Source organism: Mesoplodon mirus, assembly GCF_964341445.2.
Source record: "Mesoplodon mirus genome assembly, chromosome: 12".
Taxonomy (NCBI): domain Eukaryota; kingdom Metazoa; phylum Chordata; class Mammalia; order Artiodactyla; family Ziphiidae; genus Mesoplodon; species Mesoplodon mirus.
The window spans coordinates 41,863,340-41,935,428 of NC_138988.1; the positions used below are offsets into that span (position 1 = coordinate 41,863,340).

General features: G+C 40.8%; 1 protein-coding gene across 1 annotated transcript; it reads left to right on the top strand.

The window, feature by feature from the left end:
- Positions 1 to 17,899: 17,899 nt before the first annotated feature.
- On the top strand, positions 17,900 to 37,370 carry LZTFL1 (leucine zipper transcription factor like 1). The gene is made up of 10 exons (XM_082638554.1): positions 17,900 to 18,015; positions 24,388 to 24,512; positions 27,136 to 27,330; positions 28,841 to 28,901; positions 29,994 to 30,065; positions 31,348 to 31,413; positions 31,500 to 31,577; positions 34,280 to 34,456; positions 35,478 to 35,581; positions 36,681 to 37,370. The coding sequence occupies exons 1-10, from the start codon at positions 18,013 to 18,015 to the stop codon at positions 36,697 to 36,699; spliced, it is 900 nt and encodes a 299-aa protein (XP_082494680.1). The 5' UTR covers positions 17,900 to 18,012; the 3' UTR covers positions 36,700 to 37,370.
- Positions 37,371 to 72,089: the final 34,719 nt, after the last annotated feature.

Here is a 72,089-nt window from a genome sequence, read left to right on the forward strand (position 1 = left end):
TGGGCCTATAGAGGTTCCCTGCACCGCCACTAGCCTGCGGTGTCATTTAGCTTGTTCCTCTTTTCCCCTACGTTTCCTGGAAGTTACATCTACAAGCTGATTAGACCCCAGGTAAATATCTTTGGCTAGACTGCATCCCAGGTGATGCTGTGATTTAGAATGTGTGACACCAGGAGACATGTACTATTTGGTTGTCCCACCATTTCTCATGTTAAGATCGACCATTAGATTAGGGTGACGGCAGTCTGATCCATCCATTGTACAACTATGTTTTTCTCCTGATGACCAGAACTGTATTGTTGTGATATTACTTTGGTTCTATGTGACTTTCCCAGGTCCCATCGACTCTTCACCTGATATTTTCTACACAAGTTGATAGTCCTTGCTTGGATCTACATTCTCATTAAGTGTTGCCAGATTATGATTCTCTAAGTTTCTCATCCTTCTACACCTCTCTGGCATTCTTCTGTAAAATAGAGCTTTATCTCATCAACTGGAGCTATTTGTTCACCCTGCAATATAGTTCCTACTGGAAAGACATTAAATGTATTTTCCCCTTAATTACATAGTTTCCAAATAAGGGGCTGGTAACTAACTGCCTCACGTGAGTTTCTTTTGGCTTTCTCTTTTTAAAGTGTCATTATGGACTCATGAATTTTCGTATATTCAATGGGTATGTTTTTATTGAATTATTCTTGGCTTCCATGATAATGCTATTCTCATCAGAAACCAACGCAGCCAAAACTGAGTTTAATTTAAAACAAAGTTTCAAAACAAGGGTGGTTCCAAATATAACCTTCACATGTTCTGGAAAGAGGAAGTGCTACTCTCTAAGAGAACCATGGAAGACAATCGAATAAATTACTGTTATCATTATTATTCACATTTGTCTTCTCTCCTCCTCTTCAAGATGTGGGAGAATTCCAGATGTGCACCTGAAGAATGGTCATGTTCACCAATTGTCAGCGAGTTAGGTGTGTATTATTACGAATGCAGCACAGATAAACTCATATTCAAGGTCAAGATCTAGTTGACTGACCGCCCCTTTATAAGAGGCTTCCAAAGCCACAACGTGTTTTAAAAAAATTTTCTTACCTGCAGCAAAAGCCTGATTGAGGCTCTCTTTCTTCCTCACATAACAGCTTGTAGAAACAAGAAGATCAGAATCCATCCCTCAGTAGGTCATGGTTTCCCCACCATAGTTTGTGGAAGAAACAAGGAGGAGACTAAGGTTGTTGTTGTTGTTAAAGTAACTGTTGAGGGAGGTGTATGTGCAGAGTCCCCTCCCCTCCTCGTCCTCCACGGCTCTGCAGGTGTGCGCTTTGGTTGACTTTGCCCTGTCTCACTCCTGGTCTTTTCCCTGGGGAGCAGATGCATCTGGGGAGAAGCCAGGGCATCCCAGCTCCTTGCCTGGTGCATGACCCCATTTTGTCCGCCCTCAGCAGAGGCTGAGGCACGCTTCCAGGCTACTCCACATGTCCATAATGTGTCAAATGGGGGATGCAGAGGCTACCATTAATCTGCAACTTTCTCCAAAGGAAGAGCAAAATTTTATTTTATTTTTTAATCAGTTTTTAAATTGAAGTATAGTTGATTTACAGTGTTGTGTTAATTTCTGATGTATAGCAAAGTGGTTCAGTTATACATATATATATATATTTTTACACATCCTTTTTAATATTCTTTTTCATTATGGTTTATCATAGGACATAGACTGTAGTGCTCTGTGCTATACAGTAGGCCCTTGTTGTTTATCTATTCCATAGATAAAAGCTTCCATCTGCTAGCGCCAACCTCCCACTCCAGCCCTCCCCAGCCCCTACCCACTTGGCAACCACCAGTCTGTTTTCTATGTCCATGATTCTGTTTCTGTTTTACAGATAGGTTTATTTGTGTCATATTTTAGATTCCATGTGTAAGTGATATCATACTGTGTTTGTCTTTCTCTTTCTGACTTACTTCACTTAGTATGATAATCTCTAGTTGCATTCATGTTGCTGCAAATGGCATTATTTCATTCTTTTTTGTGGCTGAGTAATATTCCATTGTATATATGTACCACATCTTCTTTATCCATTCATCTGTTGATGGACATTTAGGTTGTTTCCATGTCTTGGCTATTGTAAATAGTGCTGCTATGAACATAGGGGTGCATATATCTTTTTTTAAAATTAATTATTTATTTGTTTGTTTTTATTTTTTGGCTGTGTTGGGTCTTCGTTGCTGCGTTTGGGCTTTCTCTAGTTGTGGTGAGTGGGGGCTACTGTTCGTTGCGGTGCGCGGGCTTTTCATTGTCGTGGCTTCTCTTGTTGCGGAGCACGGGCTCTAGGCACGCAGGCTTCAGTAGTTGTGGCACGTGGCTTCAGTAGTTGTGGCTTTTGGGCTCTAGAGCACAGGCTCAGTAGTTGTGGTGCATGGGCTTAGTTGCTCCGCTACATGTGGGATCTTCCCGAGCCAGGGCTCGAACCCATGTCCCCTGCATTGGCAGGAGGATTCTTAACCACTGCGCCACCAGGGAAGCCCTCATATATCTTTTTGAATTATAGTTTTGTCTGCATATATGCCCAGGAGTGAGACTGCTGGATGATATGGTAATTCTATTTTTAGTTTTCTGAGGAACCTCCATACTGTTTTTGACAGTGGCTGCACCAACTTACATCCCCACCAACAGTGTAGGAGGGTTCCCTTTTCTCCAAACCCTCTCAAGCATTGTTATTTGTAGACTTTTTAATGATGGCCATTCTGACTCGTGTGAGGTGGTACCTCATTGTAGTCATTTAGTTTTGACTTGCATTTCTCTAGTGATTAGCGATTCTGAGCATCTTTTCATGTGCCTATTGGCCTCTGTACTTGGAGGAGCAAAATTTTAGAACCAATTTGCACAGCTTTAAGACTCACTTCCCCTCACCAGAGGAGAGACCATATCTGTTTTCCTCATCAATGTGACCCCAGAGCCTAAGATGGTGCCTGACATATATATCAGGTCTCACTATCCATTTGATGAACAAATAAATAAACTTGATTACCAAGAGTCCGTAGCTGGCTGTATATAATTTTTATTTTCTCAGGAAAAAGAACTCCATAACAATGATAGTGGTACTAAGCACCAGGTAGGGAATCAAATGCTCTGACGGTGCCTTGGTACCTTAGAGAGGCCCCGTGGCTGTTTTGGATCTCAGTTGTCCCCAAGACAGGTTGTAATAAACAGTATGCATGTCCCTCACAGCTTTCAGTTTCTAAAAATAAATTGCTTTTATAGGTAAAGGGTGAATAAATTCTTCCAGTTAGTTACACTGAGAGATGTAATTGGTGAAGCCTGAGAAAGTGATGGACCTCAAATCAGTTGTATGCTTTAGCTTGTAATGAAATACCAGTAGGTATTTCTCACGAGGTCTTCTTCACCTGTGATTTTGCTTCTTATATCTGCAAATAAGCAGGCATTGGAAAACACACACACACACACACACACACACACACACACACACACACACACCTTTGCAAATACAGTTCACTTATAGGCAGGGTCAACTTACCAATAGGACTTTTTTGGTTAAAGTCGCCCCACACCCACCCCGCACAAACGTTGAAGCTGAGGTAAATGGTTTTATGTGAGACTAGCAGCCAGTTAGAAAAACCTTTTAGGAATTAAGGTAGATGTGTTTGAGAGGCTTGTGGCTCAGAAAAAAACAAACACTCAGCAAACCAAACAGCACTTCTGGGCTTTCCGAGCTATTGCATTTTCATCAATGTTCTCGAGTTTACTCATAATCCATCTTCCCTTTTAACATTAAAAATAAATCCTCCCTTGAACTTTTGCCCTCTGAAGTTTTGATCTCTGAAGGGTGGTTTTTTTCTTCTTCTTCTTCTTCTTCTTTGCATTCTCTCAGAATAACTCTACTACCCACAAAGAGTATCTGTACTGAGATTAAGCAGGTTTGGAATAAATGCTATTGCCAGGCCCGCTCTAGTTTCCCAGAAATGATGCCTATGTCTCTGGCCTAAACTCCTTCCTACAAGGCCAGTGTACTTGGACCCTGTGCTAAATAGAGTTACATTTGTTTTCTTCTCTCTAAAAATAACCCAAATAAAAGACCCAGAAGAAATATTCCCAAACGAGAGTTAAGTATGGAAATGTTGACAGTGGACCAGACCAGGTGTCAGTTCAGAGACTTAAGCTGAAAATCTCTCCTAGTAGCAGAAAAATAGTGATTTTTAAAATTAAGGCGGGAAAGATGTCACTTAAGTATCCCATGTTTATTATAAACACCTTTAGCTGAGTTTCCTCGTTGTGCCAGTGTTAATGAGACCAGATGAGAACCAACCTTTTCTACACTGTAAAGCTCCCCTGGAGCCCCGTCAGGCCTTTATGATCCATTTTCAAGATGATTCTTGTGTTCCACATGATCTGAAAGTCACATAGTGGCCTTTACTGAAAACATAGGTGCCTGGCCTAAGTATTTTGAGAAAATCTAAAATAATAAAAGATTGACTTCAGGCAGAGATAATCTTTACCTGCCAAAGAGAACTCCAGAACTCTGTTGTGAGAAAATAGATGGTTTTTGTTTGCTGATGCTATTATTTTTGTCACCTACAAAAAGCATTAAGATAGGCTCGTGATAAATGCCCATCCACCATTGGAATTATCTTAGGGCTCCAAAGTCCTTTCCTATTCATTTCTGTTCTCCGCACTAACACACACACACACACCCCAGTACATTCATGCACATGCATATACACCCATACACACACATCCATATACCACACAGATATATGCACACACATACACACATGCCACACACATACATACACTCATGGACATACTCTTCTTTCATTCTCTTGGCATCATTTCTTGAATAAATTATTACTTGCAGCTGCAAATTTTTAAATCTACATTAAATCTTCATTTTCTCCCTCTAAAATAACAGTGGCTGTTCATCATGCTGTGATCCTTAGAGACTAGCAGAGCCATATTCTATGATTAATATATAATTAATATGCCATTCCATTTCAAGTTTCCCAAACCCTTATTTTTCAAAAAGGAAGTGAATTTTATTTCAATTCTTTATGCTATTTAATAAGTATTCCATGTGATGTTCTCTCTGAAAGATCCATGTTCGTTCATCTATTACCTTTCGCCATTTGGAAATGAGAACTAGTGCACTGATGTTTCTTGTTGGTTAAAGATGAAAGTACCAGCATAAATTAGAGGCCTGGAGAGGGTCAGACATTCTTCTGATAGGTGTGAATGGATTAGAAAATTTAGACCAGACTTTTAGGTTAATTGTAAGATGAAAAGTTATCTCTGCAAAGCATTTTTTTTACATACAGGAAGAGATTAGTTCCCATTTCTGCCCCACATGTTGTATTATAAACTTGTGCTTTCCCGAGACGTGAGATCCTGCATTTTGTTTTAAGTCCAACTGTTAGAGCCGTATTTTTTTTTTACCTGTAAAATAATTTTTACAAGGAGCAACACCTCCAACTGTGTCATTTCTTGGAGAGCTTCCTGGAAGCCTGTGAGTTCCCAGTCAGTGAGAACAAGGTTGGTAAACTAAATCAGCTCTTCTCTGAAACCGACGTTTTATAACTAAATGAACAAATACTGATTTCTACTGTAAACATCCCATAACAAATATTTGCAAACATTTGAAGCTTGTCGAGCTTCAAATCAACAATTCTTAGAATTATTTTTTTAAATGATGACATTACAGGAAAACTCTTTTCTCTTTGAATAAACACAGACTCAGCTTTTTGGTGAGATAAAATTTGAGTCTGGATTTAACAAAGTTGACTATCCTTTTCCTTTAGATCTAAACAAGGCACTTTCAAAGCAGTCATGTCTACAGCTTCTCATTCTCTCAAGATTTCTATTTTTTTAAATTGAGGTTGCTTTTTTTAGTTTTTGTTTTTATAGTATTTACATCATATAAATACAGGTTGTAAAATATGGCATCTGATTTTAACTTTAACAAAGGATAACAGAAGTTATTAGGGATAATAATAAATTATCTCAATAACACTAAGTAAAAATGTAAGAAAGTATATTATTTAGTTTACCTGTCACTTTGGATGCTTCTCTGTCACCATGTTTATACCCCAGCAGTCCTATACCCTAGAGTCTCCCAATCTGCCCTTGACCTTGGAGGTAATGTTGAAGGGCTAATTCCTATTTTGGCTAAAGTACTTACAAATACAAGCCTCTCAAGAATCTTTCAGAGTAAAGAAGAGAAACATAAAATAATTCTTTTGTGAAGCATTGGTGTTCTCTTCTTGACAACACACCCTGATAGTTGTTAAAAGACCCAAAGATGGTAGCATTTATTTTTAATCTACTATTTATGTACTTATTCACTGTTCTTGGAAAGGGATATAAATTAGCCAGTATTTTTTTTCCCTGAAAATTGAGTGTGTAAAAGTGTGAAATCCCTGGAAAAGCTTTAAAAAAAATGATGGCCCATTCATTTAATCCATTTCACAAGAAAAATGTAAAATTAGGAGGCATTCAAACTGGCACATCTTTGATAAAATTATCATTACGATTAACTGATTTGAAAAATCACAAAACTATTTTTTACACATCAGAACTAAAAACTAAAACCAAATGGTCTTTCAGCCAATTTGCCAATAAAATCTCTAGCAGGTTTTTTAATTTTTTACTTTAAATATTTAAATATGAGTTTTAGCCCATTGGGCAATTTTGTCAATATGATTAACTTCTAGGTTGGTGTAATTGATATACCTCTCAGTCCACAGAGTCAGATTTGCAAGAATCATCACTTTGATTTTCCAAGTCGCTATTAAATTTTTGTTTTGAGCTCTCATTTCATGCGGAAGGAAGACAATATCCACCAGTTTGTACCCCACTCACCCAACCTTCCACAACTTTTCCCTGAAGCTGGTCTAAATTCCAGTAGGAGAAAGCTCTGTAAATTAATAAGTGCTTTAGACAAATCAGAATTTCGTTTTGGTTTTGTTGACATTTTTGTGTGTGTGTTTTTATTGCAGTTAAGAGGAATGGGACTAGGGGAGTAGCTGTGAGAATGAAGAGGAGGGTGGTAATTTTGCAAGTTATTTCAGGAGATGTAATCCCAGGATATGCAGCAGGAGAGAAAAGAGAACTCATGGAGGACTCTGAATCATCTCACTGGTGGATGGTGGTAAATGGTTGGCGATGGAACAGGACCAAGACAGACTGGTGGGTTATGAGTTCTCTTTAGATGTGTTGATTTTACATAGCTTTTGGGACACTCAGTTGGAGAAAACCTAGAAATATAAGTTGTAAGCTTCTAGAAATATAAATTGGGTATGCAGGTGAGAAACATAGCTTGAAGGTGCAGCTTTGATGGTCATCCTCATACGTGAGAGATGAAACCCTAAGAGTGAATGCAATTACACAGATGAGGAGGGTGCAGTGTTAAGACAAAGCAGTTGAGGAGAGACCCCAAGGGACACCACTTTTCAGAGGGGAACAGAAGAGGAGCCAATGGTGGAGAGCAAGAAGAAACAGAGAGGAGAGACTAGAGCAGAAAAAGCCAAGGGAAGTGTAAAGAAGGAAGCGGTCCACACTGTGAAATGCTGCCAAGCTGACTCAGAGGACGTATTAGATTTGGCAACTAGGAGATCATTTGATGGCTTCTGAAAAATCTGTTTCAGTAGAGAAGAGGAAAAAAAGCTAGACTGTGGGGTGACTGAGCTGTGAAGTGTGAACAGTCATCCGGGAGTAATCTCCTCAAAGAGTTTCGCAATAAAGAGAAGGAACAAGTTAGGGGAGCCAATTATAGGGAAAGTTTGGACAAAGGACGCATTGGTTTGGGGTTAATGTTTGTTATTGTTTTGTTTCATTTTTAATCTGGAGGAGACGAGCATAATTTTAAACTGAGGAAGGATTAAAGAGAGAGAAAGAGAATGCAGATATACGAGCTAAATATATGTATATATTTATACATATATACATATGTGTGATGGAGTTGAGTCCCAGCAGAGGTAGAAGGAGGTGGATGGGACCATGAGAACTGGATCATACTTAGCCTTAGACAAGAGTTTCTCCTGAGGATCAGTAGGGAAAGGAGAAGTTATGTGGGTGTTGTATAAGATAAGTTGAGAACTTAGATTATCTCTGTAGCCCCTGAGACACACAGCATGCATTTAATAATTTTGCCCTCTATTTCCAGAAAGAAGGGTGGCAATAATAAACCATGATTGATAATTTTGGTGTAAGTCACACCAAAATTGATATGCACCTTTCCCCATAAAAGATATTCCATGTAATGCAGTAAAGCAAATGAGCCTAATGGTTTTAATATTCCTGTACAGTGCACCTTTGTGTCCAAAGACACATGCCAGCTTCTTGTTTAATTCTGCTATAAAATATCTGCTCAGTCCTCTGGAGAAAAAAAAAAAAGAGGAAGAAAGTTAACAGCAGAGAGCTGTGACCAAAGTGAAAATATCTACATGTCGGCAATAGCGTTTGGAGTGACCACCTTTGGGTGGCCTCCTTCCAGGTCTCTTGGTGACCTGAAATTTCTGCCTCATTTCTTGTTTAAGGAGAAAAGAAGTGAGACTTGACCCTCAGAAGGAAGGCGCCTTGATTGTGGTGAGCATATAAAACAATGACAAATGTAACAAAAGGGTGTTTTAGTATCAGATTTTATTTTCTCTTTATGTCACTAAATTATAAAAGTAATGACTGCTTAATAACGAAATTAAAATTACAGGCATGTATAACATAGGGATCAACCACCTCCCACTCCTGTCACCATTCTATTACCCCTGCCTGGATTTGGGTATAAGGAGTTTAGTGCTTCACCTTTCTGAATTTGTCTGTATGTGCATTTACAACTAAGTAAGTGGGATCTTACTATGACTATTCTCCAACTTAATTTTGTCATTTTATTATATATTATAGATATCTTCCCATGTCGGTGCACATGATTTCTTCCTGGGCTTTTTGACAGCTGCAGAAAATTCCACTTTATTGCAGCACAATTTATTTAGTCATTCCCCCAAAAGAGGAACGTTTAAACAGTCTCAGGAGTTTTACCACATCAAAACCACAGTAAATATCTCTGTACATACATCTTTGCACTCTTGTTTTTTCTTGAATAAATTCTTAGAAGTGAAGACAAATCACTGGGTCAAAGGGCATGTGCATTTTCAGTTTTGATACTAATTTCCAGTTTGTCCTCCAAAAAAAGACCCACTATGCCCTTTATCCTCCTACTAAAGTTTTAAAGAATGTGTTTTCCTTATGCTCTAGGCAATACCAAGTGTTAATAATCTTTAATATTTCCTCACTTACTGATGAAGAAAATGTGAGCATAAATGCAGGGACATCAGGGGAGCTTACCCTTCTGGAAAAGCAGAAGGGGATCATCTGTGGGGATTGAAGCGAAGGGAGAGTGATGATGCTTAAGGACTAGGAAACTTTAGGGGACAGCCACTTGGGTGACGTGGAACAGGAGCTGAGCCAGAATGTCTAAGCAGCTGTAAAGGCCAGAGGAAATTGAAAAAAAAAAGTTCAAAAGATTTTATGAAGTAAATACAGTTATTTATGTGAATTCTCTGGTTTTGGAGCAAGAACAATAACAAGAAAATGGATGGCTGGGAGGATTGAAGGTTGGTCAAGTTGGTGTTGTAACAGAGTTAACTGGTGAGAAATAGAAACTTCTCCTGGTGGAGTGATGACCTGGAGGTCTAGAAATGGGACCAGGAGAAGTGAGTCAAGGAGAAGGGATGCTAGAGCAGAAGAAAATAGAAGGTTCACGAGATCACAGTTAGCTCACAATCAGGTGAGAGGCAAGGTTTAAGGAAAGTGCAGGAGTTGGAGCAACTCAGATAGCTGGTGATGATCAGAGAGTCACTTCTGAGTTGTCAGCACGGCAGTGAAGCAGCTTTGGGCTACGGTGGGATGTGGGGAACAGAGTAGGTGCTACAGGGAAATAGAGCTCAAGGTTGCCAGAGAACATCAGGCAGAGCCAGGACAAAGGGGCGCTAGCTGGGTCATCCTCTGGGATGGCAGGATAGGCTGGAGCCAGATGTGATAGGCCTCGAGGGTGCTTGAATGCATGAATGATCTGGAGGTTGGTGGAAGATGGGTGATGGAAGACAGGTGGCAGTGGGTAACTAGAGACAAGAGCTGGTTGAGGGAAAGGTCAGTAGGTGACTGTGAAGGAGGCACAGCCTACCAGTCCTTACAAGGGTTTGTGTGTTGAGGGTCGCAGTGGTGGGAAGAAGGAAGTATTTATCTTCTGGGGTTGCTTTGGGGATTAAACTAAATATCACATTTTAAACATGAAGCATTCGTTACTGAAACACACTTCAGTGTGCAAAAAATGACAGCTATAATGACTCACGTCATAGAGAATTTAAAAATACATATCCATTTTAAAGATACAAATCTTCACAATATTGTAAATTCTAACTGAAAAATACATTGGACATATGGACAGTCTGTCAACACACATGCAGAACCTTCTTATGTGGATACAAACAGAGATGCTAGGAAAAAAGCCAACTCCGTGGTTTTAATGGTTTCTCACACACAAAATCAAATATAGAAATTCACACTTTAAATCTCTTAAAATGCAAAACTGTTGTTGTCTTTAAAGTTTGCGTTGTCTTCTGACTTATGCTCAGGTCTCGCTATTTTAAAATAAGACCAAATGATATCAGATGAGAACAATTAGGGACCATTGATGTCCAGTTCTGTTCAGTGAAGCTATTGATTCTGTGAGTGTTAGATGTTCAGAGTTAGTCTCCACCGGTTTGTTCGTGGATGATTTAATAAAGCTGCCCCTACCTCACTTCTCTTCCACTGTACCTGATGGTGCTGGGGAGTCTTTGCAGGCTGACCGAGTGCAAGTCAGATAAATACACTCCAGTCCTGGAAAGACATCCTCCCCTTAGGTTATCACCAGTGCCTTTGATAGGTGTCTTAGCCTCAATCATAGCAGTTAACCACATATATAACCTACCTTTTTTTTTAGCATTTAAAAAACCTTTTAATTGAAGTATCTGTACACAAATACATACATACATGTATAGGCATTTAAAATTTCAAACTCTTTATTGAAGTTATATATGTAAGGGTATAGCTCATTAACTTTCACAAACTAAAAATACATAACTTGCACCCAGGTCATGAAACAATGTTACCACAGCATTAGTGCCCCAGATGTCCCCCTCTGCTCCCTTTCAGACAGTAACAGATGTAGAGATAAAACTTATCTTTATAGCCCTTTGGTTTTTAGTGTGTTGGGTTATTTTTTTTCCCTGTGAAGGTAATTTGTTTTTCTACTCATGACTTATTCACCAATATTTTTAGCAAAGCAATGACATTTTTGGCAGCATTAATTCCTAAAAGTAGAGGCTAACCTATTATTTAAGCTTTGTTAGGAATTCACACGCTGGACTGTTTCAGGTTTTGTTGTGTTCTCTCTACCCTCTCTGCCTTGCTTTCCCAGGCTAACTCTTGCCAATCCCTCAAGATTCAATTCAGGGATCTTCCTCAGTGGTTTCCTTGAAATCCTAGATTGAACTAAGTGCCCCTTATCTCGTTTCCCAAATGGTGACCACATTACATGAACGTGACCTTCTAATGGGTCTATCTCTCCTGCTACACAGTTAGGAGCCTGGAGAGCAGGGACCTTGTTTCAATCCTCTTTGCTCTCCCAACATCCAATAGGCATTTAAGACACAGAGCCTAAGGCCTGTAAAATATGTGAGATCTGAAATAAAATACTGCAGATATTATATAATATGTAGAATATATGATATTATATAATAGGATATATAATAAAATATATAATAAAATGATGTGAGTCCATGATATGAAAAGAAAATCTAAATTGGTACTAGTTTTATGGAATATCTTCAAAATGTAACATTAAGTCAACTGATCAACTCGAATTCAATTTGTAGTTTATATAAAAATTTAAGTGTTAAATCACAAGAACTAAATAATTCATTCTCAAAGACTCATGATTATAAAAGTTATATAAATCAAACTCAGGATTACATTTAATATAGGAAATAGGGATAGCTGGATGTTTGATAATACACGATACGTTTTCTAAGAGGCAGCATGCCCAGGGCCAACCACGTCCCCTGCCAAACATACAGTGCCTGGAACCCAGCAGGAACTCACAAATGTTTGTTGAGATGTTCCTGCTAAATTTCATTTCAATTCTGCAAGCATTGCTCAGAGATATTATAGCCGAGCCCTTGCTGGGGGGCTCAGGTTGATCATGTAATAAAGATTCCATCCTGCAAGGAGCTTGAAATGTAGTAGTGGGAAAGACAAACAAGTATAGACCAACGAAGAATGACATTTCCTTTTGCCTTCTATTTACCTATCCCGTTGAGAAAACTTCCATCCATGAACACAGTTTGCACTAGGACATTCAGACTTTCCAAAGGGACTGCATAGCCCCATCTTTGTAGGCAAAACTTCCTGAGCAAATTTAAGTCTGTTTTCCATTTTCTAAGATGGGATGCAATTGGTGAACATCTTTCCATTGACAGTAGTCCAGGTAAACATTTAGCGAAGATCACAGATCTAGGAAGGCCCACATTCCTGAATAAGATACTGGAATAGATACTCCATCGTTGTATATCTTGTTTTGTAGTTTGACCCTTGAAATAATAACAAATTTAAAAGTACGTCTCTGGACAGCTCTTCTGCCTCACCTGATGAAAATTCTGGCTCTTTGTGCAGGACAGCCTTCTCTCCCGCAATCATCATGCCGACCCAGAACTCTTCCACACACCTTTTAAAGCCTAGCCCAAATTCCACCTTCTGAAAGACTCTCCTGAACTTCTCCTTTCTACCTTCAAGAGAGGTAACCTTTCTCTTCTCTGAACACCCATTCCACTTTTTGTCTGCTCTGAGATCGTTTTGCAAGCTTGCATTTTCCCTTGACTTGATTATAAGGCCATGTTTGAAAGGGACAAATCCCATCTTGCTCATTATTCCCTTCCCCACAATGTCTGTTGTGTATGGGGTTTTCCATGAACAGTTGCTGAACACAAAGGTTGAGCTTGGGGGTCTAACTCAAATGTATACATGCACAGGAGGGTGTGGAATAAGGATTTAGTGCATATCACCATAGTTACAATAAATTTTTCTTGTACCTCACAAGGAGGTATTCCTCACAACCAATTCCTAAACTTTTTTTTTAGGTGGTCTTCAGTTTTTGATGTTTTTGGTGTTTGTTTCCTGTGGGGTGTTTTAATTTTGGAGATTTACCAGTGAAACTAATCTATCATTTGGGCTAAGAAATTATCGTCATCCACACAGTCTTAAAGGGAGTTGCAGTACTTTATGGTGAACCACTTCCTTGCCTGACCTCCTTTAAAGCATGTGATATTGATTTCACTAATCTGTTAGCACCCTCTAATACTCTGCGGGTCACTCTGCATCTTGAAACCAACTGACTGAAGGAGCAAATAGAAAAACTGAAAATAGCCTCTTGCCCACTAGAGACCCAGTCAAATGCCATAGCTCCTGTAAAGACTCTTTGAATCCTGTGTTCTTCCCTTCTCTAACGTCTTGGCTACTTTCTCAGTTGTAACTGGGCAGGGTGCGGGGAGTTGCAGAGGACCCTGGTAGTATCACATGTACAAAGCCATACGCTGAAGGCTCTGCCCCTCCTTCAAGATAATCCACTCCCCCGAAATGATTTTCCCCTAACCATTTCCTGCCTACTCTCAGTTCAGTGTTTCTCAAACGTCAAACATTCCTTTCCCATATAATCTTCAAGATTTTTTGCCTTTTTTTGTGTACTACCTGTATTAGTTTTTACTTAATCATTTTCTTTATTATTTCCTCTTTTTTACTTAAATAAAGCCTCACCTTAGTCCCCCAACCTTACCCAAGATTTATAGAGTAGGGGAATCTGGGGCTTCCTAAATCCCTCTACTTCGTCCCTCAGATTCTATCTTGGCCAGAGAACCTCTCACATAAAGGGGCTCTGTAAACAGTGGCGAAAAGAGCAATCTGTCAACGCTGCTAAGAAGACCATGATCACCTTCCCGTTCCTCCTTTTGCCTAGTCTAGGTTATAAACACCCTGAAATTGGTGGCCCCACTGTTAAGACTAGTAATTTATAAACTCATAAAAGTCTCATTTTGTAGCAATCTAAAAAGACAGAGTTGATCTTCATTTTATTGGTATTGAACTATGCTAAAAGGTATACAATGGTCTTGTTTGTATGCCTCCCATCCAGTCCTTCCAAATGGACATACACATGTATGCACGCACACAAACACATTTTTAAAATTGTCACAGTGATTTAAAAAAATAGAATGAGGCCCAGAAGCTCACTGCTAAAATAAGGTGGAGATGTTCTTCCTCACAGCTTGAACTGTTTGCTTTGGTAATCAACTCAAGCTAGTAAACAACCCAAAGCATGGGCTCAGTCTTTTCCTGAGCCAAATTCATCACTTTAAGACCAAAATACATGTTCATATTTGCTGATACTATTTAGACAGCTTATGTAATAACATTCAACTCAGCTGGGTAGATGGGCTAACAGTGATATTATAACATCCTTGGTACCGAAGATTTTAGATTAAAGTAGAATTTTAAGTTAAAATAACCAGCTGATGTAGCTTTGCATAACAAAGAGTCACCAAGCCCAAACATATTCGCCAATGAAATACTTGCATTATCCACCCACTGCTTTGGTTCCCCTGCATTAATAACACTTAGTAAGCACAGGAGTTTGCCAGCAGGAAAATACACTTAAGTTTCCTTAGAAATGCAGACTGGTGAACAACTTTGTTCACTTAAAGGTCATAAAAGTGTTCATGAAATTCCTTCTTTACCTTGCATCCACAGCACCTAGTAAAGTGACCTTTCTCTTTGTGAATTCAATGAATACCTACTGCAGTAAGAAAAAACCCAAAGATTTTGAGGATTAACTATTGAAATGGAATATGTCTAGCCTATTGTAGGCACTAAATAATGGCAACTATTATTATCAAATTAGACCAGCACTCATTGAACAGAAATGTAAGGGATGGCATGGTAAAGCAGAAATTTAACTGAGCTTGGAGGGAGTCATAATGGGAGGCTGAGAACCTGCCCTTTAGACCCTGCAGGGAGACAGAGATTCTGCCCAGATACTACTGGGAGGCCAGTGAAGTGGGGCATACCCAAGCCACTGCCACCAGGCCATCCTTCCGTGCCTGGGAGTGCTCCGTTACACACAGGAGAACTTGTCAGCTGTTCATGTCCCTGAGGATTGAGATCCTTCCATGGGCAACTGCCTGCATATCATTCCTGGATCATCCAAGCAAAGGACTCTTGACTGTGCCCCAAGATTTTGCGAAGCCCCACCCAAATTGGAAAACTGCTCTTTCAACCCCTGCTTTTCAAGTAATGGGACACTCATAAGCTCCCCTAAACAGAGGGTGAGGGGCCTTACTTACAGAGGGGAAGAGAAAGACCTGTCACCTGTATTTGGTTGGAACTAAATGTTCAGGAAACTCTTGCCAGTAAGTCATGAGATTTGGATTCCAGACCTGGTTCTGCTGCTTCTCTGGCCAAGACAGTTTACTTTTCTGAGCTGCCTTTCCTCATCTGAAAGTATTATTTCCTTCTAGCTCTTACTTTGTCTGAATTGAAAATTATCCATTTAAATTAATTCCACTTTACCGTATTGACCATTTAACTAGTAAATGTTTTCATTGCCCGACCTCTTTTTCTAAAGACATCATGCTTTCGTAAGTTAGCTTTATTCTACAGAATTTATCTGCTGCCACTCTATTCTAGCAGTTAAAGTGTCAAGTTAAAAGAGTAGTGACCTCAGTTCTTGGGACAATTACTAAGCTTTACACATAATTTAGTATATAATTTATATTAAATAAAATGAATGTGGTGATAAATGAAAAGAAAAATGAAATTCTTGAAACCAGAATATGATTTAACATGCACTGTACCAGAATAGTTCACACCTGCTTTCTGGTTTTGCTTTTAAAAACATATTTGTATTAGTTTCATCAGTGACTCAAGCTTCAGATGCCCCCACCTAGCCCTCTGAAGTCTGGGACATGTGACCTTGGCTCTCAGTCTCTTCATCCATAAATTAACCAAGTGGACCCAGGTCTCTAAAATCTTGTCTAGGTGTTTAGGTTCCAATTGTGATCCTTTTTTTTTTTCAATTGTGATCCATTTTAAACTGCATTGTGTAGTAGCCAAAATCAACATAAGCCCCATAAGCATTATCTAAAATAGCTTATTTTTTCCTGAGCAGGGATAATGCCAAATATCCTCTCCTCAGTTTTGAGCCTCCCAGATTCTCAGAAAGCTCCCGGCTCTGTGCTCCTTCTCATTTCAATGTCTATCATGAGGGGCTTACTTTTTAGCCTCCCCAGTGATTGTATCTGCTCATGTTTCTGTCTTCTGAGCCTCTGAAATGCCCACTGAATGGCCTAGGCCCATATTCATTGGCTTTCACCCACCCAACCCAACACCTCCATCCCCCCTCCACCCCCCATCCCCCCCTCCACCCCCCCATCCCCCCACCAGTACTTGCAATAATGCATCTCTTCCTACACCTCTGCTTCTTCTAGGGCAGTGTTTCTTTTTTTATATAAATTTATTTTGGGCTGCATTGGGTCTTCGTTGCTGTGCGCAGGCTTTCTCTAGTTGTGGCGAGCGCGGGGGCTACTCTTCGCTGCGGTGCGCGGGCTTCTCATTGCGGTGGCTTCTCTTGTTGTGGAGCATGGGCTCCAGGCACGCAGGCTTCAGTAGTTGTGGTCTGTGGGCTCAGTAGTTGTGGCTTGTGGGCTCTAGAGCGCAGGCTCGGTAGTTGTGGCACACGGGCTTAGTTGCTCCGCGGCATGTGGGATCTTCCAGGACCAGGGATTGAACCCATGTCCCCTGCATTGGCAGGCGGATTCTTAACCACTGAGTCACCAGGTAAGTCCCAAGGACAGTGTTTCTTTTTTTTTTTTTTTTTTTTTTTTCCGTACGCGGGCCTCTCACTGTTGTGGCCTCTCCCGTTGCGGAGCACAGGCTCCGGACGCGCAGGCTCAGCGGCCATGGCTCACGGGCCCAGCCGCTCCGCGGCATATGGGATCCTCCCAGACCGGGGCACGAACCCGTATCCCCTGCATCGGCAGGCGGACTCTCAACCACTGCGCCACCAGGGAGGCCCAGGACAGTGTTTCTTAAAGAGTGATCCATCATCAATCCTGGAGGGTCGGTAAAAGCTGCAGATTCCAAAGACCGGAGTGATTTAGGATTTCTGGGGGTTAGGCCAGGGAAGCATTTGTACAACACGCTCCCCTGATGATCTAGGCATAATAGTTTGAAATTCACTGCTCTTTCACCAATTCCGTTTGCAATTTTTTTTTTAAGGAAAAAGGTGCTATAGTAGACATTTTTACCAAGAATATAAGAGGGAAAAAATGGGAGCGGTGGGGAGTGAGTCGTTCAAAGCTCTATCCAGGAACCTGGCAGCACTGGTGCTGCTGGCCTATCTCGGCCAAGTAGGAACACTTGGGAGAGAAGAGAAATAAGTCTGGGACGCCCCACGAGACCGTTAAAAGGTCGGGACTCAACGGTCGAGGCCACGGCCCTCGGGGCCATCAGGTCACAGGATGTGCAGGACAAGCCATGAGCAGCAAAGCAGACCCAGATGCCGCGCTGCTCCCGGGAGCGGTGGGGAGTCAGGCGGCCGCTCCACTTCCGTTACCATTGGCAACGGCGGCCTCCCCCAAAGTCGGCGTGGCACGAAAAGGAGGGACTTCCCGGCTCTGGGAGCAAATGCGCATGCGGCTGTCGGCCGGTCACAAGGCACTTCCTGTCGCGTGATCTTGAGGACCAGTAAAAGTGCATAATTCCAGGGTCACGTGCGTCGGTTGCCATTAGCAACCGGAGGCTTCTAAACAACCCGCCTTCCCTCCGCGTCCTCTGCGGTCCAACTTCCCTTGGAGACGCCGGGCCTGGCGAAGCTGCGCCTGGCTTCTCCCGCTTTTCCAGACCGCTGACTCCTGTCCGCCGCCATGGTGAGTAGCCGGCCGGGTAACGCCGGCCCGCGCCGAGGAGAGATGCAGAGCCGGGACCCCGGAGTGATGCCCTGGCCTGCAGCGGGTCTGAGTCCGGCCCTGGGCCTCCCTGAGGAGGGGAGGCTGCGCCGGGTGCGAGAGGCTCTGTTAGCCTCGGCCGAAGCCCTTCCGGGATAATCCTAGGTGGAGCCCTCTCCTAGCAGCCGCGCTCCGCCGCCTCGCTTCATTCCTCGCCCCTGCCTGAGGCAGGGGCCTGAGGTGCCCGGGCCAAGTCACTCTTCACAGGTGGCTGACGAAGAGAACTGGAGGGAACCGGCTGCCAGCAGAAGGCTCAAAGCGGGATTCTCATTCGATTCCAAAAACTCCAAGTTTATGCGCTCGCAGACGCACGCGCACACACACACACACACACACACACACACCCCACCCCACACCCCCACACCCTTTGGCAGCATTAATTATGTTAACGAGCCGAGGACGAAGAACGTGATTGAATACAACTTCTTGATGTGAGAGTGACTGTAAGAGTCCCAGCCCCTATTTTATAGCTGTGAAAACTTGAGTGACGTTTCTTGTGTTTTGACCTGTTCAAAAGAAGGCACGTTTTTCCTGTATGCTAGAACATATCCCATTAATCACTCCAGCGTATATAGAATGCCAACTTATTTTTTTAATTTTTTTATTAGTTTCTGCTTTATAACAAAGTGAATCAGTCATACATATACATCTGTTCCCACATCCCTTCCCTCCTGCGTCTCCCTCCCTCCCACCCTCCCCATCCCACCCCTCCAGGCGGTCACAAAGCACCGAGCCGATCTCCCTGTGCTATGCGGCTGCTTCCCACTATCTATCTACCTTATGTTTGGTACTGTATATATGTCCATGCCTCTCTTTCGCTTTGTCACAGCTTACCCTTCCCCCTCCCCATATCGTCAAGTCCATTCTCAAGTAGGTCTGTGTCTTTATTCCTGTTTTACCCCTAGGTTCTTCATGACATTTTTTTTTCTTAAATTCCATATATATGTGTTAGCATACGGTATTTGTCTTTCTCTTTCTGACTTACTTAACTCTGTATGACAGACTCTAGGTCTATCCACCTCATTACAAATAGCTCAGTTTCGTTTCTTTTTATGGCTGAGAAATATTCCATTGTATATATGTGCCACATCTTCTTTATCCGTTCATCCGATGATGGACACTTAGGTTGTTTCCATCTCCGGGCTATTGTAGAGCTATTATAGAGCTGCTATGAACATTTTGGTACATTTCTCTTTTAGAATGCCAACTTAAATAGCAACCGTTCTTAGAAGAAGGCACAGTACTGAAGTGTTCAGAAAAAAAGATGACTCCAGGGTTGGGGGCACCACTGAAATGGGCTACTAAAATACCTCAACAACCAGAATTGCTATTTAGCCCACGCTATGTCCCAAGCACTCTCTTGCAGCTGAGGGTACAGCTGTGAACAAAACAGACCGTTCCCTACCCTGCTTGAGCTTGTCCCTCTCATTCTCTTGATTTCCCTAAAATATCAGGAACAAGTTGAAAAAATGATGGTGATGTCACAAGAAGGTTGACATTTGCTCCCATTCTATCTTCTGTAATTCCTTTCTATCAGTTTGCTTAACGACTGAGGTTTTGGAGTCAGGCTCAGTTTCTTCATTAGTAAATTGCAGATAATAAGTATACTTGGGTTGTTAAAATGATAAATGAGATAATGCATATAGAACAAATAGCCCAGTACCTGTTAAAATATTAAGCATTCAGTATATAATAGGTTTTATTAGATTGTGTTCATTTTTATCATTACATTTTCATCCTTATACTTCTCATGGTAAAGCTGTATATGGACTTTGGGGTATGGTCAGGAATAGGGAACCATTTCTGGTACCTTCACCACTCTCCCCTCACTTTATGGCACAATTTCAGGACACTAGCTTGGCAATGCTCTGGTAGGATTCTTGCTCTGTGTTTTAGCTATTTTTTTAAATAGAATCTTTCTGCAACAAAATTCAAACAAATTCTGATTTCCCTATTTGGATACCTCCTACTAGCCCTACATATTTTACAGGTGATCATCGTATCTTCTCTGATTTAACAGCTGACAAAACTGGTGTCAATGAGGTTGTGATTTGCTAACAGAAAGTTGCATAGCTAGGCTTAAATTTGGTTTTTAATCCAGTGCTTTCTCTACTTACACCATACATCAACCCATTCCGTTTTCTCTCTAATGATGTGATTCGTGTACATAGAGTGTACATATGTGCGTATGGGGAAGCAAAGGTTTATGAGTGCTGTTTCCCTGGCTAATGCTGTTTCTCCTACTGAACTCAGCTGCTTATTTCTGCTCCCTTTCTTCATCCATTTTAGAGGAACTTTTCTGTCTTGTCCTAAAGTTCATCCTCAGTTTTTGTAATTTTTTTCTTCTTGGTCTTGGGACAGTCACGACTTTTCTTGACTGAAGAGAAAATAATTAACAGATTTGAATTGGCCACTTACTCTGCACAAGGCACTGTACGAGAAGCTGTGTGGTATAAGAAATGAATCAGGTCCTCAGGAGCTTACAGTCTACTTGAAGGAGCAACACCTGGAAAAAAAGACTACTAATAGTACAAGGTAGTAATTAGTCTGTGGTGTTGCCAAATGAGTAGCAGAGGTGATATGTGCTAATTTTTGGAGGAAGGCATAACTAGAGTTACGGAGGGCATATTGGGAGGCTTCACAGAGTAGATAAAACAGGTTTGGTCTTGAAGGATGGGTAGGAATTTGGTGATTTTCTGCAGCATGCTCGTACTGGCTGGTGAGAGCCAATCGTGTGCATTTCTTCTCATCTCTGTATTCAGTGACATTACCTTAGTAGCTTGAAATCAGCCATGCTGGGAGTTTTTATACCACAGAAATCAGCAAGGGCCACAAATCAGTTTCATACCCCCCCACCCAAAAGCCTGTTTTTAAGCATTTACCAGCACACCACTGGGTTGGGTTCAGATTCTTGAATAAGAATGGGGAGGTACTTTTAGTCAAGGATTGGGGTAATGAGAGTGAAAGTATAAGCAGGAAATGTTAAATCATGCTTCTGATGAGCAGACTAGTCTGACTGAAGTAGAGTGTCCTTACGGTAGAATCCTGGGAAACGGGGTTAGAGAAAGAGTTTGGGAGTATGGAGGCCTTATGAATTTAATACTATAAACAAGGAAGAATAATTGAAAATTTGTTTATGGGATTTTTTTAGCAAGATGTGACATTGTTTTGAGTTATTTCCAATTGTAGGATATTCTTGCCCATACTTACGTGACTATAAGAGATAACATCTTTTCTAATGTAGGTATTCAGTTCTTTTTTCAAATGCCTGGTGGAGATCCGTCTTGTCACAACTCAGGTGCATATGCAACTATAACATGTTTGTGTTCTTTTATTTATTTAAACTCTGACATTTTCCAAAAAGGATTTGAAACAGCCAAGTTGAGTGGGGGCTGTGGAGTTAGACTGCCTGGTTCAGATCCCTGCTCTCCCACTTACCTATTTCAGTAGCATAGAAAATCTTTCTTCTTTGTATCTCAGTTTTCTATCTGTAAAGTAGGGTTTTTAAAAAATTAATTAATTTATTATTTATTTATTTTGGCTGCTCTGGGTCTTAGTTGTGGCATGCAGGATCTAGTTCCCCGACCATGGATCGAACCCAGGCCCCCTGCATTGGGAGCACGGGGTCCTACCCACTGGACCACCAGGGAAGTCCCTGTAAAGCAGGTTTATACTACCTTTATCATAGGGTTGTATTGAGGATTAAATGAGGTCATGCCTGGCACATTGTAACCTCTGAATGACTTTTAGCTGTTATCATCATTACTATTATTATTTCTAATGTTCGTCATTAGTTTAGGGAGTTGGCTAATAATCAGTATAAACCAAAACGTAAGAAACGTCTTTCCATTCACGTTGTCTAGCTCTAAGGCAAGATCTTAGTTACCATTTTAATCAAATAAGGTAAAATCATGAAATTTAAGGTAAGTACATATCTCAAATGTGTTGGTTTACATTGGTCAAAATACCTCAACTGGTTGTTCTGAAACATTAGTCTACTGGATAAATGACCATTAGAGAACATCGTAATATCTTGGGTAATTATTAAATTATTGAACTTTAACATCCTGAATTGTAGAAATATTAAAAACAATGTGGGGGAGAAAAAGACTTGTTAGAGCCGTTCATCCTGCAGTTGGGGGTACACGTCTGTAGGCCAGCCTGTTATATTTGAGAGTCAGATGCATATAGATAACAGTTGACACCTTGAGATAGATCATGTCATCAAGGAGAGGATATAGAATGACGAGAGTAAGGGTCCCCAGGCAGGGCCCTGGGAAGTACAGCTACTTAAGAGGCAAGCCCAAGGGGAGCCTACAGATGAGATCAAGAAGGGAGGTGGGGTTAGCAGCCAAAGTATGGAGCAGGTCAGTGGACAGAAAAGCATCAGCCACGGTAGTTGGATTTGTTATTAAGAAGTTGCTGGTGAGTTTTGCAAAGGCAGTTTGAACAGCATATAGAATGGAGACAGCAAGAGTAGAAGGGAAGTAGAGAAATGCAGCAGTAGCTGGAGGGAATTTCCGGTTTTGTATTTTTTTAGCATGAGTGAGATTTATGTACACAGTCTTCTCTATGGTCCGAGGGGAAGAAGAAACCTATAGAGAGTTGAGACGGGGAATAATTGGTTCAATAAAGTCCCCCAGGAGCTTGAAAGAGAACAGATTAAGGCCACGATGGCCTTCAAAAGGAGGAACTCTCTCAGTTCACTTGTCAGGCACATGTCTGTTGTGTGCCAGGCACTATGAGTCGTCCTGGGGATACTCAGGGAACCAGAGGGACAAGGTCATGGCCCTTGTAGACTTCTGTTCTCAGGGAATGGAAACTGCTGAGAGGAGGTAAGGATGTATGTAGATGCAGCAAAGCCATGGTGCAGGGCTTGGGGGGTGAAGGAGGTCATGCCCAGTGACCTTGACCTGGCCTCCACAATGCAGCCCAACACTGTGCTGAGAATGAGAGTTAGACCTTTGTCTCCCATAGACAGGTTATTCTTAAAATAAAGATAATCCTGACTTATTCAGTCCCCTGCATTAGATGTTCACTTTTATAATTTCCTTCTTTAATTTTCAGTATAGCTATAAAATGAAAAAGCTTCATTAATTTCTAGCTTATAGTTGTCAAGCTCTCATCTGGTTTAAAATCAAGACCAATTAGTGGCTGTTTCAAAACCAAATATTTTTTAAAGCTGTGTGAGATGGGATAAGGTTAAGTTGCTGCAATAGAGATTAAAAAAAAAAGAAAAAAAAACAGTACCTTAAAGAATACAGAAGTTTGGGCTTCCCTGGTGGCACAGTGGTTAAGAATCTGCCTGCCAATGCAAGGGACATGGGTTCGAGCCCTGGTCCGGGAAGATCCCACATGCCGCAGAGCAACTAAGCCCATGAGCTACAACTACTGAGCCTGCACTCTAGAGCCCATGAGCCGCAACTACTGAGCCCGCGTGCCTAGAGCCCGTGCTCCACAACAAGAGAAGCCAATGCAATGAGAAGCCCATGCACCACAACAAAGACCCAACTCAGCCAAAAATAAATAAATTTATTTAAAAAAAAACAAAACTGGGCTTCCCTGGTGCAGTGGTTGAGAGTCCGCCTGCCGATGCAGGGGACGTGGGTTTGTGCCCCAGTCCGGGAAGATCCCACATGCCGCGGAGCAGCTGGGCCCATGAGCCATGGCCGCTGAGCCTGCGTGTCCGGAGCCTGTGCTCCACGATGGGAGAGGCCACAACAGTGAGAGGCCAGCATAACGCAAAAAAAAAAAAAAAACCAAAAAAAAAACAAAACTAATATTGTAACAAATTCAATAAAGGTTTAAAAAAAAAAAGAATACAGAAATTTATTTATCTCGTGCTTAACGGCCCTCTCACTGCTCATCACAGTTAGGTACGAGGTCAGTGCTGCTCCACAAAGTTGTTCCAGGGATACCAGTCCCTTTCAGCTTGCCGCTCCCCCAGCCCCCAGGGCATTGTGCTGTCCGCATGGTTCAGTGGAGTCACCACCCCCAGGTTTCAGAGAAATAGGGTGTGGCAAAGGTGTGCCCCGTGTCTTAAGTCCCAGGCTTTAGAAATAGCTCTTATTCTTCTGCTCACATCCATTGCTGAGAAGTAGTCATGTGGCCACACCTGACTTCACGGAGGGCTGGGGAGTGTTTTCTAGTTGGGCAGCCATGTGTCTGGGAAGATGGGAAGAACAGAATTTAGTGGACATCTACCAGTCTCCACCACAGGATAACCTGTATGTTGTCATTGTTGGTTCCTTTATTATATCTTCAAGACTAACAATTAAATTCTTTTTTTTTCAGGCAGAGTTGGGTCTAAATGAGCACCATCAAAATGAAGTTATTAATTACATGCGTTTTGCTCGTTCAAAAAGAGGCTTGAGACTCAAAACTGTAGATTCCTGCTTCCAGGACCTCAAGGAGAGCAGGTATCAGAGAATTCTAAGGAAACTCAGTGGGAAGGAACATGGATCCCTTCTGGTGGCCAGTATGGGGGTGCTGTAGCAGAGAGGCCTTACAAACCATTGCCAGGATATCATGATCAATTATTCATTGAGAGCAGCTACACTAAGCCTTATGGATATGTGAAACTCAAGAAATCAGATTGTGGTGGGAGCAATCTATTACTAAACACGCATATAATGATAATTGAGGGATTGCAAAGTTTCAGAAGGGCAGTCAGGAAATTGTGAAGTGCTTCTGGGTTAATGATTGGCTTGCTGTGTTAAAGATTCCAGAACCTTAACTACTTGAGTTATTAATTAAAAGATTAGAGCCATAAGACATGGCAGTTAGCAAGAAAACACCTATGCAGTTTATGTTGAAGAATTAGAAGAAGAGAAAACAGCAGGAAACCATGAAAAGCTTGCTGACTAGTACCAAAATTATTAGTTGATTTGTAGCAAGAGATGATAATTCGTTTAGTTGGACCAATAGTGGAAGATAATAAAAGTCCATAGAAAATTTAGTAATAGAGGATAATAGGGAAGCCCACCAAAAGGACTAAATAATAAAGAGACATCAGATTACTTGGGGATCAGATTTTGGCACACTTAAATGTCAAGACATAAATGAAAAAGGTCTCCAAGTGATCTGTAACTGTGATAAAGTCATTAACTTCACTCAGTAGCAGAGACCCTCAGCTGTAGACTGTTACCTGTTCGATCCATTATTCTAATCTGATAATCTGGCTTCCTAACCCACAGCAGAGGTAAGCAGCCATCTGATTGGTAAGTCTGTGAGACAGCCAGAGAAGGTACCCATTATTTACTTTACACACTGGAGTACCTTAACTGCTGTTCATAATAATGAACTTGGGTTGCTCAAAAAAAAAAACACATTTTTAAGCAGATTTGCTTTGTTCTATTAAAGAATATAGAAAGATTGTTAATATATTTAATAAGGACTTGCATCAAAAATAAAGTTTTGGTTTTTTTAGAGTGGTTAAATTCTGCTGGGTAAATGAAACGTTAAAGAATGGTAAATCAAATAAAAGTTTGGTGTGACTCCCTTCATTTTGTCCTTTTGGAATGATGGAGAAGATGACCTGAGGTCGGGGCTATAGCTCTTCATCTGCTGAGCATCTGAGGGATAAAAGACTTTGAGGCTGGAGGCAGGGAGCGGAGGAGACTGTGTTACCATAAAACTGTCATCGATTGTAGGAGGCATGCATGGAAGCTTTCTCAAGAATTCAGCTGTTGGGCATGTTCCTGAGATTGTTGGAAATGATTGTGGAATTGGGACCATGGGCAAGTCACCACCACCTTCTGAGCCTGTGTTCCATCTGTGAAGTGAGGGAATTGAAAAAAATGGCTCCAGAGTTCCCTTCCAACACAAACGTTTTCTGTGGAAGAGTCGATCTTTAATCCTTTTGATGATGTTTGTTTTTAATGGAGGTTTAATGAAGTTAGGGTTTTTTTTTCTTTTGGGTCTCAAGAATGCTAAGAGAAGCAATATATAATTACCATTGATTTTCTTATAGACATTTACTAACATGTGAATGGTCATTCAGTCATCGAAATGCTAGACATGATATAAAGAAAGGAGAAATTACACCTCTCAGGTGACTTATGAAATAATTAAATGTGATAAAACTAATTTTAGGGGAGATTAAAGTAAAAAAGTTTTTCATTGAAAAGCTAAAGAAAAAAGTAGATAGTTTGGGGAATGTTTCTGATCACGTACTTGTATTAAAGAATGTGCACATTTGAAGAGCAAACCACAGTTTAATCATTTAAATAGACATCAAAAATTAATTGAGCTTAAATTATTTTCAAACTGTTTTATTAATAAAGAAGATAATTTCCAGAGGGACTTTCACTAAACCCTTTAATCCCTTAGATCAGGGGTCCCCAACCCCTGGGCCATGGACTGGTACCAGTCTGTGTCCTGTTAGGAACCGGGCCGGACAGCAGGAGGTGAGCGGCGGGCAGGCGGACAAGCGAGCGAAGCTTCATCTATATTTACAGCCGCTCCCCTTCGCTCGCATTACTGCCTAAGCTCCGCCTCCTGTCAGATCAGTGGCGGCATTAGATTCTCATAGGAGCACAAACCCTACTGTGAACTGTGCATGCGAGGGATCTAGGTTGTGCTTATGAGAATTTAATGCCTGATGATCTGAGGTGGAGCTGAGGCAGTGATGCTAGCGCTGGGGAGTGGGTGCAAATACAGATTATCATTAGCAGAGAGGTCTGACTGCACAGGGACCGTAATAAATCAATTACTTGCAGACTCATATGAAAACCCTATCAGTGAGTGGCAAGTGAAAACAAGCTCAGGGCTCCCACTGATTCTGCATTACGGTGAGTTGTATAATTATTTCGTTATACATTACAATGTAATAATAATAGAAATAAAGTGCACAATAAATGTAATGAGCTTGAATCATCCTGAAACCATCCCCCCACCCCCCGGTCCATGGAACAGTTGTCTTCCACAAAAGGTTGAGGGCCGCTGCCTCAGATGACATGGTGTGGGTTTCTTAGTTTTCTCTTACTTTGTAAATAGTTGTTGTTGTTTATCCAGAGGTTTTGGATTGTGGTTGTTTTTCAGGCTGGTGGAGGAGACCTTCACCATAGATGAAGTCTCTGAAGTCTTGAATGGGTTACAGGCCGTGGTCCACAGTGAGGTGGAGTCTGAGCTCATCAACACGGCCTACACCAATGTGCTACTTCTGCGGCAGCTTTTCTCACAAGCTGAGAAGTGGTACCTCAAGCTACAGACAGACATCTCTGAACTTGAAAACAGGTACTAAAATTTGTATCCGCAGTTATGACAGTAGAGCCCCAAGCATGAACTTAAAAGTTAGTGAATATCTTTGCTGCTTTGCTTGGGCCTGGTGCGTGAGAAAACTTGGGTAAGGTAACAGCAGAGCATCCAGTTAGTAAGTGATCTCTTAGGTGCCACTCAGCATCCTCTTCAAAATGCCCTGTTTCCACTATTCCTAGGCGTTATAAAGGCCTCTGAGATTTATGAGATTGCTCTTAAGGCTATAATTAATCATTCCATATGGTATCTCTGGTTAGCCTGATCAGTATTATAATAAGTCTTCAGAAATAGGTCAACTAAGAAAAAAAGATTATGAAACAGTTGAAAAGTTAATTCAAATACCATAAAATCACACTTAGTAGTATTGGAAGTTTATTTCTAAATAATTGCATTAAAATTATATACTGATCTTTAAAATAGGGAAAGTTAAAAAAAAGTTTTATTATCTGAACTATATCAAAAAGCTCATTAATTTTTAAAAAATATGGTAAAGTCAATGAAATTGAAACTCGGTCTAAGAAAAGTCATGCCAGAGATCTGGAAAGACTGATATCGAGCTCAGGGGCCGTTTGCTAAGCACAGGTGCAGCGCGGCTTGCGGACAGTGCTTAACAACACTGGCTGTGGCCTTGGGTAGGGAAGGAAACCATTTAGCTTCACCAACTGTCAGTAGATAACTGGTGAGAAAACTTTGAGAAACTGACCTATTAAGAAGCTTAGGAAAGTAGTTACTGCCATTCACTCTGTAAGCTTTTGTATAGTCAGCCCCCAGGTACCTTTGCAAATAAAAGGAAATGTTCAGGTGGATCACCCCCAAACCATCTGTCTTCCTTGAGAACTTACCATACTCTTTTTCAGTAGATGTGAACTAACTTTATTTTTCTGAGGCTACTCTATTAAAAATCAGTTTTCCTTGAACCTCTACTAGCTAACAATGTATATTATAGAGCAATTTCCCTATAGCACCTCAAAAATACAGTGTTGACTACAAATTTCAGACATAGTTGTATTAACATTGTAATTTAGTTCTAGCGATTATATTGTACACTCAGTAGGTACAAAATAGTAGGTGCTATGGAGATTCAATTTTGAGTGCATGGAACTTAGGTTCTCGACCATTAGTAACTAAATATTTTTGATGTGGTGAAGTTTTGTTCATCTTGCTCTGTTGTTTCTGGCATGTAATAGATTGGTACCAGTGCTTTTATTCTTCTTTTTCTTCTTTCTGAATTTTATTTATTTATTTATTTGGCTGTGCCAAGTCTTAGTTGTGGCACACAGGATCTTTGTTGTGGCATGCGGGATCTTTTTTTAGTTGAAGCGCACAGAATCTAGTTCCCTGACCAGAGATCGAACCTGGGCCCCCCGCATTGGGAACACAGAGTCTTAACCGCTGGACCACCAGGGAAGTCTTGCTTTTATTCTTCTTGTGTGTATGATACAAGTCTATTCTAAACAAACATTTTTTCATATTTGTTTTTGTCTTCAAGAGAATTATTGGAACAAGTTGCAGAATTTGAAAAAGCAGAATTTACATCTTCAAATAAAAAGGTAATTTTTGGTCCTTATCAGTCCATACCTTAATAGCCAGTGTTTAAAATCCTCAAGTTGCTCAGAGCATTCAGAGATTAAAGTGAGAACTCTCAAGGAAAAGCATTCAACTCAAGATCAGAATTCCAAGCTTGCCTCTCAGATTTTTAGGTGAAAGAAGATAAGTTTTGGAAGTAACTATGAAAAACTTGTTTTTGTCTCCTACCTCACACACGCATGCGCATGCACACAACATCCCTGCAGTCCACCTGCCTCCCAGCCATGCAAGCTCTTCACTCAGATGATGCGGAGCACAGGCTTTGGGGGCATGCATCCTGGCACTATCACTCCTCAGCTGTGCGACCTTGAGCAGGTTACCTGAGATGGCTGAGCCTCATTCCCCTCATCTGTCAAGTGGAGACAGTACTAGTAGTTACCTGCTTGTCTCTTTAATCATTCTCATTACCTGCAGTGACCACTTAGCATTCCATTGTGTAGATGCACCATAAATCCTCTGTGGTGTTACATGGTAAAACACTGCCAAGATCAATCCATGAACATACACGTACAAAACAATTTTCTAATTATTCCTTTGGAACATATTTCTAGCTAAGAAATTTCTAGGTCAGAGGGCATGAATTGTTTTGTTTTAATACATATTGCTAAACTGCCAGAATGTTTGTGTCAAGTTACTCATCTGTAATGTAGTTTACCTAAATCCTCATCATTATTACAGTTTTTCTGGGGTTCATGCAGAAATCTCTGTTTTAGCTCCCACAGTTTAAAATCCCAGTCCCTAGATACTAGGATCTTTATCGGCTCTGGCTTTGAGTACCTTCCCTCCCCGCTTTCTCTTCCACCTGTTTTTTGTTCTTTTTTTAAAGATACAAGGAGGATGGGTTTCATTTTTATCTCTAATTTGCATTGGGCACTGTGGGCCAGGCACTGTCCTAAGCACTAGGGTGTAGCAGAGATCCAAACCAATGAAAATCTAGCTGACATCTCAGTGAATATGTTTACACAGTGTCTTCCACTTAGAAAGTACAAGGGTTCAGTGACTACACGTGTTTTATTCAGTGGTGATTTCAGTTTGGTTTCTTTGTTTTATTTCAGCCCATCGTAGATAACATAAAGCCAAAACTTGCTCCACTTAACGAAGGTGGAACAGCAGAACTCCTAAACAAGGTAACGTTGCCATCATTTTGAGAAATGGCAAACTCTCTAAGGATGTATGCTCACTGCCTACCCAGCTCTAGGGTAGAGAGACTGGGTGTAAGGTGTTGATTCAGGCTTTGGTCCACTGAGGGTAATTAGCCCATCACAGTAGTTGTACTTAATGGTACTGGTGGGCCAGAAGAGGGCACACTTAACTCCCAGAGAGTCTGAAGCAGCTCTTGATTGCATCTTTTCATAATGAAGTGAAGAGCATAGCATTTTGTAAAGTGTTTATTGATGGACATTTGAAGTTTATGAGCTGTGATAACAATGAAGGGATTTTTTAATTAAGAGGTTTATAAAGATTAATTACTGATATACAACTATTTTTCATGACTCTTGTGTTCTCAACATTATGCTAGATATTGTTACATAAAAAGAAAAGTAATACCTGGCCTTTTGCCCTCAAAAACCTTGTAGTCTCATTGGGAAGGGATAACTAATATTCTAGAAACAGAGACAGCAGACTGCTAACCTGTGTGCCACAGTTGCCACTAACCTGGTGCCAAAGGCGCCACAGGGTGGCAGAGAAGACACATTTCCATGTGGATAAGAGTAGTTGAGGACAGGCTCTTGGGTAAGGTGGTGCCTGAGCTGGGCTGAAAGGTGTAGCAGATTGAATTGTCAGAGGGAAGAGAAATGGTATGGCCAGCAGAGGAACAGAGTGGGCAGCAGTTAGAGGCAGAGAGGAGGCTGGCATGCCTTGGAGCAGAGTTCAGGCTCTCCAGCTGGGCAATGCTGCATGTGCTGGGGTGTAGTAAGAAGTGAGACCGCACTGACAGGTGATGCTTGTGACAGAGCTGCTGATGAGCAAGGCCCTTGGACCTCAGCTCAGTTGGAACCACTTAGGGGCTGGGCACAGGGTATAGAATGATGAAGATTGTGTCTTGAGGATAAGCGGCAAGTGGTGTACAGTGTAGGCTGAGAACAAACCCAAGAGTTGCAGGATCAGCTAGGTGAGAGATGGCAGGGGAGGGGGACTTTGCAAAAAGGCTGAGGGTAGAGGGCTGAAAAAAGCCTGAGAGACTGCGAAAGAAGGAACTTGAAGTCTTAGAGCCAGAGATGACTCATACGTGTTGAGGCTGGTGGGCTGGGTAAAACTGGAATATTACCAGTAACCAGGGCATGCAGACTTCTGAGCTTTTATGTAATTTAAATTTAATGTAAAAATTAAATTTTTAAGTGAAACAAATAATTTCAGGGATTAAAAATACTTTGGCTAACATAATAAAACTTGAATTTTCTCAAAAAGGAAATTTTAAGACTTCAAGAAGAGAATGAGAAATTCAAGTCAAGGCTGAAGACCCTTGAAACACAGGTAACCGAGAAATACTTTAACAAAATTATTGAAAGAGTTACTTACAGACTAAATACTGAATGTATTTTGTTTAATCTTGATTATAGGCAACAAATGCATTGGATGAGAAGTCAAAACTAGAAAGAGCACTGCAAGATTTACAGATTGATCAAGGAACTCAAAAGGTGAAATCAGTTTTAGCATTTTCACATTTTCTAGATGATCAAGTTATAAACTTACATTAAGTCTTAGCTACTATTGATATTATGCCCCACAGCCAGCCACTCCCTGAGAGGGAGGCCACCTCTGTAATTCTGCATCGAGACAAACTTGTCCAGGAAAGGCCAGGTGAGAGCCTGCTGAGGGAAGTGGGGGCAGATACACAGCTCATGTGCTTCACATGTCCCAGAGCCCATTGGCATATGAGATATGCTTAAATTTATTTTTTAAAAGTTCTTCTCCCTTTCACTTTGCCCTTCCAATTACAACGGGAAGAAAGGAAGAGTTTTTAGTTATTATTATACAGAACTTATTATTACTTAAGTTTCCCTTCGGTGAGTGTGACAAAACAGAATGAATTTACTAGTCATGCATCTTCTAATCCACCTATATCTAGCTGTGCTTCTGTAATACAGTGAAATCCAGTGAAGTTCTCCAAGCTTGTCTGAATGGAATGACTGAGTATCACTCCACCCTGGAAGTCATCGTGTGCTCAGTTCTGCCTCCTTTGGCCTTTCCATTGAGATTAGATGCTGTAATAGGATCCTGTCAGCAGGACCATTTGAGTGAATTTTCATTGCAGCACTGGCTTTTCTAGTGGTTGTAGTGCCATTGTAAATGTCTCCTAAACAATCCCCAAACTTACTTCATTAGACTTTGGTTATACTTTTTCTATGGAAAATTTCAAACATATACAAGAGTAGAGAGAATAGTGTAATGCACCCCAGGTACTCATCGCTCTGCTTTACCAGTCAATCATCAAGACATGGCCAGTCTGGTTTCATATTTACCTCTAGTTTCTTCTCCCTTCCCCCATGTTTTTTGTTTTTTTTTAATTAATTTATTTTTTGGCTGTGTTGGGTCTTCATTGCTGTGCACAGGCTTTCTCTAGTTGCAGCGAGCATGGGCTTCTCATTGTGGTGGCTTCTCATTGCGGAGCATGGGCTCTAGGCGCACAGGCTTCAGTAGTTGTGGTTCACGGGCTCAGTAGTTGTGGCTCGTGGGCTCAGTAGTTGTGGCGTGCAGGCTCAGTAGTTGTGGTGCACGAGCTTAGTTGCTCCGCAGCATGTGGGATCTTCCCGGACCAGGGCTCGAACCCGTGTCCCCTGCATTGGCAGGCAGATTCTTAACCACTGTGCCACTGGGGAAGTCCCCACCCATGTTTTTTTGAAGCCAGTCTTAGACATTACATTATCTTATCTGTAGGTATTTTTTATTTTTTTATTTTTTTTTTTTTTTTTTTTTGCTGTACGCGGGCCTCTCACTGCTGTGGCCTCTCCCGTTGCGGAGCACAGGCTCCGGACACACAGGCTCCGCGGCCATGGCTCGCGGGCCCAGCCGCTCCGCGGCATGTGGGATCCTCCGGGATCGGGGCACGAACCCGCGTCCCCTGCATCGGCAGGCGGACTCTCAACCACTGCGCCACCAGGGAAGCCCCTGTAGGTATTTTTTAAATAAAAGGATGCTTCTTATATGGCTAAAACAAAAGGAAATATATATGATTTTCAATCATTATATACCAAGGACCATAAATTTCAATCATTATATACCAAGGACCACAAAACAGCTAAATACTCCGGAACAGCTTTAGTTTCTCAAAAGTAAACCAGTTGCCAACATTTTCGGATGATGAATTTGTTTTAAAAGCCATTGAAGGCTTTGCTCCAATTTTACTTTTAAGATTTGGCAAAAGCAAAATGCGTACAGGCCTTCACTAGATGCAGTGAAATAAAATCTTTTTAAAAACCAGATTTCAAAAATAAGTAAGGAATTCTTCTTTTGTTGATAGTAGTACTTCGTCTTCATAGTTAGCAATTATAGACCATTTTCCTGTCATTAATATAACTTTTGTCTTTTATAAATTTTATCTAGTTAAAAACATGATCCAGCCTGGAGGGGTGGGATAGGGAGGGTGGGAGGGAGGGAGACGCAAGAGGGAAGGGATATGGGAACAGATGTGTATGTATAACTGATTCACTTTGTTATAAAGCAGAAACTAATAAAAAATAAAAAAATAAAAATAAATAAATAAATAAATAAATAAATAAAAACATGATCCAGGTAGAGAGAAGATCCAGCTGCTTATATTACACTGACGAAGTGTACAAATATGTGCATATCGAATTAATGTAAAAAACTTAAAATCTTGTAAATTCAGCAAGCCATATAATCAGTAAGCATTAATTAGGCTCTCATAATATTGTAAAACATGTCTGTTACATTTTTTGTATAAATTGTATTAATTTAATTATTTTTCCATCTGTATCATTAAAAATTCTTCACCAGGATTTTTTTTACCTTGACTTTTCAAAAATGAAGCCTATTTGCCACCCCAACTCTGGGAAACACAATCTTGTCAAATTTAGGATCCTACCTCTCTTGTTCCTCTTTTGGAATTCCAGCAGTTCACAAATCATATTTTATATACTTGGAAATCAGTGACCACTGAGTGTCTGCTGTGCTCAGGACACAGTGCACTGGGTGCTGAGGGTGAACTGGGTGTGCTGGTGACCCTGACTGGGCTGCAGTGGCAGAGAACGCTGGCGGGGGATGCTGACATGCACACGCAACACACAGCATCATCTGTTTCCATCACCTGTGATGCTGAATCTAGAGCAGTTACTATTTAGGATGTCAGCATGAAATCATGTGAGTGTATTTTTCATAGGATTTTATAAAGGCCCAAGAGTTGAGTGACTTGGAAAACACAGTTGCTGCTTTAAAGAGTGAGTTTCAGAAGACACTTAATGACCAGACAGAAAACCAGAAGTCCCTGGAGGAGAATCTAGCGACAGCCAAGCATGACCTACTCAGGGTGCAGGAGCAGCTGAGCATGGCTGAAAAGGTCAGATTTGTCTGTTTATATCCAATTAAGTGATGAATGCAGTGTAACTAAGGGAAACGTTGGACAACTACAGATTCACTTCATGTTTTGTCAAGGTATTAGGCAATTTGTGTTCTAAAGATTTATCATTTGGGACACTGAGATTCTTCCATCTTTGGCACTAAAGTATCTGTGATAATAAAAACCTACACTCCTTCTGTTCTATGGTAAATACTCCACTGAGGGTGGCGTACAGCCGGCACCCTGAGCACCCATTTTGCTGTTCCTGATCAGCCCTCTTACAGGCTGGCAGAGGGATGGGTGGCTTTTTTCTAAAGGGTTCTATACCTTTTTCTTAATTTATATGAGATATGTGGAGAACTGGTTGTTTCGCTTTAGGGGTTAGACTCCTAAGAATATGGGAGCTAAAATGTAATTAAATTTAAAATCCTCCTCTTCAAATACTGGCAGTATTTTGGGATTTGGAGAAAAGAGCATGCTATTTTACCTGAAAATGAATTTACTTTTTCAAATAGATTTCCCATGTCTATGGCATAGTATGTTTGAGTTATTTGCTAATATTGTACTTGGGAAATGTTACTATTTTATTAGCTTCCCATTTGAAAGAATGTATTTTTAAAGTTTGAATAGTCTTGGGCTTCCCTGGTGGCGCAGTGGTTGGGAGTCCGCCTGCCGATGCAGGGGACACGGGTTCGTGCCCCGATCCCGGAAGATCCCACATGCCGCGGAGCGGCTGGGCCCGCGAGCCATGGCCGCGGAGCCTGTGTGTCCGGAGCCTGTGCTCCACAACGGGAGAGGCCACAGCAGTGAGAGGCCCGCGTACAGCAAAAAAAAAAAAAAAAAAAAAAAAAAAAAAAGTTTGAATAGTCTTAATTTTATATGAGTATATGTTTTTACAAATTAGAAAATAAAATAAGCACAATATTAGTAAAATTAGGGCAAAAATACATATTTTCATCAAATATGTTATTTCTTTCCTTAACTATTTCTTATTAATGGGCTGACATTTTTCACTATGCAGGAATTAGAGAAAAAATTCCAACAAACAGCAGCTTATCGAAACATGAAAGAGATTCTCACCAAGAAGAATGACCAAATCAAAGACCTGAGGAAAAGACTGGCGAAGTAAGCCATACTGATCCTGCCTCTCGGATTGTCTCCCTGCTGGGTTGATGTCTGTCCTTCATTAAGTCTAACCTTGTGTCTGGAGAGGTCAGGCCGGTGGGGAGTTGCTCTGTCATTCAGTCCAGAAGCCTGTGTCTGAGGAAGGCAGAGGGGCTTTGGCCAGGCCTCATCTGTAACACCCACCAGGGTTTCTTTTCACGTTCAGCCGAACCTTTAGCCTCACACAGGGCTACACTAGGCTACTCTGGCCGTGGATTCTCTTAGCAGGATATTTGACAGAAACCACAGCAAGCACACAGGGCAGCACTGGGCATTTCTCCTCAGTGGTGTCCTTGCTGCAGCCCACAACCTGATCATACTGTGCTCTGACATGACAATTTAGGTGCTAGAAAATGAGGTCCATGCGTGGGTGCCAGAGCCAGCGTGGCTTAGAAGTTCCATGCCCCACATAGGACCAGTGTCTTTGGTCCAGCCACGTGATGCCCAGGCACGGGCATGTCCGGGAGGGAGAAACTCAGCTGTACCCAGGGAAGCCGAAGCCATGGTTTCCACCATGGATGTATAGTTGTTCACAGTTCTCCTGGTCCAGATGGAGTCTTGTAATCGGGGTCATTTCTGTCATCAGTGGTTCTGCCTGGAAACTCAGCTGATATTTTACCTTTATCAGGGTTCCAGGGTACCAGAGCTAGAAAGTGAATCCCAGATCATGTTTTTCCTTAGAGAAGAGGGTCTGTTAACCCTGTACTCACAAAGCCATGTCAGCTGTTTGTGTCCATCAGGCCATCGATTAGATAATCACCGCCGAATCCCTAATCTACTATGCTATCACAGATCTAGGTGCCACATGTAGAAACTTGGAACCTGAAGGTATCTCAGCAGTTACCTGGTCCATTCTCCACCTGTGGCAGGAATCCCCTGAGTCACCCTCGTCATGCCTTGAATGTATCTGACTTCTACTGTAGCAGTGATTTAAAGTGAAAAATGCAACATTACTGGTTTAGTCACGGGAGGTGTTTCAAGTGAACTTATTTAGTAACAACAACAACAGCAAAAAGTATCATGACATTATGCTGTTAATTTAATATACATCTCTTTCCAGGTATGAACCTGAAGATTAAAAACTGAAGAAGATTTCGTCTGGAAGCTGCCACAACATGAAAGTACAAGCTGTTTGTCACCTCAGGCATGTATTTGAAGCAGTTTGTTGTATTCCCTCTCTTTATTTTTCTAATATTTAGACGTTGCTTCTAATATTTAGAACTAGAGTTCCTATTTCAGTTACCTAATTGAGAAGAGAGAAAACCTACTGACTGATTCTGGCCTGTTATCCCAAACTCCTCTCTGCGGAGTGCTCCAGAATCTTAGTTCAAATGCAGTGAGAATTCTTTATAGTAAAGAGGAGGCTTATCCTTTTGCATTAGTGTAAAGAGCACGCCTTTTCAATACATGTTAAAGCTAGCATTGTCTATACTTGTGCATGCCCCAGAGTAAAAATATAGAATTATTAAAGGTAGTTATTACAAATAAACCTTATTTTTTAACATGAAATCTAATTTGTTTTCTCTATGTGATCATCAAAAAATATGGATTTATTGAAAATGTGAATACCATCTATTATAGGCATCATTTTTACCAATTATAATGAAAATTAACAGTGAACATGAGGATTCGGTTAACTCCTTCAGTCTCTCTAGCTAAATGCTGAGGAGGGTCAGACATTTTTTTGCAGCATAACTTATGAGTCCGTATTACTAATGGAGAAGGCAGAGCCATCCTGTACTTATACAGTTGAGAAAGTATCTGGACTCAGAATAAATGTAATCTTTATACTTCAGTTTCCAGAATATTCTTTTAAATTATATGTTAAATGAGAACACTTTTTTAAAATATAAATTTATTTATCTTATTTATTTATTTTTGGCTGCGTTGGGTCTTTGTTGCGGTGCATGGGCTTCTCATTGCAGTGGCTTCTCTTGTTGTGGAGCACGGGCTCTAGGCACGCGGGCTTCACTAGTTGTGGCTCACGGGCTCTAGGTGCGCGGGCTTCACTAGTTGTGGCTCACGGGCTCTAGAGCACAGGCTCAGTAGTCGTGGCACACGGGCTTAGTTGCTCCATGGCATGTGGGATCTTCCTCGACCAGGGATCGAACCCGTGTTCGATCCTGCAATGGTTAAGAATCCTCCTGCATTAGCAGGAGGATTCTTAACCACTGCGCCACCAGGGAAGCCCCGAGAACACTTTTTAAAAGACCTCTATTTAACATAAAATCAGTTACCAGACCTCAGATTCAACTTTTGATTATAGTTTATTTATTTATGTGCATCTACAGTAACTGCATTTTCAAGAGGTTTTGATTACATTTCCATTGGTCCTGCTTTTTCTTGTATGATTTTGGATAAATCATTAGAAGTTAAGTATCATATCTGCACTTGTGTAATGCAACAATATACTCTAAGGATAAACAAAATAAAGTCCATAAAGCAATAATACCTCAGAAGGAAAGTACTTACTTTTAACACATTATTTAGAAAGTAATTTTTCCCACTTCCAAAAGCAGAGTGTCACACCCTAAATGAATGCCGTCTGCTAAGAAAGGTCATCCCACTTTTACAAATGAAGATTTTATTTACCAAGAAGAGTTTACTGATCCAAGGATAAGGCTTCTTGATATCTTTATTCAAGCTCTTAATACTAGCCTTGAATTTGTTGTTTTTCTTGTAGGTTTTATATTAAAGTACTGAAGGAACAAATGATGAAGGGTAAGATCATTTCCCCCCCAAAGGACACAGAAGGCAGTCTTAAAAAGGTGAATGAATGAGAGAAGGGAGGGGAAAAGATCCACTAACAAGCCAGCACTTACTGCATAGTTGTTCCTCACCCGTCCCTCACTATTCAGGTCACTCATTGGGTTCTGTGTCCTTTTAGAGCTTTCACTGAGGGTTCCAGTCTCATCCCATATTTCTTTAGGCAAAAATTGATTCTCTCTCTGAAAACTATTCCATTATTTATGGACCAGAATATTCTATGTAATTCAGAAACAGACCTCTTTAAATGGCTTGTGTATCTTTCAAAAACCATTTATTTTCTCTCTACATGTTTCTTAGTTTGATGTCCATAGGGAAGAAGGTTACGTTGAGAAACCTATGTTGCTAGGTAGAATTTCAACTTGGTTTTCTTTTTTTTTTCTGTAGCAACTTTGAAATATTCTATATATGCAGTTCAGTAATTCAAAAGTATTTATGAAACCTTAAAACCTAACTAGGCCCTGCATTAAGATAAACAAACATGATATTCTTTGACATAAATTGACGTGATGATTCTTCCACATATAAATACTTTCTGTGCCTGGTTTTGTCACTGTGTGTGTGTGTGTGTGTGTGTGTGTGTTAACTCATGTGCCTAGCAAAATGCAATGTTAAATTTTTATTTATTGAATGTTTTCCTAGTCTTAAGATTTATCTCATTTAACCAAGAAAGAAAGCCTTTTTAGTTGCTGTATTTTGGGTTTGTAAGAAAGTTGCCTCAAGCCCTGATTGAACTTTCAGTGTTCTAAGCTGTATAGACTGTGAACTGTGGCTGTTATAATGCAGCTTTAGTTTAGCTTAAATATTCAAGGCTCCTGCTTAATTATGACTCAGACCCTTTATTGACAAAAATAAAATGTAAAGGGTTTTTGTTATTAATTTCTTCTGTTCAATATTTAAGTGTTCATTTTTTCTCATTATGTATTACATTTGAGTCATATTAATGTTTAATGATCATTTGTTTATGTCTTATATAACTCATACGGAAAATATTGCTCTACATTGAATTTGTTATCCTATTTTATAAAACCTTTGCTATTTGTTATTTCCATTCTGATGAGTTGAAAAGGGTTAATAGAGATGTTTACATCTTTATTTTTTTGTTGAAGTATAGTTGATTTACAATGTTGTGCTAATTTCTACTGTAGAGCAAAGTGGCTCAGCCACACACATACACACATTCTTTTTCATATTCTTTTCCATTATGGTTTATCTCAGGAGACTGGGTATAGTTCCCTGTGCTATACAGTAGGACCTTGTCGTTTATCCATTCTAAATGTAATAGTGTGCATCCACTCACCCCAAACTTTAGTCCATCCCTTTCCCTCCCCCACTCCCCCTTGGCAATCACAAGTCTGCTATGTCTGTGAGTCTGTTCCTGTTTTATAGGTAGGTTCATTTGTACCATATTTTAGATTCCACATATAAGTGATATCATATGGTGTTTGTCTTTCTCTGTTTGACTTACTTCACTTAGTATGATAATCTCTATTTGCATCCATGTTACTACAAATGGCATTATTTCGTTCTTTTCTATGGCTGAGTAGTATTCCATTGTATATATGTACCACATATTCTTTATCTATTCCTCTGTTGATGGACATTGTGTTGTTTCCATGTCTTGGCTATTGTGAATAGTGCCGCTATGAATATAGGGGTGCATGTATCTTTTTGAATTATAGTTTTGTCTGGGTATATGCTCAGGAGTGGGATTGCTGGATCATACAGTAATTCTATTTTTAGTTTTCTGAGGAACCTCCACACCATTTTCCATAGTGGCTGCACCATCTTACATTCCCACCAACAGTGTAGGAGGGTTCCCTACACTCCAGCATTTGTTATTTTTAGACTTTTTAATGATGGCCATTCTGACCGGTGTGACGTGTTACCTCATTGTAGTTTTGATTTGCATTTCTTTAAGAAACAGTGATGTTGAGCATCTTTTCATGTGCCTACTGGCCATCTGTATGTCTTCTTTAGAGAAATGTCTATTTAGGTCTTCTTTCCATTTTCGGATTGGGTTGTTTTGTTGTTGTTGTTGTTGAGTTGTATGAACGGTTTATATATTTTGGAGAATAAACCCTTGTCGGTCACATCATTTGCAAATATTTTCTCCCATTCTATAGGTTGTCTTTTCGTTTGTTTCTGTGGTTTCCTTTGCTGTGCAAAAGCTTGTAACTTTGATTAGGTCCCCTTTGCTTATTTTTGTTTTTATTTTTATTGCCTTGGGAGACTGACCTAAGAAAACATTGGTACAATTTATGTCAGAGAATGTTTTGCCGATGCTCTCTTCTAGAAGTTTTATGGTGCCATGTCTTTTGTTTAAGTCATTAAGCCATTTTGAGTTTATTTTTGTGTGTGGTGTGAGGGTATGTTCTAAGTACATCGATTTACACGCAGCTGTCCAACTTTCCCAGCACCACTTGCTGAAGGGATTTTTCCCATTTTATATTCTTGCCTCCTTTGACAAAGGTTAATTGACCATAGGTGTGTGGGTTTATTTCTGGGCTCTCTTTTCTGTTCCATTGATCTATATGTGTTTTTGTACCAGTACCATACTGCTTTGATTACTGTAGCTTTGTAGTATTGTCTGAAGTCCAGGAGAGTTATGCCCCCTGCTTTTGTTTTTTCTTCCTCAGGATTGCTTTGGCAGTTCTGGGTCTTTTATGGTTCCACATACATTTTTGCATTATTTGTTCTGTGAAAAATGTGAAAAATGTCATGGATAATTTGTTACGGATCACATTAAATCTGTAGATTGCTTTGGGTAGTATTGCCATTTTAACAATATTAATTCTTCCAGTCCAAGAGCATGGAATATCTTTCCATTTCTTTGAATCCTCTTTAATTTCCTTTATTAATGTTTTATAATGTTATAATGTTTTCATAAGTCTTTCCCCTCCTTGGTCAGGTTTATTCCTAGGTTTTTTTTTTTTTTTTTTTTTTTTTGCGGTATGCGGGCCTCTCACTGTTGTGGCCTCTCCCGTTGCGGAGCACAGGCTCCGGATGCGCAGGCCCAGCGGCCATGGCTCACGGGCCCAGCCGCTCCGCGGCATATGGGATCCTCCCAGACCGGGGCACGAACCCGTATCCCCTGCATCGGCAGGCGGACTCTCAACCACTGCGCCACCAGGGAGGCCCTTTAGGTATTTTTTTTGATGCAATTTTAAAAGGTACTGTTTTCTAACATTTCCTTTCTGATATTTCATTGTTGTGTAAAGAAATGCAACCTATTTCTGAAGAGATGTTTACATCTTTAAATGCTTGGTGCTTTTAGATATATTGGATTGCCAAAAAAATTGGCTTTAATGATTTCCCTTTGCTTACGTGTAAATACTTACCACATAAAGCTTTGGCATTATAAATTCAAGACATGATTTCTCTCATGTAAGCAAATCTTTCAGAAATAAAAACCATCTCAGCAAAATATTTAGTATTTAGACAAAATAATAGTATTTAGGCAACATTTAAAGAAAATGATTTTCAACACCACATAGAAAAAACATTTCAGTATTTTACAGATAAAAATCCACCGATGTTAAACAAAGCCAAATTAGACTTTGAAAATTACTTATAATTTTTAAAAAGTAACAATATGCGTACTATCAAATTATAACTTATTAAATAGATTTTCATGAGTACTTAGAAAAGAAACTTATAATCACCAGGAGCCAGCATGGGTTTCCCTAGCAAGAAATCATAGAAGACTAAACTCATTTGTCTTTTACGAGAGAGAGATATGGTATATGAGGATTTCAGCAAGGTATTTGTCAAAGACCTCATGATAACATTGTTGAAAAGGGTCTTACTTGGGTTCTCCCAAATGCAGACTTTGGGATAAGGATTTGGTTGTAGGTAGTTTATTTGGGAAGTGATTCCAGGAAGTCCTGTGGGAGACTGAAGACTTGAGACAAATTGAGAGAGTCACCACTAATACAACTGGGGCTCAGTCCTGCTGGGGACCCCCTGAGACACTGGCAAACATCTCCACATTCTTCCACTACCCCTTTACTAGATTCCCCCTCGCCCTCAGCCAACATTTCTTGTCAGAATTGCTTGCTTAGTGAGCCAGAGCTTCCTCTTTTAGGGGTCTGAGCCCATGATTATTTTGCTCTTGTCGTGCTGTTATTTGTGAAATTTCCCATTTATTATTATCCCCAAGTATCACCAAGAAGCACACCTATGAATCCTGAGTCCAGAAAAACTTCTTCCTGCCTCATTGTGTAGCAACAACCCAAGCTCCTCCTCATAATTAGGGTCAGTTATCCTTTGCCAGTATGGTAACTCCTTTCTTTGCCTTCTAGTCCACGGACTTGAAGAGCGCCCAAATGAGCAGGCAGCAGTCATAACTTTGGGTCAAGTAGAACCCTTACTGTGTCTAGAAACATGAATCCCCAGTGCCTAAAACTGTGGAATCATGAAGCACAAAATCCCCAAGCGAGTAATAAAACGATGGTGAGAGGACCCACTCTGTTTGCACCTCTTGGTTCCCAGAATTATGTGATCTGGTTGTTGGTTCAATATATATACCATATCATGAAGGACTACACCTCAGCCCCATGGGGCATCATCTGCTATCAAGTAATTCCAACATTTAATAATCTGGCAATTTCCAAGTGATGTAGTATATGATAGGACCAATAGACCTTGTGTCCATGTGCCCATTGTCATACTTCTTTGACTTTAGTCCCTTTCTGTGGGTCCTTGGTTTGAGACGACGTTATGCAGGATCCCATGTGAGCCCTCAGTAGTGGTATTGGCAGAGGCATGGTTGACAGGTAAGGCAAACCCGTGTTTGAAATACATGTAAGTTCCAATAAAGATGAATCACTGGGCTTCCCTGGTGGCGCAGTGGTTGAGAGTCCGCCTGCCGATGCAGGGGACACGGGTTCGTGCCCCGGTCTGCGAAGATCCCACATGCCGCGAAGCGGCTGGGCCCGTGAGCCATGGCCGCTGAGCCTGCACGTCCAGAGCCTGTGCTCCGCAATGGGAGAGGTCACAACAGTGAGAGGCCCGTGTACCACAAAAAAAAAAAAAAAAAATGAATCACTGCCTGTCCCAGAGTGGAAGAGATCCAACATAATCAACTTATATCAAATTGGCTGATTGTTCTCTTAGAATGATAACACTATATAAAGGATTCAGCACAAATTTCTACTGCTAATAGTTTTGACATTCAGCAGTAGCAGTAACTAAATGAGCATTGTTGAGAGGGGACCCATACAGAGCCTCCAACCTTATCAATATGACTACTTCATTTATGGGTTCATTATCCAAACACTGAAGCAGCTGAGGATAGAGGCTGGCTGACATCTGTGGACAAGTCATTCTGTTCACATAGTAGTCCAGCATCTTCTACCGTGGATGTTCTCTGATGGGTATTGACAAGAGATAAAAAGATCCATCCCTCATACTTAATAGTGAGAAACTTGAAGCTTTCATACTAAGATCAGATACAAGGAAAGGGTGTCTCCTCTCATTATTCATTTTCAACATTGTACTGGAAGTTCTAGCTAATGCAACAAGACAAGAAAAGGAAATAAAAGGTATTCAGATTGGGAAGGAAGAAATAAAACTGTATTCATACACAGATGACATGACTATCTAGAAAATATGGAAAGAATCATCAATAACAACAAAAACCTCCTGGAACTAGTAAATGATTATAACTGGGTTGCAAAATACACAGTTAATATACAAAATCTTTTTATACCAATAATGAACAAGTAGAATTTGAAATTCAAAACACAATACCATATACTTTACCCCAAAATGAAATACTTAGGTATAAATCTAACAAAAGATGTGAAAGATCTATATGAGGAAAACTACAGGACTCTGGTGAAAGAAATCAATGAAGAACTAAATAAATGGAGAGATATTTCATAGTCACGGATAGGAAGACAGTATTGTCAAGATGCCATTTACTCCCAACTTGACCTATAGACTTAATGCAATCCCAATCAAAATCCTAGCAAGTTATTTTGTAGATATGATTTAGTAGATCATTTTGTCTACAAAAGTGATTCTAAAGTGTATATGGAGAGGCAAAAGACTCAGAATAGCCAACACAATATTGAAGAACAAAAAATTTGGAGGACTGACATTAAAACTTACTATAAAGCTATAGTAATCAAGATGGTGTGGTACTGGTGAAAGAACAGACAAATAGATCAGTGGAACAGAAAAGAGAGTCCAGAAATAGACCCACATGAATATCATTAACTGGTCTTTGACATAGGAGCAAAGATCGTACAATGGAGTGAAGATAGTTTTTTCAACAAAGGATGCTAGAACAACTGGCCATCCACATGCAACAAAATGAATCTTGACACAGACCTAACACCTTTTACAGAAATTAATTCAAAATGGATCACAGACCTAATACAAAATGCAAAACTATAAAACTCCTAGAAGATAACATAGGAGGAAACCTAGATGGCCTTGGGTATGGTGATGACTTCTTAGATGCAGCACCAATCCATGAAAGAAAGAATTGAGAATCTGGACTTCATTAAAATAAAAAACCTCTGCTCTGCAAAAGACAGTGTCAAAAGAATGAGATGATAAGCCACAAACTGGAGAAAATATTTTTAGAAGACACATCTGATAAAGGACTGTTATCCAGAGTGTACAAAGAAGACTTAAAACTCACCAATAAGAAAACAACGTGATTTTAAAATGGGCCAAAGATCTTAACAAACACCTCACCAAAAAGATATACAGCTGACAAGCATATGAAAAGATGCTCTACATCATATGTCATCAGGGAAATGAAGAGTAAAACAGTAGTGAGAAACCACTACACATCTATTAGAATGGCCAAAATTCAGAACACTGACAACACCAAATGCTGGCAAAAATGTGGAGCAACAGGAACTCTTATCCACTGCTGGCAGGAATGCAAAATGGTACAGCCACTTTGGAAGACAGTGTGGCAGTTCCTTACAAAACTAAACAAACTCTTGCTGTATGAGCCAATAATTGTGCTCCTTGATATTTACCCAAAGGAGTTGAAAATGTATGTCTACACAAAAGCCTACACATGGATATTTATAGCAGCTTTGTTCATATTTGCCAAAATTTGGAAACAACCAACATGTCCTTCAATAGGTGAATGCATAAAATATGGTACATCCAGACAATGTTAAAAAAGGAGCTATTAAGCCATGAAATGCATTCTAAGTGAAAGAAGCCAATCTGAAAAGATACTATATGATTCCACCTATATGACATTTTGGAAAAGACAAAACTATAGAGACAGTAAAAATATCAGTGGTTTCCAGGGGTTGGGGGTATAGGGAGGGATGAATAAGTGGAACACAAAGGATGGGGGGGCAGTGAAAGTACTCTGCATGATACTATAATGGTGGATACATGTCATTATACATTGGCTCAAACCCATAGAATGTACAACACCAAGAGTGAGCCCTAAGATAAACTGTGGACTTTTGGTGATGATGTGTCAATGTAGGTTCATCAGTTGTAACAAATGTTCAACTCTTGTAGGGGATGTTATTATCTGGTGAAGGAGGCTATTCATGTGTGGAGACAGGGAGTACATGGGAACTCTGTACCTTCCACTCAACTTTGCTATGAACCTAAAACTGTTCTAAAAAATTATATCTTTAAAAAAAAAATCCATCTCCACACTCTGTGCTTTTTACCATGAGTCTATCCACATGCCTCTTTCCCAGACCTTCTCATTTTCAGTCTTCCAAACTTGATCCTTCTGGCATCCTGGCCTCCAGTCAAACCATTCACCACTTTGAAAAGTCCATATATGGGGGCTTCCCTGGTGGCACAGTGGTTAGGAATCCATCTGCTAATGCAGGACACACGGGTTCGAGCCCTGGTCCAGGAAGATCCCACATGCCGTGGAGCAACTAAGCCCGTGCACCACAACTCCTGAGCCTGTGCTCTAGATCCTGCAAGCCACAACTACTGAGCCCACGTGCCACAACTTCTGAAGGCCATGCGCCTAGAGCCCGTGCTCTGCAACAGGAGAAGCCACCACAATGAGAAGTCTGCACACTGCAACGAAGAGTAACCCCACTCGCTGCAACTAGAGAAAGACCATGCACAGCAACAAAGACCCAATGCAGCCAAAAAAAAAAAAAAAAAAAAAAGTCCATATATATTCTTACGTCTGACCTCTTCTCCCTCCACACCAGGTTGATTAAGTGTACAGCCTGAAGTTCTGCCCACTGGGGGGATTTCCACCCAAACTGTCTTTCAGCCACTGAGTGGAATTATATATCAGTAGCAAGCCATTTGGGGCTTATCCCCAGCCATTGAGCTGACCCATTCATTTACCAAACCTGGGCTTTTTTTTTTCTTCTCTCTTGCCATAGGTGTGAGCTAAAGGAGAGTTATTAGTGTAATGACATAGGAATCTAGACCATCTGTGCAGTTTGATTGTGCCCTTTGGACCTTCTTGGCCCAATCCTGAGCATAGCATTTTTATTATATTATGGATTGATGATGTGCCTGCTTGACCATATGATTTAGTGGTTCTGACGAGATTTAGCTCATAAGGGATGACTCAGTCTCTACAAGGGCCTAGTAGCATGCCAGGACCTGCTTTTCAAAGTGAATAGTTCTTTGCTGCCTTGCTCCAGAAATCTAGAAGTTTCTGCACCACAACTGTCATTTTGGGAGCTTGTCAGCACCTTCACCTCAGCTGCCTCTTGCACTGTGGAACTTTTAGGACATGCAGCCCAAGGGGAAGGGCACATTCTGTGCTATAGTCTGAAGCACAGAGGGCTACAGAGCCATCTCTGACTCTGTGTACTCAAAACTGGAAGCCTTCTGAATGACCCAATAAATGGTCAGAGCTATATTCCCATGTGCTGATTTGTTCTAGTAGAGGTACCACTTCCAGCGCAGCAGCTGCTCTTTGAAGCTACTTTTTGCTTTGCATTAGTCCTCTGTCATCTTCCATTATCCATTTGTGTTTCATTTTGTTTTGGTGGGTTTTGTTTGTCTGGGGTTTGTTGTTGTTTGCAAGAACTATTCAGTGGGATATCACGGGGATCACTGTCATTAAACCTGGGACATGGTGTTGCCCCTGATTTTGGCCAGGAGGGGTGATAGGGTAGGAGGGGCATTTTGAGCATAAAATAAGCCTTTTCTACTATTACGGTTCTACTCCTCAGGTCAGGAAACAAGTGTGAGGGTCTATCAGTTAAGTATGCTCAACCCAGTTATCTACTCAGGAACCAGGGAAGTAACCACAGGATGGATCCACAGACTCATTGGATCCACTTTGAGATGGACTTGAGCTAGAACTTTGTTTTTGTCTGGCTCCTGTATAGCCCCATTCTAACAGGGACTGTCATGGTGTTTTGGATCCCCTAAGTATGTCAGCTCAGGCCCTATGTTCAGCTGTGCTTGAAAGATGTGTATGTTCCACTTTCCCAGTGTATAGTTACTCTGATAAATAGCCACAGGGCTTTTTGGGAAAGATTGGGGGGGCATATTTCTTATATATGGTTGCCATAGCACTGTAGGGTTCCTCCTCAGAGGACCCACCTCACCTCCAGTTGATGAGCTCTGGAACTGAGAACTGACTCAGGTATGAGAACTGTAGGAGAGATCATGATTTTCCATTATGGTGACTGACATCAATTTTTTTACTCATCAGCTGCTTGTTTGGCTTTATAATGCAAAAAATAACTTCATTGCCCATTCATCTCTTCTCTAGGAACATCATAATCTATTAGCTACTGATCCTCAGCCCCCTGGTTGCTATTCTGGCCTTGCAGCCCATTAGGCTACTGCATTCATTTTTCTCTCAAATGGTTAAGTGCTGCCATTAGACTCTTATTGTGGAATCCTATCCATTGACCCTAGGGAGCCCAGTTATGTACCAGCATCTCCTACTCTCAGCTCCGGCCAATAGGACAGCAGCCACTAAGTTCTCAACAGTGCTAATGTTGCATTCCTTATTGTTTCAGTGAAGGGAATTATCCTCTGCCTATGGGTGGGCTTTCGTGTCCTATATCCATTCTAGCATGCTGTCCCTCTGACCCTTCTGATCCCTCTTCAGTACTCTGCCAAGGAAGTTATGGAATCTCCAACTCATTTTTGGTACGCCATCATCTTTGAGCTCCAAGGAGCCATTGCAGCAATGTATTAGGAGTGGCTTCTAGTGTCCTTGCCAAGGTGCCAAATCCTAAGTCACAGAAATGGGCCCCCTTATCAATAAACTCTTCCTTATTCAGCTTCTGTTCTACCTCCCACTCCATCATCCTCAAGATCCATGCCCATACATGCTCTTCCAGTTCCTGCCAGTCCATGTTAGCCAGTTTCTTCAGCTCTTTTGGGGAATAATTTGTTCCCTCTCCAAGCAGGACAGTATTTCTGTACACAGGCCATACTGACTCTCACCCCTATTTATTGGTTTAGGAGTAAGTGGGGGCAGATCTTGGGGAGGACAAAGGTTATCTTGCCAGTCTTCTTTCTGAAGAGAGGCCTTTGAATGATTTCCAGGTAAGGGGAGAATGTTCTCCTCTAGCAAGGAGGAGTGAGCCACTTGCTAGACCCACCCAAGGGTTCAGGGGGGTCTGGAGTGTCCAGGTTCTTGAGGGCATCTACCCAAATGGGCCCAACTCATGTCTCAGAGACCCATTCCTTACCAGTCAGAGCTCTGACTTGAGCAAGAGTCTTTCTAAGCATGAGAATTTCGTTCCCTTTGTAACTGCACCACTTTTTTTTTAATTCGTATTTTTTAAAAATTTTATTGGATTATAGTTGATTTACAATGTTGTGTTAATTTCAGGTATACAGCAAAGTGGTTCAGTTATACATATACATATATTCATTCTTTTTCAGATTCTTTTCTCATATAGTTTAGCACAGAATATTGAGTAGAGTTCCCTGTGCTATACAGTAGGTCCTTTCTTATATATAGTAGTGTGTGTATTTTAATCCCAAGGTCCTGATTTATCCCTCCCCCCCAACGTTTCCCATTTGGTAACCATAAGTTTGTTTTCGATATCTGTGAAAGTCTGATTCTGTTTTGTAAGTAAGTTCATTTTTATCTTTTTTTTTTTTTTTTTTTTTTTTTTTTTTTGCGGTACAGGGGCCTCTCACTGTTGTGGCCTCTCCCATTGCAGAGCACAGGCTCTGGACGTGCAGGCTCAGCGGCCATGGCTCACGGGCCCAGCCTCTCCGCAGCACATGGGATCCTCCCGGAGCGGGGCACAAACCCGTGTCCCCCACATCGGCAGGCGGACTCTCAACCACTGTGCCACCAGGGAAGCCCCATTTGTATCATTTTTTAAAATTAGAATCCACATATGAATGATATCATATGATATTTGTCTTTCTCTGTCTGACTTACTTCGTATGCTTATCTCTAGGTCCCTCCATGTTGCTGCAAATAGCATTATTTTGTTCTTTTTATGGCTGAATAATATTCCATTGTATATATGTACCACATCTTTATCCATTCATCTGTTGATGGACATTTAGGCTTCTTGCATGTCTTGGTTATTGTAAATAGTGCTGCAATGAACATTGGGGATGCACCACTCTTGTAATGCAATCTTGGGCCTGATTCTCAGCACCTTCTCTCTGCTGCATGTAGGAGACATGGATGGGTCTCTTTAAATGCTGCCATGGGGCATTCTAGTTGTCACTGCATTTCCTGAGGTGACACTTGGCTAATCATGGCCTATCTTCCTCTTCCTTTATCCCAGTCCATCCCAGGTGGGAGTTTTGGTAACTGTGACCCAGCAGAGCACCAGAGATTATCACCACCACACTTACCCTCAGCAGTGGGATCCTGTTGTCAACTGGCTGGCATCCAAGTCCACTATCTCAACCAGGAACTGTTTTCTAGGGCCACTTCTGTTTTAGCTGGGCTCCCCTAAGATCAGACCTTGAGACAAGGATTTTGTTTTAAGGAGCTTACTTGGGAGGTGATCCCAGGAAGCATGGTGAGGGCTTGGGGGCATGACGCAGAAAAGGGAAGAAAGCCAATAGAGGATATATGTTGATGAGCAGGTAGCTAGTGTGGACCACCACGCTCAGTCCCACCTTGAAGTGAGGAGGCTAGGGCATGACCCACCAGCTCCTTATTTAGTCAAGGGTAGCTTTAGTCAAGGGTAGCTCCCGGGATGATAAACCTCAGCACTTGTGCCTGGGTTCAGCATGTGCCAGTAGCCAAGAAAGGCCCCCAGATGAAGACACAATCTTCTGTAGGCCACCTCCAGGTTAGGATAAGTGGATATTTGTGGGGCATCAGTAGCATGTGGACACGTGGACCCACAATGACCAGAAAAGAAAATGCAATGGACATTCCACACATGCTGTCAATACTCACTCATCAAATGGTAAACTCAAGGGACTTCCATGGTGGTGCAGTGGTTAAGAATCCCACCTGCCAATGCAGGGGACATGAATTCGATCCCTGGTCCAGGAAGATCCCACGTGCCACAGAGCAGCTAAGCCCCTGTACCACAACTACAGAGCCTGCACTCTAGAGCCCACAAGCCACAGCCACTGAGCCTGTGTGTCACAACTACTAAAGCCCATGCACCTAGAGCCTGTGCTCCACAACAAGAGAAGCCACCGCGATGAGAAGCCTGCGCACCACAACAAAGAGTAGCCCCCGCTCGCCGCAACTAGAGAAAAGCCCACGTACAGCAATGAAGACCCAATGCAGCCAAAAATAAATTAAATGAAATAAATAAGTTTTTAAAAAATGGTAAACGTAAATTAGAAGAAATGACAAACGTGCTTGGCCTTTTCAGCTCAGTGTGCCCACATGGCCTGGCCATTGCTGCCTTTAAGTAGTAACAGGTCTGAAGAACGTACCTGGACTGAGTACCCAAACCAGACCCCATCTTTGTGACTCAAGAATCGGGCCCATGGGCTTCCCTGGTGGCGCAGTGGTTGAGAGTCCGCCTGCCGATGCAGGGGACACGGGTTCGTGCCCTGGTCCGGGAAGATCCCACATGCCGCGGAGCGGCTGGGCCTGTGAGCCATGGCCGCTGAGCCTGCGTGTCCGGAGCCTGTGCTCTGCAATGGGAGAGGCCACAACAGTGAGAGGCCCACGTATCGGAAAAAAAAAAAAAGAATCGGGCCCATTATAGGAGCTCAATCCAAATGTTTGTGAAACTGAACTTTTGGTTCCTGCACAGGCACTGCTTAAGTCATGGAAAACTTTGGGTTGGTTGTCAAAAAGTATGCTGTATTGTCTGTAAAGTAATTTTCTGATAACTAAAATTTCTCCATATAAATGAACAAAACTTCTTTAAAATCAGCCATTTGAAACATCTTTAATGTAGAATACAATTTTATGCCCTCTTAAGCAGTGAGTCATAAGCATAATCATCTTTTCCTGATGATTCAAAGTCACTATTGCAAGTATCAATGACTGTCCTTTTTTTTTGAATTTTAGTTTGTTTTTTTTACACAGCAGTTTCTTATTAGTTATCTATTTTATATACATTAGTGTATATATGTCACTGCCAATCTCCGAATTCATCCCAACTCTCCCCACTCCCCCCCACCACCGCTTTCCCCCCTTGGTGTCCATATATTTGTTCTCTACATCTGTGTCTCTATTTCTACCTTGCAAACCGGTTCATCTGTACCGTTTTTCTAGATTCCACATATATGCGTTATTATACGACATTTGTTTTCCTCTTTCTGACTTACTCTGTATGACAGTCTCTAGGTCCATCCACGTCTCTACAAATGACCCAATTTCGTTCCTTTTTATGGCTGAGTAATATCCCATTGTATATATGTACCACATCTTCTTTATCTATTCGTCTGTCGATGGGCAATTAGGTTGCTTCCATGACCTGGCTACTGTAAATAGTGCCGCAATGAACGTTGGGGTGCGTGTGTCTTTTTGAATTACGGTTTTCTCTGGGTGTATGCCCAGTAGTGGGATTGCTGGGTCATAAGGTAATTCTATTTTTAGTTTTTTAAGGAACCTCCATACTGTTGTCCATAGTGGCTGTATCAATTTACATTCAGACCAGCAGTGCAAGAGGGTTCCCTTTTCTCCGCACCCTCTCCAGCATTTATTGTTTGTAGACTTTCTGGTGATTAATCAGAAAGAGATTAATCCTTTGTCCATTGCTTTGTTTGCAAATATTTCCTCCCATTCTGAGGGCTGTCTTTTCATCTTGTTTATAGTTTGCTTTGTTGTGCAAAAGATTTTAAGTTTCATTAGGTCCCATTTGTTTATTTTTGTTTTTATTTCCATTACTCTAGGAGGTGGGTCAAAAACGATCTTGCTGTGATTTATGTTATGGATTGTTCTTCCTATGTTTTCCTCTAAGAGTTTTATAGTGTCCAGTCTTATATTTAGGTCTCTAATCCATTTTGAGTTTATTTTTGTGTATGGTGTTAGGGAGTGTTCTAATTTCATTCTTTTACATGTAGCTGTCCAGTTTTCCCAGCACCACTTATTGAAGAGACTGTTTTTTCTCCATTGTGTATCCTTGCCTCCTTTGTCTTAGATTAGTTGGCCATAAGTGTGTGGGTTTATCTCTGGGCTTTCTCTCCTGTTCCATTGATCTATATTTCTGTTTTTGTGCCAGTACCATATTGTCTTGATTACTGTAGCTTTGTAGTATAGTCTGAAGTCAGGGAGTCTCATTCCTCCAGCTCCATTTTTTACCCTCAAGACTGCTTTGGCTATTAGGGGTCTTTTGTGTCTCCATACAAATTTTAAGATTTTTTTTGTTCTAGTTCTGTAAAAAATGCCATTGGTAATTTCATAGGGATTGCATTGAATCTGTAGATTGCTTTGGGTAGAATAGTCATTTTCACAATATTGATCCTTCCAATAAAGAACATGGTATATCTCTCCATCTGTTTGTGTCATCTTTGATTTCTTTCCTCAGTGTCTTATAGTTATCTGAGTACAGGTCTTTTACTCCTTAGATAGGTTTATTCCTAGGTATTTTATTCTTGTTTTTTGCAATGGTGAATGGGATTGTTTCCTTAATTTCTCTTTCTCATGTTTTGTTGTTAGTGTATAGGAGGAATGCAAGAGATTTCTGTGCATTAATTTTGTATCCTGCAACTTTACCAGATTCATTGATTCACTCTAGTAGTTTTCTGGTGGCATCTTTAGGATTCTCTGTGTATAGTATCATGTCATCTGCAAACAGTGACAGTTTTACTTCTTCTTTTCCAATTTGTATTCCTTTTATTTCTTTTTCTTCTCTGATTGACGTGGCTAGGACTTCCAAAACTGTGTTGAATAATATTGGTGAGAGTGGACAGCCTTGTCTTGTTCCTGATCTTAAAGGAAATGCTTTCAGTTTTTCACCAGTGAGAATAATGTTTGCTGTGGGTTTGTCATATATGGCCTTTATTATATTGAGGTAGGTTCCCTCTATGCCCACTTTCTGGAGAGTTTTTATCATAAATGGTGTTGAATTTTGTTAAAAGCTTTTTCTGCATCTGTTGAGATGATCGTATGGTTTTTATTCCTTAATTTGTTAATATGGTGTATCACATTGATTGATTTGCATATATTGAAGAATCCTTGCATCCCTGGGATAAATCCCACTTGATCATGCTGTATGATCCTTTTTTTTAACATCTTTATTGGAGTATAATTGCTTTAAAGTGTTGCGTTAGTTTCTGCTGTATAAAAAAGTGAATTGCTATATGCATATGTATATCCCCATTTCCCCTCCTTCTAGCATCTCCCTCCCACCTGTCTTATCCCACCCCTCTAGGTGGTCGTAAAGCTTGAGCTGATCTCCCTGTGCCATGCAGCTGCTTCCCACTAACTATCTGTTTTACATTTGATAGTGTTTATATGTCAGTGCTACTCTCTCACTTCGTCCCAGCTTACCCTTCCCCCTCCCCGTGTCCTCAGTTCCATTCTCTATGTCTGTGTCTTTATTCCTCTCCTGCCCATAGGTTCATCAGAACCTTTTTTTTTTTTTTAGATTCCATATATATGTGTTACCATACGGTATTTGTTTTTCTCTTTCTGACTTACTTCACTCTGTGTGACAGACTCTAGGTCCATGCACCTCACTGCAAATACTCAATTTCGTTTCTTTTGAAACGAAAGAGTAATATTCCATTCTGTATATGTGCCACATCTTCTTTATTCATTCATCTGTCAGTGGACACTTAGGTTTCTTCCATGTCCTGGTTGTTGTAAATAGTGCTGCAGTGAACATTGAGGTACATGTGTCTTCTTGAATTATGGTTTTCTCAGGGTATATGCCCAGCAGTAGGATTGCTAGGTCATATGGTAGTTCTATTTTTAATTTTTTAAGGAATCTCCATACTGTTCTCCATAGTGGTTGTATCAATTTACATTCCCACCAACAGTGCAAGAGGGTTCCCTTTTCTCCACACCCTCTCCAGAATTTATTGTTTGTAGATTTTTTGATGATGGCCACTCTTACCAGTGTGAGGTGATACCTCATTGTAGTTTTGATTTGCATTTCTCTGATGATTAGTGATGTTGAGCATCTTTTCATGTGTTTGTTGGCAATCTGTATATATTCTTTGGAGAAATGTCTGTTTAGATCTTCTGCCCATTTTTGGACTGGGTTGTGTGTTTTTGATATTGAACAGCATGAGCTGCTTGTATATTTTGGAGATTAATCCTTTGTCACTTGCTTCATTTGCAAATATTTACTCCCATTCTGAGGGTTGTCTTTTTGTCTTTTTTATCTTTTCCTTTGCTGTGCAAAAGATTTTAAGTTTCATTAGGTCCCATTTGTTTATTTTTGTTTTTATTTCCATTACTGTAGGAGGTGGGTCAAAAAGGATCTTGCCGTGATTTATGTCATAGAGTGTTCTGCCTGTGTTTTCCTCTAAGGGTTTTATAGTGTCTGGCCTTATATTTAGGTCTTTAATCCATTTTGAGTTTATTTTTGTGTATGGTGTTAGGGAGTGTTCTAATTTCATTCTTTTACATGTAGCTGTCGAGTTTTCCCAGCACCACTTATTGAAGAGGCTGTCTTTTCTTCATTGCATACTCTTGCCTCCTTTATCAAAGATAAGGTGAACATATGTGCGTGGGTTTATCTCTGGGCTTTCTATCCTGTCCCATTGATATATATTTCTGGTTTTGTGCCAGTACCATACTGTCTTGATTACTGTAGCTTTGTAGTATAGTCTGAAGTCTGGGAGCCTGATTCCTCCAGTTCCGTTTTTCTTTCTCAAGATTGTTTTGGCTATTCAGGATCTTTTGTGTTTCCATACAAATTGTGCAATTTTTTGTTCTAGTTCTGTAAAAATGACATTGGAAGTTTGATAGGGATTGCATTGAATCTGTAGATTGCTTTGGGTAGAATAGTCATTTTCACAATGTTGATTCTTCCAATCCAAGAACATAGTATTTCTCTCCAACTGTTTGTATCATCTTTAATTTCTTTCATCAGTGTCTTATAGTTTTCTGCATACAGGTCTTTTGTCTCCTTAGGTAGGTTTATTCCTAGGTATTTTATTCTTTTTGTTGCATCGGTAAATGGGAGTGTTTCCTTAATTTCTCTTTCAGATTTTTCATCATTAGTGTATAGGAATGCAAGAGATTTCTGTGCATTAATTTGGTATCCTGCTACTCTACCAAATTCATTGATTAGCTCTAGTAGTTTTCTGGTAGCTACTCTTAGGATTCTCTTATGTATAGTATCATGTCATCTGCAAACAAGGACAGTTTTACTTCTTCTTTTCCAATTTGGATTCTTTTTATTTCTTTTTCTTCTCTGATTGCTGTGGCTAAAACTTCCAAAACTATTTTAAATAATAGCAGTGAGAGTGGGCAACCTTATCTTGTTCCTGATCTTAGAGGCAATGGTTTCAGTTTTTCACCATTGAGAACGGTGTTGGTTGTAGGTTTGTCATATATGGCCTTTATTATGTTGAGGTAGTTTCCCTCTATGCATACTTTCTGGAGAGTTTTTCTCATATATGGGTGTTGAATTTTGTCAAAAGCTTTTTCTGCATCTATTGAGATTATCATATGTTTTTTTTTGTGTGTGTGATACGCGGGCCTACCACCGCTGCAGCCTCCCCCACCGCGGAGTACAGACTCTGCACGTGCAGGCTCAGTGGCCGTGGCTCATGGGCCCAGCCACTCCTCGGCACGTGGGATCCTCCCGGACCAGGGCACGAACCCGTGGCCCCCCGCACTGGCAGGCAGATTCCCAACCACTGCGCCACCGGGGAAGCCCTATCATATGGTTTTTATCCTTCAATTTGTTAATATGGTGTAACACATTGATTGATTTGCGTATGTTGAAGAATCCTTGCATTCCTGGGATAAATCCAACTTGATCATGGTGTATGATCCTTTTAATGTGCTGTTGGATTCTGTTTGCTAGTATTTTGTTCAGGATTTTTGCATCTATGTTCATCAGAGATATTGGCCTGTAGTTTTCTTTTTTTTTGACATCTTTGTCTGGTTTTGGTTTCAGGGTGATGGTAGCCTCATAGAATGAGTTTGGAAGTGTTCCTCCCTCTGCTATATTTTGGAAGAGTTTGAGAAGGATAGGTGTTAGCTCTTCTCTAAATGTTTGATGGAATTCATGTGTGAAGCCACTGGTCCTGGGCTTCTGTTTGTTGGAAAATTTTTAATCACAGTTTCAATTTCAGTTCTTGTGATTGGTCTGTTTATATTTTCTATTTCTTCCTGGTTCTGTCTCGGAAGGTTCTGCCCCTCTAAGAACTTGTCCATTTCTTCCAAGTTGTCCATTTTATTGGCATATAGTTGCTTGTAGTAATGTCTCATGATCCTTTGTATTTCTGCAATGTCAGTTGTTACTTCTCCTTTTTCATTTCTAATTCTGTTGATTTGAGTCTTCTGCCTGTTTTTCTTGGTGAGTCTGACTAATGGTTTATCAGTTTTGTTTATCTTCTCAAAGAAGCAGCTTTTAGTTTTATTGATCTTCGCTGTTTTCTTTGTTTCTGTTTCTATTTCATTTATTTCTGCTCTTATCTTTATAATTTCTTTCCTTCTACTAACTTTTGGGTTTTGTTTGTTCTTCTTCCTCTAGTTCCTTTAGGTGTAAGGTTAGATTGTTTATTTGAGATTTTTCTTGTTTCTTGAGGTAGGCTTGTATTGCTATAAACTTCTCTCTTAGGACTGCTTTTGCTGCATCCCACAGGTTTTGGATCATTGTGTTTATATTTTAATTTGTCTCTCGGTATTTTTTGATTTCCTCTTTGATTTCTTCAGTGATCTCTTGTTTATTTAGGAACGTGTTGTTTAGCCTCCATGTGGTTGTGTTTTTTACATTTTTTTCCTTGTAATTTATTTCTCATCTCATAACGTTGTGGTCAGAAAAGATGCTTGATACGATTTCAATTTTCTTAGATTTACCAAGGCTTGATTTGTTACCCAAGATGTGATCTATCCTGGAAAATGTTCCATGTGCACTTGACAAGAAAGTGTAATCTGCTGTTTTCGGATGGAATGTCCTATAAATATCAATTAAATCCATCTGGTCTATTGTGTCATTTAAAGCTTGTGTTTCCTTATTAATTTTCAGTCTGGATGATCTGTCCATTGGTGTAAGTGAGGTGTTACAGTCCCCCATTATTTTTGTGTTACTGTTGATTTCCTCTTTTATAGCTGTTAGCATTTGCCTTATGTATTGAGGTGCTCCTATGTTGGGTGCATATATATTTATAATTGTTATATCTTCTTGGATTGATCCCTTGATCATTATGTAGTGTCCTTCCTTGTCTCTTGTAACATTCTTTATTTTAAAGTCTATTTTATCAGATCAGAGTATAGCTACTCCAGCTTTCTTTTGATTTCCATTTGCATGGAATATCTTTTTCCAACCCCTCACTTTCCATCTGTATGTGTCCCTAGGTCTGAAGTGGGTCTCTTGTAGACAGCATATATATGGGTCTTGTTTTTGTATCCATTCAGCGAACCTGTGTCTCTTGGTTGGAGCATTTAATCCATTCACATTTAAGGTAATTATCAGTATGTAAGTTTCTATTACCATTTTCTTCATTGTTATGGGTTTGATTTTGTAGGTCCTTTTCTTCTCTTGTGTTTCCCACTTAGAGAAGTTCCTTTAGCATTTGTTGTAGAGCTGGTTTGGTGGTGCTGAATTCTCTTAGCTTTTGCTTGTCTGTAAAGCTTTTGATTTCTCTGTCGAATCTGAATGAGATCCTTGCTGGGTAATCTTTGTTGTAGGTGCTTCTCTTTCATCACTTTAAATATATCGTGCCACTCCCTTCTGGCCTGTAGAGTTTCTACTGAGAAATCAACTGTTAACCTTATGAGAGATCCCTTGTATGTTATTTGTCATTTTTCCCTTGTTGCTTTTAATAATTTTTCTTTGTCTTTAATTTTTGTCAGTTAGATTACTATGTGTCTTGGCATGTTTCTCCTTGGGTTTTCTGTGCTTCCTGGACTTGGGTGCCTATTTCCTTTCCCATGTTTGGGAAGTTTTCAACTATTATCTCCTCAGATATTTTCTTGGGTCCTTTCTCTCTCTCTTCTCCTTCTGGGACCCCTATAATGCGAGTGTTATTGCATTTAATGTTGTCCCAGAGGTCTCAGGCTGTCTTCATTTCTTTTCATTATTTTTTCTTTATTCTGTTCCATGGCAGTGGATTCTAGCATTCTGTCTTCCAGGTCACTTATCCATTCTTCTGCCTCAATTATTCTGCTATTGATTCCTTCTAGTATATTTTTCATTTCAGTTATTGTGTTGTTCATCTCTGTTTGTTTGTTCTTTATTTCTTCTAGGTGTTTGTTCTTTAATTCCTCTAGGTCTTTGTTAAACATTTCTTGCATCTTCTCGATCTTTGTCTCCATTCTTTTTCTGAGGTCCTGGATCATCTTCACTATCATTATTCTGAATTCTTTTTCTGGAAGGTTGCCTATCTCCACTTCATTTAGTTGTTTTTCTGGGGTTTTATCTTTTTCCTTTCATCTGGTAAATACTCTTCTGCCTTTTCATTTTGTCTGTCTTTCTGTGAAATTGGTTTTCGTTGCACAGGCTGCAAGATTATAGTTCTTCTTGCTTCTCTTTTGCCATTTCTAATGTGGTATGGGTTTGGAAAATAAATAGAGAAGCTGATTAGAGTTACATATCCTCAGAGTGAGGGCTTAAGGGACTCCCCTGTGAGTGAAGTGCATAGACTTTGTGACATCTTGGCTGCTCCAAAACCTTTTTAGATTGAGTTATAGGGGAAAGTTAACCTTCCGGGTGATCAGCTTTGTTTCAAATAGATGTGGTTTCCATGTAATGAATTCTGGGTAAGTGAGATAGTATGCCTTTTATTTATTTCTCTTACTTTATTGCACTGGCTAGGACCTCTAGTATGATGTTGAATAGAAGTGGTAATAGGGAGTATCCTTGCCTTGTTGCCAATTTCTGGGGGAAACTTAAAGTATTTTACCAGTAAGGATAATATTCACAGTATTCTGTAGTAGAATAAGGAAGCTCTTTTCTGTTCCCAGTGTGATAAGAGCTTTCATAAGAATTATAAATGGGTGTTGAATTTTGCCAGGTGCCTTTACTGCTTTTGTTGGGATGATGATTTAATTCTTCTCTTTTTTTCCTGTTAATGTCATGAATTACAACACTTAATTTTCTACTGTTAACTAATCTTAGATTCCTGAAGCGTACTCCACTTGGTCATCATGGTGGGTGCTGTGGGCACGTAGACGATGCGGGCAAGGGTTGAACTGCAGCTAATTTGAGTCTTGGCAGAACACCTTGTGATTTTCCCAGTAGCACAATGGTGGGAGGCTGGTGAGGAGCTGCTCCAAGGCCATCTCCCCTTCCCCCACCTACATACCCTGGGAGGAGAACTCTGATGAAGCTCTCATAAACTCGGGGTAGACCTGCTTAGCTGCAGTCTACACTTGGCTCCTCAGCAATGTGGCATCCCACAGCTTCTGTTGTAGCTACCCTGCTGTTTTTGTTTTGGTGCTGTCCTTTCTGGTATGTGCATGAAGGGCCCCAGAGAGCTCGCCCATTTTGCCTTCCTCTCTTCCATTGTCTAAGTAAGTAATAAACCGCCTGAATGTAAAAGTGGCTTATTGTATCTCTACCATGTGACTCAGTCCAGCCACCGCCTCACCTTGGCTGCTGCTGTGTGTTTGGAACAAAGAACTATGGCCCCAGCTACTGGAAACGTCCAAGGCAGTCAGCCCTTTGTGGATTGCCCAGCTAAAGGGAACTACTTCGCCCAGGTTTACACTCCCCTTCAGGGTGACTGCATCCAACTGTTTATGGAGAAGTATAAATCCCCAGCATGGGACTGTGCAGAAGTGTGCCTCATCCTCAGAACGCCCCTCAGGATCGAGAGCCTTTCCACTGGGCCTGCCAGTCCTGCTTCCTTCCCTTCCCAAGGGCACTCCCTAATAGATGTCCAACTCACCAGCACACCTCAGAGTCTGCTACCCAAGGGGCCTGACCTGCAATGGTCATGTTGTACTGTCCTTTTACACCTTGCTGATTCCTATTAGTTGATATATTATTTAGGGTTTTTGCACCAATATTTATTTTAGAGATCGGTCTGGAATTTTCCTTCCTTGTAAAGCAGCTGTTACTTGAAAGCCACCGATAGTCTTTCTGAATCAATAGCTGATTAACATTCAACTAAACCTTTGAATACTTTAACCAGTGTTTACTCCACTTTGTATGTAGAGTCAATTATCTGTCATCAGAAACAAGCCCATCTTAAAAGAAAGAGCAGACATATAGTGAGGAACATGAGTGAGTTAGATGGCGGGGGGGTGGGTAATGAACAACGACCACTACCCCCAGGACAGCTGCCCTATTAACCGTGAAAGGTCTTCTTACATTACTAAGGCCACCGATCTGTGTCCCAAGGCTTCACGCAGAAGGTGGGGAACTTGCTGTGTGGCCTAAACGTGGATTCTGTTAACAGTGCCGTTCTGCAAGTGCCTCCTTGGTCAGGCTCCCAGTAGTAGGAACCACCTGCCTTCTGTCACTTTAATTTTATATTTTCTGCTTCCTCTACTCTACATTCTTTTTTTTAAATCGAAGTATACTTGATTTACAATATTATGTTGGTTTCAGGTATACAGCATAGTGATTCAGTATTTTTGCAGATTATACTCAGTTATAAGTTATTACAAGATAATGGCTATAATTCCTTGTGCTATACTGTATATCCCTGTTGCTTATCTATTTTAAACATAGTAGTTTGTTAATCCCATACCCCTAATTTGTTCCTCCCCCTTCCCTCTTCCCTTTGGTAACCACAAGTTTGTTTTCTTTATCTGTGAGTCTGTTACTGTTTTGAGTACACATTCATTTGTATTATTTTTTAGATTCCACATATAAGTGATATCATACAGTATTTGTCTTTCTCTGTCTTGTTTTAGTAAGCATAATATTCTCTAGGTCCATCCATGTTGCTGCAAATGGCAGGATTTCATTCTTTTTTATGGCTAATATTTCATTGTGTGTGTATATATATATATATATATATACACACACACACACACACACACACACATATACACACCGCATCTTCTTTATCCATTTGTCTGGTTTTTAATTTTTATTAAATACTGGAGTATAGTTGATTAACAATGTAGTGTTAGTTTCAGGTGTACAGCAAAGTGATTCAGTTATATATATACATGTATCTCTTCCTTTTCAAATCCTTTTCCCATTTAGGTTATTACAGAATATTGAGCAGCGTTCCCTGTGCTATACAGTAGGTCCTTGTTGGTTATCTATTTTATTATTTTTTAAATATTTATTTATTTATTTACTTTTTGGGCTGTGCCAGGTCTTAGTTGCAGCATACAGGATCTTTAGTTGCAGCATGTGGACTTCTTAGTTGTGGCATGTGGACTTAGTTGCAGCATGTGGACTCTTAGTTGCGGCATGTGAACTCTTAGTTGTGGCATTGCATGAGGGATCTAGTTCCATGACCACGAATCAAACCCAGGCCCCCTGCATTGGGAGCGTGAAGTCTTACCCACTGGACCACCAGGGAAGTCCCTGGTTATCTATTTTAAATATAGCAGTGTGTATATGTCAATCCCAACCTCCCAATCTATCCCTCCCCCCCATCCTTCCCCCACCTTGGTAACCATAAGTTCATGCTCTAAGTCTGTGAGTCTGTTTCCGTATTATAAATAAGTCATTTGTATCACTTCTTTTAGATTCTGCATATAAGTGGTATCATATGATACTTGTCTTTCTCTGTCTGACTTACTTCACTTAGTATGATAATCTCCAGGTCCATCCATGTTGCTGCAAATAGCATTATTTCATTCTTTTTTATGCCTGAGTGGTATTCCATTGTATATATGTACCACATCTTCTTTATCCATTCATCTGTCAATGTACATTTAGGTTGCTTCCATGTCTTGGCTATTGTAAACACTGCTGCAATGAACATTGGGGTGCATGTATCCTTTCAAACCAAGGTTTTCTCTGGATATATGCCCAGGAGTGGGATTGCCAGATCATATTGTAGCTTTTTGGGTTTTTTTAGTTTTTTTAAGGAACCTCCATACTGTTCTCCATAGTGGCTGTACCAGTTTACATTCCCATCAACAGTGTAGGAGGGTTCTCTTTTCTCCACACCCTCTCCAGCATTTATTGTTTGTAGACTTTTTGTTGATGGCCATTCTGACTGGTATGAGGTAATATCTCATTGCAGTTTTGATTTGCATTTCTCTAATAATTAGTGATGTCGAGCATCTTTTCATGTGCCTCTTGGCCATCTGTATGTCTTCTTTGAAGAAATGTCCTTTTAGGTCTTCTGCCCATTTTTTGATTGGGTTGTTTGTTTTTTTAGTATTGAGCCACATGAGCTGTTTGTAAATTTTGGAGATTAATTCCTTGTCAGTCACATTGTTAGCAGATATTTTCTCCCATTCTGTGGGTTGTCTTTTCATTTTGTTTGTGGTTTCCTCCATTCGTCTGTGATGGGAACTTGGGTTGCTTCCATGTCTTAGCTATTGTAAATAGTGCTGCTGTGAACATTGGACTGCTCGTATCTTTTTGAATTAGCATTTCGTTTTTTCCAGATATATATCCAGGAGTGGAATTACTGGATCATATGGTAGTTCTATTTTTAGCTTTTGTGAGTTTAGGATTTTTATTTATTTTTTATTTATTTTATTTTATTTATTTTTTGGCTGCTTTGGGTCTTTGTTGCTGTGCATGGGCTTTCTCTAGTTTCAGCGAGCAGGGGCTACTCTTTGTTGTGGTGCACAGGCTTCTCATTATGGTGGCTTCTCTTGTTGCAGAGCACAGGCTCTAGGCGTGCGGGCTTCAGTAGTTGTGGCTCGCAGGCTCTAGAGCACAGGCTCAGTAGTTCTGGCACACGGGCTTAGTTGCTCCGTTGCATGTGGGCTCTTCCCGGACCAGGGATCAAACCCGTGTCACCTACATGTGGATTCTCAACCACTGCGCCACGAGGGAAGTCCGTATTTTTAGCTTTTTGAGGAACCTCTATACTGTTTTCCACAGTGGCTGTGCCAATTTACATTCCTACCACTATACATTCTTGCCACATGTTTTTGGACTCTAATGTAACATCTTTAGACCTGCTCCAGGGTGCATGGTGGGTATTTCCCTTAGATAATTATTACATTATTCTAAACAAATAAACCACCTTATTTTTTTTTTTTTTTTTTTTTCTTTTTGCGGTATGCGGGCCTCTCACTGTTGTGGCCTCTCCCGTTGCGGAGCACAGGCTCCGGATGCGCAGGCCCAGCGGCCACGGCTCACGGGCCCAGCCGCTCCGCGGCATATGGGATCCTCCCAGACCGGGGCACGAACCCGTATCCCCTGCATCGGCAGGCGGACTCTCAACCACTGCGCCACCAGGGAGGCCCCCAAACCACCTTATTTTTAACCACCTTTTTGAGATAAAATTTACAATAACATACACCTATTTTAAGGTACAGTTTGATGAGTTTTGGCAGTATGTTAGAAGAAGAATGCGCTGTGGTAACATAATAATAACGGAGTAGAATTAGGAGGATTAAGAGTGTTGGAGGGGGACTTCCCAGGTGGTCCAGTGGTTAAGAATCTGTGCTTCCACTGCAGGGGGCACGGGTTCAAACCCTGGTCGGGAAGCTAAGATCCTGCATGCCATGTGGTGCAGCCAAAAAAAACAAAGAGTGCCGGAGGGATGCTGGATGCAAGATCAGTGGTCGGGTCAGAATAGGCCTCACTGAGAAGACACTGAGCCAAGGCTGTGAGGGGTCATCCCTGGGGGATGAGCACCCCAAACCGAGGGAACAGCAGGGGAAAGGCCTTGGGTGGGAGCGGCCCTGGCGTGTTGAAAGGCAGCGAGGAGCTACATGCCTGAATCATGTCAGCAAGGGCAGCAGGGCAGGATCATGCTGGCCTGGGGGACTGCTGGAGAGATTCAAGGTTTTACTCTGAAAGAAACATTGTGGTTGTGAGCCTTGGAATGATAAAATCTGATGACATTTAAAAGAACCAGTCTGCGGGTATATTAAGAATAGACTGGGCTTCCCTGGTGGCACAGTGGTTGAGAGTCCACCTGCCAATGCAGGGGACACGGGTTCGTGCCCCAGTCCAGGAAGATCCCACATGCTGCGGACCGGCTAGACCCGTGAACCATGGCCACTGAGCCTGCGTATCTGGAGCCTGTGCTCTGCAACGGGAGAGGCCACAACAGTGAGAGGCCCGCGTACCACAAAAATAAAAGAATAGACTGTCCTTGGGCAAGATTGGGAGCAGGAGCAGGAGCAGCTTAGGAGTCATCCGGGTGAGAACCAATGACTTAGACCAAGGTAGGAGCAGTAGAGGTGGTAAGGGTGTGATTGAGTCTGGATTTTTTTTTTAATTGAACTAAAACTTACATAAAAGTGCACAGTGCAAAGAATTTTCACAAAGTAAACACTACATGTAGGACCAGGATGAAGAATCGCTTATTATCTGCCTCCTGGGACTTCCCTGGTGGTGCAGTGGTTAAGAATCCGCCTGCAGGCTTCCCTGGTGGTGCAGTGGTTGAGAGTCTGCCTGCTGATGCAGTGGACAGGGGTTCGTGCCCTGGTCTGGGAAGATCCCACATGCCACGGAGCGGCTGGGCCCGTGAGCCATGGCCACTGAGCCTGTGCGTCCGGAGCCTGTGCTCCACAACGGGAGAGGCCACAACAGTGAGAGGCCCGCGTACCGCAAAAAAAAAAAAAAAAAAAGATGAATCACTGCCTGTCCCAGAGTGGAAGAGATCCAACATAATCAACTTGCCTCCAGCCACCAGAGGGCAGACAGCAGAAGCAAGAATAACTACAGTCCTGCAGCAGGTGGAACAAAAACCATCTTCATAGAAAGATAGACAAGATGAAAAGGCAGAGGGCTATGTACCAGATGAAGGAACAAGATAAAACCCCAGAAAAACAACTAAATGAAATGGAGATAGGAAACCTTCCAGAAAAAGAATTCAGAATAATGATAGTGAAGATGATCCAGGACTTAGGAAAAAGAATGGATGCAAAGATCGAAAAGATACAAGAAATGTTTAACAAACACCTTGAAGAATTAAAGAACAAACAAACAGAGCTGAACAACACAATAACTGAAATGAAAAATACACCAGAAGGAATCGATAGCAGAATAATTGAGGCAGAAGAACGGATAAGTGACCTGGAAGACAGAATGGTGGAATTCACTGCTGCAGAACAGAATAAAGAAAAAAGAATGGAAAGAAATGAAGACAGCCTAAGAGACCTCTGGGACAACATTAAATGCAACAACATTCGCTTTATAGGTGTCCCAGAAGGAAAAGAGAGAGAGAAAGGAACCAAGAAAATATTTGAAGAGATTATAGTCGAACACTTCTATCATGGGAAAGGAAATAGGCACCAAGTCCAGGAAGCGCAGAGAGTCCCATACAGGATAAATCCAAGGAGAAACACATTGAGACACATAGTAATCAAATTGACAAAAATTAAAGACAAAGAAAAATTATTGAAAGCAGCAAGGGAAAAATGACAAATAACATACAAGGGAACTCCCATAAAGTTAACAGCTGATTTATCAGCAGAAACTACAAGCCAGAGGGGAGTGGCACGATATATTTAAAGTGATGAAAGAGAAGCACCTACAGTGAAGATTACCCGGCAAGGATCTCATTCAAATTCGACAGAGAAATCAAAAGCTTTACAGACAAGCAAAAGGTAAGAGAATTCAGCACCACCAAACCAGCTCTACAACAAATGCTAAAGGAACTTCTTCTAAGTGGGAAACACAAGAGAAGAAAAGGACCTACAAAAACAAACCCGTAACAATGAAGAAAATGATAACAGGAACATACATATCAATATTTACCTTAAACGTGAATGGATTAAATGCTCCAACCAAGAGACACAGGCTCGCTGAATGGATACAAAAACAAGACCCATATATATGCTGTCTACAAGAGACCTGCTTCAGACCTAGGGACACATACAGATGGAAAGTGAGGGGTTGGAAAAAGATATTCCATGCAAATGGAAATCAAAAGAAAGCTGGAGTAGCTATACTCAGATCTGACAAAATAGACTTTAAAATAAAGAATGTTACAGGAGACAAGGAAGGACACTACATAATGATCAAGGGATCAATCCAAGAAGAAGATATAACAATTATAAATATATATGCACCCAACATAGGAGCACCTCAATACATAAGGCAAATGCTAACAGCTATAAAAGAGGAAATCAACGGTAACACAAAAATAATGGGGGACTGTAACACCTCACTTACACCAATGGACAGATCATCCAGACAGAAAATTAATAAGGAAACACAAGCTTTAAATGACACAACAGACGAGATAGATTTAATTGATATTTATAGGACATTCCATCGGAAAACAGCAGATTACACTTTCTTTTCAAGTGCACACGGAACATTCTCCAGGATAGATCACATCTTGGGTCACAAATCAAGCCTCAGTAAATTTAAGGAAATTGAAATCATATCAAGCATCTTTTCTGACCACAACACTATGAGATTAGAAATCAATTACAGGAAAAAAAACAAAAAACAGAAACACGGGCTTCCCTGGTGGCGCAGTGGTTGAGAGTCTGCCTGCCGATGCAGGGGACGCGGGTTCGTGCCCCGGTCCAGGAAGATCCCACATGCCGCGGAGCGGCTGGGCCCGTGAGCCATGGCTGCTGAGCCTGCGCGTCCGGAGCCTGTGCTCCGCAACGGGAGAGGCCACAACAGTGAGAGGCCCGCGTACCACAAAAAAAAAAACAAAAAAAAAAACAGAAACACACGGAGGCTAAATAATATGTTAGTAAATAACCAAGAGATCACTGAAGAAATCAAAGACGAAATCAGAAAATACGGAGAGACAAATTACAATGAAAACACAATGATCCAAAACCTTTGGAATGCAGCAAAAGCAGTCCTAAGAGGGAAGTTTATAGCAATACAAGCCTACCTCAAGAAACAAGAAAAATCCCAAGTAAACAATCTAACCTTACACCTAAAGGAACTAGAGAAAGAAGAACAAACAAAACCCAAAGTTAGTAGAAGGAAAGAAATCATAAAGATAAGAGCAGAAATAAATGAAATGGAAACAAAGAAAACAATAGCAAAGATCAATAAAACTAAAAGCTGCTTCTTTGAGAAGATAAACAAAATTGATAAACCATTAGCAAGACTCATTAAGAAAAAGTGGGACAGGACTCAAATCAATAAAATTAGAAATGAAAAAGGAGAAGTTACAACAGATGTTGCAGAAATACAAAGCATCCTAAGAGACTACTACAAGCAACTCTATGCCAAAAAAAGGACAACCTGGAAGAAATGGACAAATTCTTAGAAAGGTATAACCTTCCTGAACCAGGAAGAGATAGAAAATATGAACAGACCAATCACAAGTAATGAAATTGAAACTGTGATTAAAAATCTTCCACAAACAAAAGTCCAGGACCAGATGGCTTCACAGGTGAATTCTGTCAAACATTTAGAGAAGAGCTAACACCCATCCTTCTCACACTCCTACCAAAAATTGCAGAAGAAGGAACACTCCCAAACTCATTCTATGAGGCTGCCATCACCCTGATACCAAAACCAGACAAAGGTACTACAAAAAAGAAAATTACAGACCCAAATCACTGATGAATATAGATGCAAAACTCCTCAACAAAATACTAGCAAGCAGAATCCAACAACATATTAAAAGGATCATACACCATGATCAAGTGGGATTTATCCCAGGGATGCAAGGATTCTTCAGTATATGCAAATCAATCAATGTGATACACCATATTAACAAACTGAAGAATGAAAACCATATGATCATCACAATAGATGCAGAAAAGCTTTTGACAAAATTGCACACCCGGTTAAGATAAAAACTCTCCAGAAAATGGGCATAGAGGGAACCTACCTCAACATAATAAGGGCCATATATGACACACCCACAGCAAACATTCTTAGTGGTGAAAAGCTGAAAGCATTTCCTCTAGGATCAGGAACAAGAAAAGGATGTCCACTCTCACCACTGTTATTCAACATAGTTTTGGAAGTCTTGGTCATGGCAATCAGAGAAGAAAAAGAAATAAATTGAATCCAAATAAAAAAAGGAGAAGTAAAACTGTCACTGTTTGCAGATGACATGATGCTATACATAGAGAATCCTAAAGATGCCACCAGAAAACTACTAGAGCTAATCAATGAATTTGGTAAAGTTGCAGGTTACAAAATTAATGCACAGAAATCTCTTGCATTCCTATACACTAATGATGAAAAATCTGAAAGAGAAATTAAGGAAACACTCCATTTACCATTGCAACAAAAAGAATAATATACCTAGGAATAAACCTACCAAGGGAGACAAAAGACCTATATGCAGAAAACTATAAGACACTGATGAAAGAAATTAAAGATGATATAAACAGATGGAGAGATATACCATGTTCTTGGATTGGAAGAATGAACATTGTGAAAATGACTATACTACCCAAAGCAATCTACAGATTCAATGCAATCCCTATCAAATTACCAATGGCATTTTTTACAGAAGCAGAACAAAAAATCTTAAAATTTGTGTGGAGACACAAAAGACCCCGAATTGCCAAGGCAGTCTTGAGGGAAAACCACAGAGCTGGAGGAATCAGCCTCTCTGACTTTAGACTATACTACAAAGCTATAGTAATCAAGACAATATGGTACTGGCACAAAAACAGAAATATAGATCAATGGAACAGGATAGAAAGCCCAGAGATAAACCCACGCACATATGGTCAACTAATCTATGACAAAGGAGGCAAGGATATACAATGGAGAAAAGACAGTCTCTTCAATAAGTGGTGCTGGGAAAACTGGACAGCTACATGTAAAAGAATGAAACTAGAACACTCCCTAACACCATACACAAAAATAAACTCAAAATGGATTAGAGACCTAAATGTAAGACTGTACACTATAAAACTCTTAGAGGAAAACATAGGAAGAACACTCTTTGACATAAATTACAGCAAGATCTTTTTTGATCCACCTCCTAGAGTAATGGAAATAAAAACAAAAATAAACAAATGGGACCTAATGAAACTTAAAACCTTTTGCAAAGAAAAGGAAACTACAAACAAGACGAAAAGAGAACCCTCAAAATGGGAGAAAACATTTGCAAACAAATCAACGGACAAAAGATTAATCTCCAAAATATATAAACAGCTCATGCAGCTCAGTATTGAAAAAACAAAGAACCCAATCAAAAAATGGGCAGAAGACCTAAATAAACATTTCTCCAAAGAAGACATACATATGGCCAAGAAGCCCATGAAAAGCTGCTCAACATCACTAATTATTAGAGAAATGCAAGTCAAAACTACAGTGAGGTATTACATCACACCAGTTAGAATGGGAATCATCAGAAAATCTACAAACAGCAGATGCTGGAGAGGGTGTGGAGAAATGGGAACCCTCTTGCACTGTTGGTGGGAATGTAAATTGATACAGTCACTATGGAGAACAGTATGGAGGTTCCTTAAAAAACTAAAAATAGAATTACCATATGACCCTGCCATCCCACTACTGGGCATATACCCAGAGAAAACCATAATTCAAAAAGTCACATGCACACCAATGCTCATTGCTGTACTATTTACAATAGGCAGGTCATGGAAGCAACCTAAATGCCCATCAACGAATGGATAAAGAACATGTGGTACATATATATACAATGGAATATTACTTAGCCATGAAAAGGAATGAAATTGGGTCATTTGTAGAGACGTGGATGGACCTAGAGACTGTCATACAGAGTGAAGTAAGTCAGAAAGAGGAAAACAGATATCGTATATTAACACATGTGTGTGGAACCTAGAAAAATCGTACAGATGAACCAGTTTGCAGGGCAGAAATAGAGACACAGATGTAGAGAACACACGTATGGACACCAAGGTGGGAAAGCGGGGGAGGGGTGAGTGGGGAGTGTTGAGATGAATTGGGAGGTTGGGATTGACATGTATACACTAATATGTATAAAATGGATAACTAATAAGAACCTGCTGTATAAAAAAATAGAATAAAAAAAATGCACAAATCATAAGTGCACAGTGCATAGAATTTTCACAATGTAAACACTTCGTTTAGGACCAGGATGAAAAATCGCTTATTATTTGCCCCCCAGGACTTCCATGGTGGCACAATGGTTAAGAATCTGCCTGTCAGTGCAGGGGACACGGGTTTGATTCCTGGTCTGGGAAGATCCCACATGCCGCGGAGCAACTCAGCCCATGCGCCACAACTACTGAGCCTGTGCTCTAGAGCCCATGCACCACAACTACTGAGCCCCCATGCTGCAACTACTGAAGCCCGCATGCCTAGAGCCACTGCAATAAGAAGCCCGCACACTGCAAGAAAGAGTAGCCCCCAGTCGCCGCAACTAGAGAAAGCCTGTGCGTAGCAGTGAAGACCCAACACAGCCAAAAGTTTAAAAAATAAAAGTACTTCTGTCTGCCCCCCAGAGATTTCCTGTGCTCCCCCTTCTGGTACCATCTCCCTGCAGAGGTAACCATTTTCCTGAGTTCTAGCACTTGAGATTCATCTTGGCTGGTTTCCAACTTTATATACGTGGAATCATACAGTATATATTGTGTCCAACTTCTTTCAATTCTGTTTGTGAGATTCATCTATGTTATTGTATGTTGCAATTGTTTGTTCATCCTCATTGCTGTGTAGTGTTCCCTCAGTGAATAGTCCATAATTTACATATCCATTCTACTGTTGCTGGACACTGGGGGTTGTTCCAGTTCTGGGCTAGTACAGAATACAGAGAATGCTGCCATAACATCTGGGGTGGATCTTCTCGTGGAGATACTTACATCTAGGAGTGCCATTGCCCGACAGCAGCATGTACCAATATTCAGGTACTGCCCCAGAGTTTTCCAATTTGACAGCTTATACTCCTACTAGCAGTGTAGGAGAGTTTGGTTCCAGATGTATGGTTTTAAGGTAAACAAAAAGGACAGCAGCTCAGATTGGAAGTGAGGATTAGAGAGGAATCAAGAATGGCTCCAAAGGCCTCGGTCTGAGCAACTGAAAGGTTAGACTTGGTATCAGGGATGAGGAGCAGGTCTTGGGAATCGAAGATTGGAAATTCACTTTTAGACAAGTTTGAGATGCCTCCCTCCCCAGACCTCCAAAGGGGGATTTGGAGAGGTGGTAGACATACAAGTCTAAACATCTGAGGTGTGGTCTGGGCTGAAGATACAACGTTGGGAATTATAAGTGAATAAGTGGCTTTTAAACCA

Excerpts from the sequence above, each read along its gene's own strand:
- LZTFL1 (XM_082638554.1), top strand. Across the intron at positions 27,331-28,840 it reads ATCTCTGAACTTGAAAACAG|AGAATTATTGGAACAAGTTG; the intron begins GTACTAAAATTT and ends TTTGTCTTCAAG. Across the intron at positions 31,414-31,499 it reads TGAAGACCCTTGAAACACAG|GCAACAAATGCATTGGATGA; the intron begins GTAACCGAGAAA and ends TCTTGATTATAG.